General features: G+C 38.8%; 1 protein-coding gene across 2 annotated transcripts; it reads right to left on the reverse strand.

The window, feature by feature from the left end:
- Positions 1-324: 324 nt before the first annotated feature.
- On the reverse strand, positions 325-57,414 carry LOC134217467 (juvenile hormone esterase-like). 2 transcript variants are annotated; one of them, XM_062696240.1, is made up of 6 exons: positions 57,343-57,414; positions 43,300-43,629; positions 14,968-15,117; positions 2,376-3,275; positions 1,517-1,815; positions 325-827 (listed from the first exon to the last, which is right to left on the reverse strand). In XM_062696240.1, exons 2-6 carry the CDS (start codon positions 43,555-43,557, stop codon positions 647-649), a joined length of 1,788 nt encoding a protein of 595 aa, XP_062552224.1. In that variant the 5' UTR covers positions 43,558-43,629; positions 57,343-57,414; the 3' UTR covers positions 325-646. The 2 variants fall into 2 exon arrangements, with proteins under 2 accessions (XP_062552224.1, XP_062552223.1); XM_062696239.1 differs by lacking the exon at positions 57,343-57,414 and having other exon boundaries at positions 43,300-43,886.
- Positions 57,415-72,089: the final 14,675 nt, after the last annotated feature.

The following is a 72,089-nucleotide window of genomic DNA, read 5'->3' on the forward strand; positions in this document are numbered from 1 at the left end:
TCTTAAAAAAAATTACTTTTTCATTAAGGTTTTCGGATGTCATAAAATATTTGCATACGATTCTGCCAGTTTCGTGTATTCCTACATCTGCAATTCCTGGTAGGTTCTGTATGGAAATCTGAAGATTACTGGTTGGATGCAATAAGCTGAGTTATTTCTCGAAAATTCCATAAAAAGAAATGGACCTCTTCCAGTAGTGCTCCTTTACCAATTTTCTCTGTAATAAATTGTCGAAGAATTAGAAATCGTTCCATTCCAATGTACAACCAACAATAATAATTGAACGTTGCTAACTGGACTTTCGGATCAGTAAACCTTCATGAATTGAATTTGTATATTCATTAATTTTAAAATAGAACTGTCATTCCTATAAATAAAATCTAAACGCCTTAAATTTAGGTCCCTAATAATAGATTGCTTATCGTGCTATAAACTTGTACAACATTGAAATAAGAGTCATTATCCTGACATAATTTGGTCCTCATTCCTAAACACCATCAATAACTCTCAATGATAACACCGAAATTTATCACAATGTCATTTTTTTGCAGCTTTTGAACGACTAGAGCTTCCGCCAACAAATAGTTGAACAAAGAGAAAAGCCATTTCGTCCTTCGTGCTGCATCCTGGTGCAATTGTGCCTTACTCAATCGTAATACTTCTTCCAGAAGGCGAACATATCCTCGTCTCGCCCGTTGACTACCCGCACCTTGAAGGGCTTCTCCGGTTCGTCGGAATTGGTAAACTCAATCACATCGCAGTCCATTGATTGGTACACCTCGTTGTCGTTGGTGCAAGGACGGTATGGCTTCCGCGGGGTGGCCACACTGTGCAGAAAAATTAAATTTATTAGTTACGGTGACATTTGGAATTTAATCGATTTCTACATTAAACGGTATTAATTTATGGTCACTTTGTGGGTAATTTTTTATTCTTGTTTCCAAATGAATTAGTCGTGGGTTGAAAATCTTTCTCACAATGAATATTATTATCACTTCTGTTTCAGCAGACTGTATTAAAATAATGAAAAAAATGTTGAATAATGTTTCCAACCACATAAAGTTGAGTGTAGAACAAATTATAAGTAGAGGGATTACATTTACTTTAAATATTATTCCAAAGTAGCATCGCTGGGTTTCATGAATACAACTTCGGTTAGACGTTATGCTTTTATATTGTGGTTACAAAAGCGGAAGATATCAGTTTGAAAACCAATTAACCGCCAAACCTCCACTTTCAATAGTTAGTACGATAACAGCGATGAGCTTAATCGCTTTCCAATATTCCGGGATAATAAATCTGTCTTTTACTTTCAAACGACTCAAACTTTCCACCCTCGTTTGAACTTGAATCGACTGAGCGGGACAAGTTCCAAAGCTGATGCAAAGCTAATTCAAGCCATGCAGAGCGCCGAAATCTCATTAAAAACTTTTCCCAGCATTTGGTGGCATCGCGATTCCGGTTTCTGTTTCGTTCCAATATTTTCCGGTACCCATAAACCATTTAGCAAACTTACCCGTTGATGGCAAAATCGATGAAAAACTCGACCAAACGGTGCGACATCCGCGCCTCTTTGGATTTGTGCGGAAAGTCCGGGAAAAGCAACGGCGACCGGAAGAGATAGATCAGCTCGTCGCAGTGCACCACGCCGAAGTTGCGCTTTTCCGGGTTGGACGTGTACAGCGAGGAGTACGAGTAGGGACCTTGGAAGCTGAACTTGTATATGCTGACGGGCGCAAGTTGCGTATCAGCCGAGATCACGTGCTGCTTCACGGATGAGTGCAATGGGAATAGGAATCCTGCTTCTGTGTAGAGCTGCGTTGAAAAGTTAAGATAGTGGTTGAATTATTGATTATTTATATAGTACAAATATTTAATAAAAAAAAATGTCTCACCGGTCTACGAAAGGTCAAAATAAATAATAAAAAAGTAAAAAAAAAATTAAACTAAATTTTACTGTTGTGATAATAAATTTAAAATAACATTTTTGTTTATTTGAGAAGCCATTTTTCGTACGTCTTCATACGACTATAATGGAAATTGTCAGCCTCGGCTTCAACTGTAAGATGCTCAGATGCAAAGAAACTACGGTTCAGAAATAGTGTTTTGCTGCATGCACCACATAATACATTTTAATTACAACATTTTCAATGGACGCTAAACTGCGAAAAATAGATAAGGATGATTACTTCATCCATTAGGAAAATATGAAATATGTAAACAAGCAATCAGACACGAATCATGTGTGCCGCAATGATACCAAACTCTTTATAACATTACTGTCCCACCGCGCAACTCTTTATTAAAATACAATGATCGCATGAAAATGTGTGGGTTTAATCTGTAGCTATGCATGGTATTTACAATATATTTACCCTAATCAGCTGTTGTGCATTCCCCTCGGTGATCCATTCATCATTAGCGCTATCGGCAAAGAAGCGATCCTTCAACGACATTAGAAACTCATTGGTCGGTTCTTTTTCCATCAACAACGGAAGCAGCGTGCTTATATTCGCATTAAGATCCTTCAGAAGCTGCTGATTCGTTGAGATGGCAATGGCACGTACAGCACCATCGTTTGATATGTATCCGGTCATCCAAGGAATTTGTTGATAGTTGCCCTTCCGCCATGATTCTCGAGGATCTTTTACTAAAAAGGCCTGGTTCGACAGGTTTGGCGATTCAATCACCGGTCGATAAAGTGTTAAAGGGTCGACCGACCACGGTTTCAGTTTGCTAATGCTATTAGAGAGCACCAATGCATCGACGTTCCTTAGACCATCTATCAATTGCTCAGACGTAAGATTCATTGCGCATGGAATATCCACTGCTTCTGCTTGTTGCCGGGCCAAACTCAGTGGATCCTTTGTGGGGAAGTTCCATGGAGCAATTGCATTACCACTCATCACAATCGCTCTTGAAAACAGTCCTTCGCTCATCGGACTGATCATATGCATATGCACTGATCCTCCACCAGCGCTCTGTCCGAAAATTGTTACGAGACTCGGATTTCCTCCAAACTTTTTGATATTCTTTTTCACCCATTGCAGAGCCAGTGTTTGGTCCTTCAAACCGAAATTCCCTGGCGCCACTTTGTCTCCGGTTGCCAGAAAACCAAACACTCCAACCCGGTACTGGATTGTCACCAACACGACCCGCTTAGTGTCCATAAAATACTCCGGCCCAACAATACCAGGGCTGGCGCTACCCGAGAAGTACCCACCCCCATGAATGTAGACCATCACCGGTAGTGCCGCTTTACTGGTGTTCTGACCCTGAAACGAGAAAGAAGCAAAAAATAAAAGCTATCAGCGTGGCCCATAAACACATTTGCTGAATCATCTGTTCGAGCGGCAGAAACACGAAAATGGAAACCACACAGCAGCACGTGCTTCCGAGAGAGCGCGCGTGGCTTACTACGTCGCTGCCGGAGTTCATTTGCATTTCTCACGCCCCGGGCCGGTCACCCGTCGTCGTCGTCTTCGTCGCCTACTACATATTGCACCCAGATCCGCGGCGCGAGTCGCAGGCACGGGCGCAGCCGAATAATTGACGAGCGCATCTATCGTCCAGTCGACGGACGGCTAAAAAAAAAGAAGCTTGCCAGCCAAACAAAACAAGCCGGCCACCGACTTCGTGTGCCGCGCTGCCGCCTGGTCAATGGGAATCGCGCTTGGGATGATAAGCGTTCCTTATCGCAATCAATCGGGACTGAAATCTATCGTACGTCAGGTGTCATAGATCAGGTCTAAATTTATGACTTGGGTTCAATATCCGGTTTATTTCATGTGACAGAGAACAGCTGGTTTCATTTTTAATTTGGTGCTACAGTCCGAGGTTACCTATCGGAATTAATCGATATAAGATTAGGGAATATTGAAAGTTTGGATTAGCGCTGTAAATCAGCAAATTGCCAAAGCATGCAACGCGCATGAACAGGTCAACAAGAACGGGTGTACCTAAGATGCTACGTAATATACTAAATTTTAGTCGAAGAACCTACCAGTTGTACATATTGACGAATGTGAGAAGTATAATAAAGAATACATGCGGTGGCGAGAAACAACAAAATCATTCATGGCAAAGTATAGGACGACGATTTTGAAATGCCTGTAAATCAATTTCATAATAATCAAATTACAAACGTGTTGTACATCTTAGGTGCATTGTACGATTATATTATTCAAGTCTCAGTTACAGCTTCGGAAAATTCTGATTTTCAGCTTCTGATGAAAATTCTCTGAGATTTCGTCAAAGTTAGTTATCTTAACTTCAACTCACTGTCAAATAATCTGTGAAAACCAATAAAATTATTAAGCTCTACGAATGCGAAACATTGAAGACGGCCAATTCAAATAATGAGATGCAACTTTACGGTTTTTATGACTTTCTAGCGTATTTAAAATGTATTATAACAATGGGCCTAGGGCAAACCGTCCGAATTGTTGTGTAAAATGACTCAATTGCATGTGAAAAAATGGTGAACGCATGGTTGTTTGCTTTGTCTTAACGAATTGTGCGATAATCTTACGAATGAGATGAAAGATTCGCTAATCGCCAGCTCATTAATAAATAACTAATATTTATATACATTCATAAATGTCCTACAAAGGGTTGTATGAATGATTTTATGGGAGAAGGGAAACTCATTCGATCGAAAGCCATTTGGCCGAATGCCACTAGGCCGAATAAAAACAATTATGCCGACACTCATCTGGCCGGAAGTTATTTGGCCAAACGGGTTATACGGCCGAATAGGACATTTACCAGAATGAGTCATTTGGTCGAACGGGTCTTCTTCTTCTTCTTATTGGCATTACATTCCCCACTGGGACATTGCCGCCTCGCAGTTTAGTGTTCAGTAACCTTCCTAGTGCATTGGGGTCCGTTTCGATCCAAGCACACCTAAAACTAACGCAACGAGATAAAAATCTGAAAAATTCTGACTTTTCCTAACTTTCGGAAACTTTATCTCTCGAGTGGTCATCGGAAACCCCCTGGAAGATCCGGAACATCCGTAAAAGTGGTAAATTGCAAAAGTTCCGGAGGACCGTTTTCACTATAGGATTTCATAGGATTTCATAATGGCGGATATGTCATGTCTCCCACATATTTTTTATAGATTACCAATATTCTGATTAAGAAAAATCCAAAATTTGAAGTCTCTACGTGCTTTAGTTCCAGAGATACAAGGTGTCAAAGTCAAAAATTGGACAAATTCAGTTGAAAAAATGTTTGTTTTTCAACTATTTCTTTGAATAACTTGTTCACATTTTTTCCATGATATAATACATCCTTACAAAGATTATTGTATAAGCTTCTAAATGGTGTGCAAAAATAAAGTACAAAAGCAAGAACAAAACTCAAAAAAAATGCAGATACATTAAAATTCCGCCATCGAGGGTGACAATGGGTCTGGGGTGAGAATGGGTCATCGCTCTCAACGGCAGCCTGGTCATAGTCGTAGAAGTCATAGAGCAAAATCGTTCAAAAGGGTCTCTTATATTTTAGTCTTCTTGCCCTCAGACACATTCAATCCATTCTACAACCATTCTAAGTAGTTGAAACAGTGACTCATTCTCACCCATTTGACCCATTGTCACCCCCGACGACGGTTCTTTAAAATAACGATAATTTCAATTTTGATAGTGAAGAACTTTTTCCTCAAGATTCCCGAAGAAATTTTTTGCAAGTATTTGCAATTAGCAGAGTTAAGTCAATTTGATTTTTTTTTTCATTTGTTTTTTTTTACCGTGTCGTATTGTTGGAAATTTGTCCTAATTATTATTCCCATTATTTTTAAGGTGAATGAATATGCAGTTCTAGGCATGATTAATAAGCAATAAAATAGTCTATTTTCAGGCTAAATCAATTTGAAGGGAATAACTAAGAAATCTTCAACCCTTTCACTATCGACACATTTAAGGGTACTCTATTAGAAATAACAAAGGTTAGTGTCTTGAGCTGTAGCTCCAAAAGATGGAAGGTTACTAAATTATTAAAAGTACAATATTATTAAAAGTAAGAAGTGAGAAGTGAGACGTTTCACTTCTCAATCATCATTTCTCACTTGTCACTGCAAAAGTGAGGAATGAGAATATAGAATATAAAAACACTCATTTCTCACTTCCCTCTGTAAAAAGTGAGTAATGTGAAGTAAGAAGTGAGAAATAATAAAAAAGAAGTGATCACTTGAGCCAGCCTTGGGCTGAAAGTCTCGCTAATAAAGATATAAAAAAATATCACTTCTCACTAATCATTCCTCACTTCTTACTCCTCATTGTAAAAAGTGAGTAGTGCCAAGTGAGAAGTAAGACCTTTTCATAGTGAATAGTGAAAAATGAGTTGAGCGAAGTGAGAAAAGAAACGTCTCACTTCTCATTTCGTGCTACGCACTGTTCACAGTGAGAAGTGAGAAATTAGGAGTTAGAAGTGAGAAGTGACACTTATCAATCCTCATTTCTCACTTATCACGTCTCACTGTGAAAGAGATGCCTCTCTTCTCACTCGTTTCACTCATCAACTTCTCATTTCTCACTTTTCGCAGTGAGAAGTGATAAATGATGGTTGAGAAGTTAGACGTCAAACAACCTATTTGGTCAAACGACATATTTGGTCGAACAACATATTTGGCCAAGCGACCTATTCGGCCAAATGACGTTTTCGGCCAAATGTCCTGTTCGGCCAAATGACCTATTCGGCTGTATGACCCTTTCGACCAAATGACTTTCGGCCTAATGCACAGTGGTTAAAATCCCGAAAAACGTGATCGTCAGCTTTTTCGGTATGAAATCCTGATTTAACCTTCTGTCTGTGCTCCAAAAAACTTACGTTGTCTGTGCTCTGGGGTCATATTGACCCCAAATTGAAATCGTTATAACTTTCTTGTTGTTTGTCCAATTTTGGATTTTTTGGGCTGTTTCGAGAGATAATTTATTCATCTTTTAAGACGTTATCTAAGATTGATCATAAGTGGGCGGGTACCTCGCGGGGAGGGGTTTCCGTAAAAAAGGGTACAAAAACAGTGATTTTTTATGCTTATTTTGCTTTTATCTGAAAATCCTACCCATTTTGAGCTGCAGATTTTCAAAAAGATTATGCAGGCAGGCGTGTGCTGTGACATGAGGCATTGATTAGTTTAGAACTTGTCCGCTAGGTGGTAGCATATATGAAATCATTAATTTAGACTAACTCATGATATTCCGATATATGGAATTTCCTCATTGTAAATACTCCTATCGCACAAATTTGAAATTTGTAAAAATTATGTCCTTGGCAAAGTTCATCTGGTGAGAATGGACTGTCTTGTGACGAAAAAAAAAAAATTATGAATTTTACAATTAGGCGGCGCTAGTGTGCTTGCAATGTTCTTGCATGTGTGAAATATTGCTCTAGCTTGAGATCCTTCGTACATACACCCAAGTTGTATTCGGCAAAAATGTTCAGGATGTCCAGGACTGCAAAGTGGTGCTCAGTGTAATGCGCACTTCTTCCAAAAGGCGGCGCTAGTGATCAGTTATAACACACATTATTATTTGTCAAAAACACTAAGCATCAAAATACGTCAGATCTCCCATGGAAAAATCTACTCAAATATAACTGTTCACTAGCGGCACCTCTTGGAAGAAATGCTAATTATACTGAGTACCATTTTGCAGTCCTGGACATCCATGCGAAACAGCCCAAAAAATCCAAAATTGGCCAAACAATAAGAAAGTTATAACGATTTCAATTTGGGGTCAATATGACCCCAGAACACAGACAACGTAAGTTTTTTAATAGAAGAACACTGTAGCTCTTACTGACAAAGTTTTTCTGTACATTATTTCTGACAACTTTCCCAAAGACCCCATTTTGTTTAAACACATTTTGAAAAAAAAATCTATCTCACTTTTAGGTGAATTAATCAAAAATAAAATTTTCTCAAATGATACCCCTTGATGTATGCAACATACTTGCTGAACATACTATGCCATTTAAAATACGATTTCATACCGAAAAAGCCGACGATCACGTTTTTCGGGATGTTAACCGGCTAATGGTCTGTTCAGACAAATGATACATTCGACCAAACAACTTTGGCACCAAATGCCCCGATTTTATGAGTTAGGTAATTTTGCCTCGTGGATGCGTTATGTACTGTTCTCCCCTATAGATTTGATAGTTCCCTTAGGGCAAGCATGAAAAAATTTTATACAGAAGTTTCAATTTATTTTAAAGTGAGTTGGACGCAGTTTTTGCTTTCTGTTTATCTCCCATTTTGAAGAGCAAGGGAAGAGTATCAGTATTCCTTTCCACATTCCAGGCATAACATGCGTACAGCTACATTATTTTTTATATGTATAACAGGAAGCAAGTTTTCCTGAGTATTTTAGGCAGTGTAATATCCCAATGGAGTTTTCTGTTCAATAATAATCCTTGCTAAATACCCTTTAAAAACAGCGTTTTAATTATTTTCATTGGCTAGGTACTGCACTAACTTCCGTCCCGGCACGCTTCACCGGCATATCCTTCGAATAGTATTAATTTATTTTGATCATTGGTTTTCCAAGATCTATTCAAACATTCAAAATTCTTCTATACTAGAATTCTTCTAGAAAATAATACTGATTTTGCATTTTGAAATTGAAATATGGCTGGTTCTATTTATATTATTTCTATCTAAATTGAGTATAAACTCTTGCTCTTTCCAACGATATGCTGATCTCTAATATCGGTTTAGAAATGTTGGAGTTATGACAGTCTTGGTGAGTCAAGAATTGACAAAAATCGAGGTCCATAAAGGTGATTTCGTGTATAACTATCGAGGGGACTATCTTTCTGAAGAATTTAGCTCGGATCCTTAATATACTCGCCAAAAGCTTTCGAATGAATTTTAAAAAACCTCGTGCAAATAGTGGCCTGGTCTCTGCGAGAATTATTACTATATCATTACGAATTGCCCAAACACAATAAGAATTAATTCACTATAGAGTAAGAGCTGCTTGGCCGAAATGGACATAGGGACGAACATTTCGTGGTACCAAATGGAACCAAACGACATTTTCGGCCATATGACTTGTTTGACCAACCGACAGTTTTGGTCATATGACCCGTTCGGAAAAAATATCCTTTCTATTGAGAAATCAGCTGTATAATTTGGTTTCGGTTTTCATAGACGGCAACATAAACAAATAAACATCTTATTTAATCCTTCAAGACTGCGTAGCCGTTCTTAAAATCGGAGTTGTCCATTCTGAAATGCGAAAATGTTTGTAATGGCATAATCGGCCAAGTGCCAAATTCGGTGAAACGACGTTTGCGACCTTATGACAGGCTCAACCAAACGACAGTTTCGACCTTATCATTTGTTCGGTGAAATGGTATTCCATGAACCTTCTGCTACATGGACAGATCAAAAGTAACAGATGAACTGTAAGAGTCTAAGAAGTTAGCACGGTTGGTGTCAACCGAAACAGCTAAATACTTCATAAATTATTTTTTCATTTTTGAGGTCATCAAATTGTTCTCAGTTAAAAATTATGTGAGTTGAGCATAATTATTCTCACGGTACATGTTAATTGGCTGAGAAATCAACGTACTTTATGTACGCATTGCCTTATTGTTATTGATATAGGAACAGATACCCTAGTAATCTTTTTTCAACACAGAGCTGTGATATCCATGGTCTTCCGTAAACAAGCTTATTTTCTCGTTAAAAAAAATCAAATTTCTAACACTGCATAGCTGATCATCCGATTAGTGTATTTCTGACAAATGCCAATCACTGATAAAGTTGTTTTCAAAGTGAAATGGAACACACATAGTTATCAGCAAACCTGTCCTGATTAGCATTCGCTAATCACGATCGACGTGTACCACTCAGGCTTGACTGTCAAGCAATGGATAGCAACAAGATAATTATGAACGACACTCCCGGAAGTGACGATTATTTTTCACGATTCTATTTTTGTTTGCCTGAAATTTTGCATGTGCTTTCTTCGTGACCAACAAATAGAATTTGCATCACTAGTTTGCCATTTCACTTTTGATAAGGGCCTAAGGAAAAACATTTTCACAAATTTCAAAAAAATGTTATCGTGAAACAATTGATAAATAAATTAGTATATGAAAAAACAAAACAATACACGGGTAGAAATCCGTTCCCCAAAATGAGAAAATGATTCGCGATTTCGTGAATCCATCGTGTTTTCATGTTATGAAAAAGATTTCATGATTTATTTTCGTGTAACAAATCCAAAGCGTTACGATTTAGTTGTTGAGATTGAAAAAAAAAGTTTAACACAGGGCTCGAACTCGAGTCCACTGAGTGAAAGTTCGGCGTGCTACTTCTTAGCCGTTCTTGCTTCTTGGGAACGGAGTGTTAAAAGTATAACCGGTTATGCATTTTGTCAACTGGTGGGGATTGCACAGATCCATAAATAATAATGCTAGAATCATGAATTATAATCATGATTTCATGAACTTATCAGTTCATGATTTTCATGATTCTTAATTCATGATTATTGGTATGTATTTATTTCCGTGTAGATTGTGAAAAAAATTTCAGTTCTTTTCATATATCAATGAAGAAGGCTGCATCCCCATTTTTTTTAAATAAGAATACATATTTCAATACATTTTATTTCTAGATATGTTGCAGCGACAAAAAAGGGTTTTCGTGCACTATGGACCAAGATGGAGAAATAATAAACCAAAAGTTGCACACACTACGTCTAAGGGGAAGACTCAGATACAGGGTGTAAAATAAAAATTTCAGAATTCGAGACCGTCACGAAATTTGGCGAGATTTCAAACGCTAGTAGCTCCTTTTTGCTTTCGATGGATTTTCGAGATTTATATTTTATTATCAATCGAATGGGAAACTCTCCAGCAATTTTCAAGCCCATTAAAACTATTGATTTTCAACGTAAAAACATTGAAAATTCCAATTCTTTACGAGCCCAGTCAAATTGCAGGGTCTCGTTACGACCGCTGTCTTGCGCTCTACTTTTGAGAGGAAAATCGCACAAAACGCAGAACAATAGAATTAGAGCAATGCCCGCGGTCGAAGCAAAAGAGTGGTGTTTATGAAAAAGTGCTACAGATGCTGGACATGTTCGTGTAAGCCAACACTGAAGGACATTAATCCCTCTAAATTCACAAATAGGTTCATACTTAAGGGCAATTCTAGACCAACATTTGAAAAGGACGCTCAAGACAATTTTTGGCAAGATAGGCTGGGATACACGGTGTACAATAAATACATATTTCAATTTTTTTAAGATGTATACATCAATTGACTCGGAATTTCGCCACCAATTTCCCAGTTTTATTGAAATTGTTTATCAACTGTGAACAAGATTATCTTACCATTTGGGTAGCACCCCCGCCCTAAGTCGAACAACAGTTGGAGAAAGGCATCATCACAACTGGGGAATAAATTTGGGTTTTTAGGTGAAAATTTAAAATTGTCGTATCCAACCATTTTCATATTTTGAGTTACGCGCTAGTTTTGTTCGAAATTAGTGACATAGGTACACATTTATTCTCGACTCTCTTGTTCGGTAATTTTTTTTACGGTTTTGCACCGTAAACCATAAAAATTACCGAGGAAATCAGCAATTCCACTGCCGGTGTTGAACTTAATCTAGAATTAAAAAAACACCTAAATAAAGATAAAAAAAAAGCAATTCCACTGGAAATTACTGATTTGCTGTAATTGTTTTCATAAACTACAGTATACAGTAATTTTTAGTACTGAGTTTTCGGTAATGCTCGATGATTAACCGGCGCTGCGCCATAAGTCAGTAAAATGACTGAGTTTTCTTCAAAAAAGAATGACAAATGAAATATGTCAAATCACTTTCCGCGCATTTTCAAGTTTATCGCGACGACTTATATTTTATCCTTCGCTTCTGCAACAAGCAAATTTAGCCAATAATTTGGGCTTTTTCATTTGCTCTTCATTGCTTGCGACAAAGACGGAAAAGTTAAATGTGCCAGTGGAACCAGCCAAAATAGCTTACTGGAAAATTGACTCGAAGATGTTTTTGGAAGAAGTTTTTCGTGTAATGTACGGAAAAACCGAGGAATCGCAAATTGAAATTTTTGAAAACTATTATAAAAAAATTGTAATGCAACTGTTCAATGTCATACATTTCGTTTCATTGCGATGCGTAGCCCATTTCGCATCGGCAGAAAGGTTCCATGAATTTCGACTTTTGCAAAAAGATTTTCTATGGATCATAATTCAAAAAAATATTTTTTACTGGAAAACTCAGCAAATAAAAAGTAAACAAAAAGTTAGCCGAACAACTCAGTAATAACAAGCAGTGTTGTAAAATGTCATTTGCATTCGTTTGTATAATTTTTCCAAAATTTGTTCAGAAGTTGGCTATCGGCTCCTGAGGTATGTCGAACTTATAGCCCTTAAATGTGCCTACAACATCGTCTAATAAGACATTGCTGTAAATATGTAATCTGGGGCGTGGGAGGCAAAATGTCATTCAAATGACATTATGTCAAATGACACGTGACATTTTGGAAAGTTTCAATGAAATTTTACCGAGTTCGACAATCGAAAGTTACTGTGTAATAAAAGAATTGGTGCGCAATCGATCATGATTTGGATGTGCAGAACAGTCTCAAGACTCCCGTTATTTTGTTCTGCTGTGTATGGTTGAAAAGTTAATTAATGGCAGCAAAATAAAATTTTCATGGAGAATTAGAAATTTTCCATAAAAAAGGCATCAAATCGGCTGTTATTGATTACGGTATCATCATTGCTTGCTTGGATGGAAATGACAGTTCTGTGTCGGGAAGCAGTTGACGTCAATTTTTTTAAAGCAAATTATGGCTAAACGTGGAAATATTCTGCCGACTGCGAAATTTGGCACTGAATTAAATATATAGCAATCCATCGTAAGAACCTCATTTATAAGCCGTTATGCTCGGGTAGATTTACGGATAAACGTACGTACATGGTGACGTACAACTATTATTTTTTGAAAATTAGAGGACTTGCTCACACCAGTTTGACCAACATTTGAAATTCCTTGAAGACCTTCAGAAATCATCAACAACAGCATTTCATTATTATTTTTCCCTTTATTCCCACAATTTTAAAATGACTTTAGTTTTCCACATAGAGCAAATTTTATTTTTCTACGTTGGCAGAAGCCATCGGACAAAGTAGTACAGTGCTTAGTTGGGTCGCCGTATTGAGAAGAAAAAAGTTTGTTTTGTAATGCGCTTTGGTCGATACAAGCGCTATCTTCAATAGTAGGCAAAAGCTGTCGAGCGGGCGAAAACAGTGCGTGTTTTAGTCGTCGCCAAGAGAAAAAATATATTTATTATTCGGTGAAATGCTTTAGGCGCGCGTTGGGTTTTCGTCTTCGTATCAGTATGAATATGGCGCCGTTCCGAAGAAATAAATAGTCGCTTACCAAGGCGACTTCCTATATATTACCTTCTCATCTAACCAACTATCCCTTTCCTCGGATTCCTCGGTCTCTTGTATCTCCCCTAATCCTAAATTGGTTGTGAGGACGTGGCCGGCATCGTTATTGATCTTGAATTATTGAAACTCTAAATCATGTTCAGTGAGAATGGCTTTCTAATCCCAGGAAAGTTATTCAATTGGTGAGTTGTGCAAATTTGTTGTTTCTCGGCCAATCACGACTAGCAACTACGATGTGTACAGTCAATCAAGCTAAGCTACGCTAGAGCAATCTTATTTTTCTATTTGCACACTCATAAAATTTGATGATCATGTGTTCCACTTGTCGTATAAAAACCAGATGAAAGTCGATCCAAACAATCACCATTTTATTAAAATAGTATCATTTTCTCAATTATGGCGGAGGAATCTTCTGCATCTCCGTAAGCGCCATGGGAAAGGAATAGTTGGTTAGTTGAGAAGGTAATTCGTGGGAAGTCCCTTGGTAAGCGACTAAATATTTAAAGTGATCTAGATAGATCTGATGGAAAATGTGTCAAACAATATTCATTAATGTAAATAAAACTAGGTAAGAAAAAACTCATATAAAGCACGCACACTCGTCAACCATCATACGTAGTAGCTAAGTCGTTTGCATAGCAACCGTACTACATCATCCGACTCCTAAGTTGTATAAGTTTTCAATCGAGAACTCTAATTATCTGAGCACTGAGGAGGTCGCACAGTTCGTGTATCTATCAAGCGGCTCTCCCGTAATTGCCTATTTCACTAAACGAGAAATATAAACTCGCGATAATTTGCGTCGAAATAGATTAGACTTATGATAATCTCTAATCCCCGTAGGGAAATTTTCTAATTAGCTACACGTGTCGCCTAAAATAGCATCATGTTGGTTAATCTGAGAAAAGTAATTCAGTAGCGTTTGCCTTTGTCAGGTGTAGACATCAGCGGCCGCAATCGGTGCCGAATCTATCCACAGAGCCGGATAGGCGCACAAGTTATCAACCTTGAAATGATTATCTATTCGTGCGTTTCGCGCACATGGCGCTGCTACTGGAAGGTGCATGTTGAGTTGTTTTCCGCAATTTCGGACGACACACTTTCAATATAATCGTCATATCAGCATTTATCACCGCACCGGCGCGTGGCGTTCATTAGAGTAAACAAGCAGATGAACTATGGCTATCGGTAACGCACGAAGGTGGTGATTATATGAATAGTCTGTGTGGCAACTGTGATGCAAAGAAACTTTAAACACTTATCTATAGTACAAGTGAGAAGTATTATAACTGTGTGATATACTTTCCAAGAGAAACATGATTGGACATTGCAAAATTCTAGTGTTATATTATGCCAACAAAATAAAACTTCCTCCCCTTTTCTAGGAATAGCTATATTATGCTGAACAACTTTCATACTACGTTTAGTATGGTCTGTTCATTTTCAGTTTTCTCGAAAGAAATGGACGACAAATCTTAGAAGCTAAATACTCAATAATCCAAATAATAGTTTCATGGAAAACTCACCTTTGGCCGATAGACATTCAAATACAAACAATCCTCGCTGCCCATGGCTTCTGCAACGGGGAATAGTTCATTTTTCTGAACGCACATGGATTTTTCGACAGTAGCATTGTAATCTCCTTGCTCACACCAAGGCTTGTTTGGAACTGGGTTCTGTAAGAATAGACAAAAGGAACAATTTATTATAAGTATTTTTAAAAATATTGCTACATTTTTTTATTTTATTCGTTTAGATGGATTTTATTTCAAAAGAACGTCTCTTAGTCAACAGTTATAATGATAATATGGTTCACATAGAATCTTTCGGCAAAAAATCCACGGAATGCCTTCGAAAAGTAGCATCGATTTTCTCATGATTCCGGGTGAGGATCACTCTGAATCATCACTTTGAATATCGACAAACCATTGACAATATGTTTCTTTCCGATCTTCTTGGTGATTATGTTGACATGCCGATTCACATTTTTTACAAACTGTCAATTTTGCTTATAAAAAATATTTTGGCAAACTTATGTTTGAAACTGTTTTATCTCTTTTCAAAAACTACAGTGGATTATAATATACGATGAAGCAAACTCCATTAAAATTGACCAATCTGTCTGTTTTATATCGTCATGTAAAAGTGTCCTCTCAATAAACTGAAGCCCTTATGACAAGTTCATAACCTTACTTCTTTTAGGTAAGATTGAAACTGTTGAGTGAAATTGAAATATTTGCCCAACTTGTTTTTATTAGCAAGAAAGAGGCGCCCAATAAATATTACGGCCCTGTTTGGCCATTCAATTAGGTTTAGATAAATTATAGAAATAGGAATTTCATAGATGCTTCGAAACGAGATGACCTTCCTTAATCCTTCGTTTCTTATATCATACAATACGATACGAGTCGTATGATATGGATAGGGCTTAGCTTGCGTGTCCTCGAATCTTGGCATATGACCGTGTTTTCGGTGGACTTCGACTTCGCAATCGCCGCACTAATAACCCTTCAGAAGGTCGGCTGTGGATTGCTGAATGAACATGGAATAAGCATATTTCTCTGGAATAAATATGATGCAGCACAACATACGATGAAATAAATTCACTTTCAATCAATAAATGATTTACAACTTTTTTTACAACAACCTACAGCAAAAGTTTAAGTTTTGCCTAATACTTTTTTACCATTAAGCAAAATTTATACTTTCCATTCGATGAGATATTATTCTATATATACACTCAAAATGAATTTGATTTAGGTTTGTAATGAAAATCATGTATATGTGGAATGGAAAATATATCTGATTGCTGATTGATTAACATGAATGGAATTCAATAAAAAAAAAAATTTCGTTGATTTTGTATTGTTTTGTTATATTTTATCTCTATTCCCTGTTGTATCAATGGGAAATAAAACCGAACGCTGCGTGCTAAAACACCCGTTTGGATTTATGAGGGCAATGATTCCAAGCTACCTTATCTAAACGTATACAACAATCTGTTCAGCACCGTATCCATACTGATAGTATTAGTCTCTGGTTGAAGTACTATATCATTATTAGTACTTCCAGTTTGTCTACATCAGTGGCAATTATATAAAGGAAAATTGTGGTTATAAATACAATATTCAAATTTGTGGAATAATCCCAAACTACTTCTTTGCTTTTTTCTATAAACTTGAATCTTTATCTCTTCATAAATTTAACTTTAAGACCTTTTAGAGAGAGTTGGAGAATAATGGAAAATGTGGAGGTAAAAATTCCCCTTGGAATAAATGATAAAAATAATGTTCCATCTAAATCCACGGGTTCCAGTAATAAGTTGGACGTAAGGAGCAATCGGCAAATTGGAAATTTCAATTTATTCGTTTCTTGATGTTCCATCGTTTGAGTACCAGCGAAAGGCTTTGCGCAACACTGTGCAAACTGTGAACTACATAGTGTCAGCACCGAAAAGGCAGTCTCTTCAACGTTATGAAAGAAGAAGATGGTCCATGGCTAATCTTTTTCGATGTTTTAGCCAATATAAACCGGGATACCGAATCATTTCAACTTGCAAACACAAAATTTATAAAACTAGCTAAATATCACAATGATCTCATTGTTTTTTAATTTCTAAAGCATAAATCTGTTTTAAAAAAATGGGCCTGGGGCAAAACGCACTAAAGGTGGTGACAAATGGTACACTTGCATGCGAAATAAATAGTGAACGCATGGTTGTTTGTAGCGTAAAGATCGAGAATTTTTTTTTTTTTTTAACTAATTTTATTTGCTAATTATCTAATACATGCATTCATCTCTTAGACTAGGTGTTCCGTGTTTTCTTAACACTATCATCCTTATTTGCTATGTTACCTTTTAGTTATTATTAATACATTTCAATTGCCTCTGGCAGTTAGAATTTTTCCTCTGGTTGAATTGAACCATGTAGGAATTACAATGTTTTCAACTTAAACTAATCTTAACCTATTTTATACTAAGGGTACAAGGAGTTAATCGTTGCAATAGAAGATTGCAACGATTTTTGTCTAAAATTGAAAATTATTTTGTTGGACATTTGTTGCAATGTCTCAATATTAGAAATTCTATGAAGTTCATTGGTACTATACCACGGAGGCAACTTCAGAATCATTTTCAAAATTTTATTTTGAATCCTCTGGAGTGCCTTCTTTCTAGTATTGCAGCAACTAGTCCATATTGGCACAGCATACAACATGGCAGGTCTAAAAATTTGTTTGTAAATCAAAAGTTTGTTCTTAAGACAAAGTTTTGATTTTCTGTTTATAAGTGGATATAGACACTTAATATATTTATTACATTTGGCTTGAAGGCCTTCAATGTGATTTTTAAAAGTTAATTTTTGATCTAGCAGAAGTCCTAAATATTTAGCTTCGCTAGACCAATTAATTGGAACCCCATTCATAGTGACAATATGTCTGCTAGAAGGTTTCAAATAAGAAGCTCTCGGCTTATGTGGGAAAATTATAAGCTGAGTTTTGGAAGCATTCGGGGAAGTTTCCAATTTTTCAAGGTAAGTGGAGAAAAAATCCCAATTTTTTTCCAATCTACTACAAATGACACGAAGTCTTCGCCCTTTGGCTGAAAGGCCCGTGTCATCGGCAAACAAAGATATTTGACACCCTGGTGGTAAATCAGGTAAGTCAGTAGTAAAAATGTTGTACAAAATGGGCCCCAGTATGCTGCCTTGGGGGACACTAGTTCTTACAGGTAATCTATCAGATTTAGTATTCTGATAGTTTACCTGCAGTGAGCGATCTGATAAATAATTTTGGATCAGTTTAATGATGTACAGAGGAAAATTAAAATTCATCAATTTTACTATCAATCCTCCATGCCAAAAACTGTCAAATGCTTTCTCTTTATCAAGAAGAGCAACTCCAGTCGAATATCCTTCAGATTTGTTGAGTCGAATTAGATTCGTATAGCTCTTAATAACAGATGAGTGGTTGAATGCCCATGGCGAAAACCAAATTGTTCATCAGTTCATCATTCATCAGAATTGTCATTAATATGAACCATCATTCTATTTAAAATAATCTTTTCAAACAGTTTGCTTATTGAAGAAAGCAAACTGATTGGGCGATAACTAGAAGCCTCAGCTGGATTTTTGTCCGGCTTCAAAATAGGAACAACTTTGGCGTTTTTCCATTTATCTGCGAAGTATGCCAATTGAAAACATTTGTTAAATATATTACCCAAAAAGGATAAAGAGCTCTCAGGAAGTTTTTTGATAAGTATGTAGAAAATACCATCATCACCCGGGGCTTTCATATTTTTAAATTTTCTAGTAATAGATCGCACTTCATCCAAATTAGTTCCCAACGAAGGGTCAAAAACATTCTCTTGATTGAGAATGTCTTCGAAGCTTCGTGTAACCTGATCCTCAATTGGACTAGTGAGACCTAGACTAAAATTATGGGCACTCTCGACTGCTGAGCAAGTTTTTGAGCCTTTTCGCCATTTGTTAATAAAATTTTATTTCCCTCTTTAAGCGCTGGAATTGGCTTTTGAGGTTTTTAAGAATTTTTGTTAATTTCAAAAGGGTTTCGAACTGGGATCCAACTTCGAGACATTATTCTCAAAGTTGGTATTTCTCAGAATAGCGAAACGTTTTTTAATTTCATTTTGCAAATCTCGCCAAATAACTTTCAACGCGGGATCGCGAGTTCTTTGGTATTGCCTTCTTCTCACATTTTTAAGACGGATCAGTAGCTGAAGATCGCCGTCAATAATAATGGAGTTGAATTTAACTTCACATTTAGGAATTGCAATGCCTCTGGCTTCGACAATTAAATTTGTCAAAGATACGAGAGCATTATCAATATCACTTTTGGTATCGAGAGGAATATCAACATCAAAATTCCTATCGATATACGTTTTATATAAATCCCAATCAGCTCTATGATAATTAAAAGTAGAGCTGATTGGATTATAAATGGCTTCTTGTGAGATTTCAAATGTCACAGGAAGATGATCAGAGTCAAAGTCAGCATGAGTTACCAATTGGCCACACAGCTGACTTGAATCCGTTAAAACTATATCAATTGTAGAAGGATTTCGACTGGAAGAAAAACAAGTTGGTCCATTGGGATATTGAATAGTAAGCATATGCGGTATTTCGAAAAATTTCGTTTCAGGTGGTTCGAAACGAAATTCCGCGGAATTTCGCGGAATTTGAGCATAGCGAAATCTGATTTATTGATTTCGTTTCGTTTCGTAAAATTACAAAAATTTCGCTTGAAAAAACTAGCTCATACCGAAATTTAACGGAATTCCGCGGAATTTCGAAGCAAATTTAGACTTAAACCATACTGTCCCGTAGGTCATGTATTATCAAAAATTTTGGCTGCGCCACTGAACAAAATCATAAAGCTGTTTCTATTAACGCCTACTACAAAATTCCATTCTGAGTCGACAAATACGTATTCAGTTTTCTTCTAAAAAAATCTTCGATGTTTTGTTAGAAATGGCCAACAGAAAACGAAAAATTTCTTATATCATTCTATCCCATTTTTTTTCAAAAGTTATCCGACATTTAAGACATTAGGGTCAGAGTGTAAATGTAATCAGATATGAATGAGATCAGTACTGCAAAACCTCTTTTTGCGCCCAAAACGGGGGAGCGTAAATGGAATCAGAGCGTAAAAAGAGGGAGCGTTATTTCGAATTTAGGGCGTAAAAAGAGGGAGCGTTATTTGGAATTTTGAGCGTAAAAGGAGGGAGCGCTATTTGGAATTTGGAGCGTAAAAAAAGTTTGCAATCTTTAAGGTAAGCAAAATTTGATATTTAACTCACTTTTAGTCTTAAGATGTGTCTTTTACCAATTTTGGTATTAGGGTCGTCCAAATTGTTTCCGTTATCATGGTCGTCCAATTGTTTGAATGCTGAGGCCTTAAGATGTTCTTGGTACGCCAAAAAATCAACAAGTCATGAGTGGTGCAGATCCTTGATATCGCACAGTAAGACGTTCATCATCGTTTTCACGTATTTAAAGCTTTACAAGAACTTCCTGGAGCTTGGACCTGTGTTTTGTGATACATTAGATAGAACGCAACCATTGCATAGGTTCACGGTCATCCAAGAAAACTCTGGAATAGGCCTTAAGATCTACACGCGTAACCAGAAATCTTTCGCCTTGTTTTAAAAATTGTACAACCCCTTTATGGTACATGGAATAGAATGCGTCCATTGCATGGGTTCATGGTCATCCAAGAAAACCCTGGAATAGGCCTTAAGATCTACACGCGTAACCAGAAATCTTTCGCTTTGTTTCAAAAATGGTACAACCCCTTTGTGGTACATACAATAGAATGCGTCCATAGCATAGGTTCACGGTCATCCAAGAAAACCCTGGAATAGGCCTTAAGATCTACACGAGTAACCAGAAATTTTTCGCCTTGTTTCAAAAATTGTACAACCCCTTTATAGTACATGGAATAGAATGCGTCCATTGCATAGGTCCACGGTCATCCAAGAAAACCCTGGAATAGGCCTTAAGATCTACACGCGTAACCAGAATTTTTTCGCCTTGTTTCATAAGTGGTACAACCCCTTTATGGCACATAGAATAGAATGCGTCCATTGCATAGGTTCACGGTCATCCAAGAAAACCCTGGAATAGGCCTTAAGATCTACACGCGTAACCAGAAATCTTTCGCCTTGTTTTAAAAATTGTACAACCCCTTTGTGGTACATGGAATAGAATGTGTCCATTGCATGGGTTCATGGTCATCCAAGAAAACCCTGGAATAGGCCTTAAGATCTACACGCGTAACCAGAAATCTTTCGCTTTGTTTCAAAAGTGGTACAACCCCTTTGTGGTACATAGAATAGAATGCGTCCATTGCATAGGTTCACGGTTATCCAAGAAAACCCTTGAATAGACCTCAAGATCTACACGAGTAACCAGAAATTTTTCGCCTTGTTTCAAAAATGGTACAACCCCTTTGTGGTACATAGAATAGAATGCGTCCATTGCATAGGTCCACGGTCATCCAAGAAAACCCTGGAATAGGCCTTAAGATCTACACGCGTAACCAGAAATTTTTCGCCTTGTTTTAAAAATTGTACAACCCCTTTATAGTACATGGAATAGAATGCGTCCATTGCATGGGTTCATGGTCATCCAAGAAAACCTTGAGATAGGCCTTAAGATCTACCCGCGTAACCAGAAATCTTTCGCCTTGTTTCAAAAATGATACAACCCCTTTGTGGTACATAGAATAGAATGCGTCCATTGCATAGGTCCACGGTCATCCAAGAAAACCCTGGAATAGGCCTTAAGATCTACATGCGTAAACAGAAATCTTTCGCCTTGTTTAAAAAAATGGTACAACCCCTTTGTGGTACAAAGAATAGAATGCGTCCATTGCATAGGTTCACGATCATCCAAGAAAACCCTGGAATAGGCCTTAAGATCTACACGCGTAACCAGAAACCTTTAGCCTTGTTTCAAAAAAAGTGCAACCCCTTTGTGGTACATATAATAGAATGCGTCCATTGCATAGGTCCACGGTCATCCAAGAAAACCCTGGAATATGCCTTAAGATCTACACGCGTAACCAGAAATCTTTCACCTTGTTTCATAAGTGGTACAACCCCTTTGTGGTACATAGAATAGAATGCGTCCATTGAATAGGTCCACGGTCATCGAAGAGAACCCTAGAATAGGCCTTAAAATCTACACGCGTAACCAGAAATCTTTCGCCTTATTTCAAAAGTGGTACAACCCCTTTGTGGTACATAGAATAGAATGCGTCCATTGCATAGGTTCACGGTCATCCAAGAAAACCCTGGAAAAGGCCTTAAAATCTACACGAGTAACCAGAAATCTTTCACCTTGTTTCAAAAATGGTACAACCCCTTTGTGGTACATAGAATAGAATGCGTCCATTGCATAGGTTCACGGTCATCCAAGAAAACCCTGGAATAGGCCTTAAAATCTACACGCGTAACCAGAAATCTTTCACCTTGTTTCAAAAGTGGTACAACCCCTTTGTGGTACATATAATAGAATGCGTCCATTGCATAGGTTCATGGTCATCCAAAAAATCTCTGGAATAGGCCTTAAAATCTACACGCGTAACCAGTGCTCTTTCGGCTTGTTTCAAAAGCGGTACAACACCCTTGTGGTACATAGAATAGAATACGCCCACTGCATAGGTTCATGGTCATCCAAGGAAACCTTGGAAAGGGCCTCAAGATCTACACGCGTAATCAAAAATCCTTCAGCTTGTTTTGAAAGTGGTACAACCCCTTTGTGGTACATAGGATAGAATGCATCCGTTGCATAAACCCTGGATAAGGGCCTTAAGATCTACACGCGTAGTCTAAAATCTTTCGGCTTGTTTTGAAAGTGGTACGACCCTTTAGAAAAAGGCCTTAAAATCTACACGCTTAAACAAAAAATTTTCGCTTTGTTTCAAAAGTGGTACAAGCTCGTTGTGGTACATAAAATAAAATACGTCCATTGCATAGGTTCATGGTCATCAAAAAAAAACTCTTGAAAAGGCCTTAAGATCTACAAGCGTAACCAGAAATCTTTCGGCTTGTTTCAAAAGTGGTAGAACCCCTTTGTGGTCCATAGAATAAAATGTGTCCATGGCATATGCTAATGGCCATCCTAGAAATTTATGGAGTAATACTTCTAGGCTTACACCAATAACTAGTTGGTCTTTAACCTGATATAAATACGGTACATGGTCTATGCAATATAAGCCCGTTTTTTACCTTACGTTTCCGGCGTGAAGTTGTTTCTCTATACCAAGTAGGGGTTACACAACTTGTTTATTCTCAAATAACTGTCTTCATTGCGAAGGTTGATCAACAGACCTTGACTCTATGGAGTTCGTAGACTACCTGGCATCAATGACAACATCAAGATCTACTTGGAATACAAATATATACCCAGAAGGGGTCGCACAACTTGTTTATTCTTCAATAACTGCCTCCATTTCGGAGGCACACAGACCTTGACTCTATGGAGTTGGTAAACTTCCTGGAGCCCACGACAACAACAAAAGCTACAAGGAATACAAACATATACCCAGAAGGGGTCACACAACTTATTTATTATTCAATAACTGCCTCCATTACGGAGGTTGATCCACAGACCTTGACTCTATGGAGTTCGTAGACAACCTGGCATCAATAACAACAACAAGAACTACTTGGAATACAAATATATACCTAGAAGGGGTCGCACAACTTGTTTATTCTTCAATAACTGCCTCCATTAAGGAGGTTGATCCACAGACCTTGACTCTATGGAGTTGGTAAACTTCCTGGAGCCCACGACAACAACAAAAGCTACAAGGAATACAAACATATACCTAGAAGGGGTCGCACAACTTGTTTATTCCTCAATAACTGCCTCCATTACGGAGGTTGATCCACAGACCTTGACTCTGTGGAGTTCGTAGACTGCCTGGAGCCTACGACAACAACAAGAACTACTTGGATTACAAACATATACCAAGAAGGAGTTGCACAACTTGTTTGTTCTCCAATAACTGTCTCCGTTACGGAGGTTGATCCACAGACCTTGACTGTATGGAGTTGGTAAACTTCCTGGAGCCCAAGAAAACAACAAAAACTACAAGGAATACAAATATATACCCAGAAGGGGTAACACAACTTGTTTATTCTTCAATCACTGCCTCCATTACGGAGGTTGATCCACAGACCTTGACTCTATGGAGTTCGTAGACTACCTGGCATCAATGACAACATAAAGATCTACAAGGAATACAAACATATACCCAGAAGGGGTCACACAACTTGTTTATTCTTCAATAACTGCCTCCATTACGGAGGTTGATCCACAGACCTTGACTCTATGAAGTTCGTAGACTACCTGGCATCAATGACAACATCAAGATCTACTTGGAATACAAATATATACCTAGAAGGGGTCGCACAACTTGTTTATTCTTCAATAACTGCCTTTATTACGTAGGTTGATCCACAGACCTTGACTCTATGGAGTTGGTAAACTTCCTGGAGCCCACGACAACAACAAAAGCTACAAGGAATACAAACATATACCCAGAAGGGGTAACACAACTTGTTTATTCTTCAATAACTGTCTCCATTACGGAGGTTGATCCACAGACCTTGACTCTATGGAGTTCGTAGACTGCCTGGAGCCCACGGCAACAACAAGAACTACTTGGAATACAAACATATACCCAGAAGGGGTCACACAACTTGTTTATTCTTCAATAACTGCCTCCATTACGGAGGTTGATGCACAGACCTTGACTCTATGGAGTTCGTAGACAACCTGACATCAATGACAAACATCAAGATCTACTTGGAATACAAATATATAGCTAGAAGGGGTCGCACAACTTGTTTATTCTTCAATAACTGCCTCCATTACGTAGGTTGATCCACAGACCTTGACTGTATGGAGTTGGTAAACTTCCTGGAGCCCAAGACAACAACAAAAACTACAAGGAATACAAATATATACCCAGAAGGGGTCACACAACTTGTTTATTCTTCAATAACTGTCTCCATTACGGAGGTTGATCCACAGACCTTGACTCTATGGAGTTGGTAAACTTCCTGGAGCCCACGACAACAACAAGAACTACAAGGAATACAAACATATACCCAGAAGGGGTCACACAACTTGTTTATTCTTCAATAATTGCCTCCATTACGGAGGTTGATCCACAGACCTTGACTCTATGGAGTTCGTAGACTACCTGGCATCAATGACAACATCAAGACCTTCTTGGAATACAAATATATACCTAGAAGTGGTCGCACAACTTGTTTATTCCTAAATAACTGCCTCCATTACGGAGGTTGATGCACAGACCTTGACTCTATGGAGTTGGTAAACTTCCTGGAGCCCACGACAACAACAAGAACTACAAAGAATACAAACATATACCCAGAAGGGGTCACACAACTTGTTTATTCTTCAATAACTGACTCCATTTCGGAGGTTGATCCATAGACCTTGACTCTATGGAGTTCGTAGACTACCTGGCATCAATGACAACATCAAGATCTACAAGGAATACAAACATATACCCAGAAGGGGTCACACAACTTGTTTATTCTTCAATAACTGCCTCCATTACGGAGGTTGATCCACAGACCTTGACTCTATGGAGTTCGTAGACAACCTGGCATCAATGACAACATCAAGATCTACTTGGAATACAAATATATACCTAGAAGGGGTCGCACAACTTGTTAATTCTTCAATAACTGTCTCCATTACGGAGGTTGATCCACAGACCTTGACTCTATGGAGTTGGTAAACTTCCTGGAGCCCACGACAACAACAAAAGCCACAAGGAATACAAACATATACCCAGAAGGGGTAACACAACTTGTTTATTCTTCAATCACAGCCTCCATTACGGAGGTTGATCCACAGACCTTGACTCTATGGAGTTGGTAAACTTCCTGAAGCCCACGACAACAACAAGAACTACAATGAATACAAACATATACCCAGAAGGGGTCACACAACTTGTTTATTCTTCAATAATTGCCTTCATTACGGTGGTTGATCCACAGACCTTGACTCTATGGAGTTCGTAGACTACCTGGTATCAATGACAACATCAAGATCTACTTGAAATACAAATATATACCTAGAAGGGGTCGCATAACTTGTTTATTCTTCAATAACTTCCTCCATTACGGAGGTTGATCCACAGACCTTGACTCTGTGGAGTTCGTAGACTACCTGGAGCCTACCACAACAACAAGAACTATTTGGAATACAAATATATACCAAGAAGGGGTTACACAACTTGTTTATTTTCCAATAACTGTCTCCATTACGGAGGTTGATCAACAGATCTTGACTGTGTGGAGTTCGTAGATCATGACAACAGCTAATACCACTTCGCATGCAAGCCTATATTCTGTTTCTAGAACATCCGCAGTACTTAGATCATCTAAAACCAACCTCCGAAACTAATCCAAATTTGCCTCATATAAATGCTTGAAACTTTTTTTACGCTCCTATAGGGCGTAAAAAGAGGGAGCGTTATTTCGAATTTGGAGCGTAAAAAGAGGGAGCGTTATTTGGAATTTTGAGCGTAAAAAGAGGGAGCGTAAAAGGAGGGAGCGTAAAAGGAGGGAGCGTAAAAAGAGGTTTTACAGTACAACTTTGTCAAAGAAGCAAAGTCGTGGCGTGGATTCCCGAGGTCCTTGTGAAGTATTTTTAGAGCGCCTCTTTTTTAGTAAAGGCCAACTTCTTCACCTCTTATGCCTCAAACCAGATTTAAGCGCATGACTAAGTACCGCTCAAGGGTTAGGAAGTCCCTAAGGATAACATTAAACGAAGCACATGATTTTGTGTTGGATTGATTTGAACCACGGTTTTCGTCTTCGAGTTTTCAAAATAACTTCGTTTACAGTAAATATTTAGTCGCTTACCATAGTGGCTTCACATGAATTAACTATTCAACAAACAAAAGATTCCTTTCCCGTGGCGCTTACGGAGATACAGAGCAATCCTTTTACAATCTTATAATAATGAGTATCAAACTAATTATCTTCTCCCAATCCTAAATTGACTGTTAGGGCGTAACCGGCTCATACTGTTCGAGCAGCTGTTTCTCACTCAATTGAAGGGTTTCCGAGCCTCTTATAAAAATGTTGAATATAACACCCAGTGGACCGATGGAGAATTTTTCGATCACGAAAAGTTTCCTCCTTACCGGGGCGGGAATCGAATCCACACTCCATAGCCCATGCGTCTAGACGATTGACGTCGCTAACCGCACGGGGACGAAGCCCACCTGGTAGCCTTTTGGTACAACTTTTTGTATGAAAAAAGAAAAAATATTTCTTCATACCTGGCAACTAATTGTCGAATCGGACGCAAATTTGTAAATACAATGATGCAACTTCAGCCCCCAAATTAGTACCTTTAGGAGTACCTCAGGGCAGTGTTTTAGGACCATTGCTTTTCATTCTGTACATCAATGATATAAAGCAATGTATTAAGTATTGCAATGTTAATCTCTTTGCTGATGATACGGTATTATTTGTTGGTGAAAAAGATCCTTTGTTATCAGTTGAAAAAATGAAAGATGATATTGTAACACTGACTAAATGGTTGAAATTTATCAAGTTGAAACTAAATATACAAAAAACAAAATCAATGGTTGTAACCAACAAAAAACAAATAAACGAATTAAAACTTTATATTGACGGAACAGAGATTGATAGAGTAACGGTGTTTATATTTAGGTGTGCATATTGATCGGAGATTAAATTTTAAAGAGAATATAGATAATATTGTTAGAAAAGTAGCAAGAAAGTATGGTATGTTAGTTCGTCTGAGAAATCAGTTATCTTTTTGGAGTAAAATCTTTTTGTATAAGTCGCTAGTTGCACCGCATATGGATTACTGTTCGTCAGTTTTGTTTCTGGTTGGTGACACGCATCTCAAAAGGCTACAAAAATTGCAGAATAAGTTTATGAGATTCATTTTGAATTGCAATAGATATACTCCAATCAATATTATGTTGGATGCACTACAATGGCAAACTGTCAAACAACGAATTACATTTAATGTGCTCGTGCTAATTTTTAAACTAAAGAACAACCTCATGCCAGAATATTTAACAAACATTATTGTTAGAGGACGAAATTTACATCAGCATAGAACTAGGCAAATTGACGATTTACGTGTTGTACCATTCACAATGACGACAAATCAAAAGTCAATGTATTATAGAGGAATACGAATTTTTAATGAATTACCTTTAGATATAAAAAATGCAAGAACTATTATTGAATTTAAAAGAAAGTGCTCTGAATTTGTAAAAACTATGTATATGTTAAGGTGAAAACTGTATGAATTAATTCTAATTATCTGAAGATAAATAAATGAACTATATTATATAATATAATTATTTATTTATTTTACAATAGGAACTGCTGCCATAAAAACTTTGGGATCACATTTCTAAAATGCAATCTGAAAGACTTATCTTTGTGCATTTTAAAAATGACCAGAGGATTCGTCTAGCGAGCAAATAGTTTTGATTTAGCTCAATACCTTAAAACCTCGCTGATAAATGAATATGAAGTATGCTTCAGCTTAATCACATAAGTCTTAAATGAAATAAGGTGAAATAAAGTTAAATAGAATTTAAATTAGAAAAAAATCCCACAATTCCCATATTTTTATATACATACTTACTGATATAAAGCTGAACTGATATAAAATTCATCAGATTCGGAAGCACCCACTGCACAGTGAATTCCTTTGAAGACGGCACAAATGCTTTGGTATTACTTTATTTAAAGTAAGCCAATGGTAAACGGGAACACGGCGATTTATCACAGCCTGCTTATTATGTTACTATAATTCAATTGGTCGCAAAGCGGTTATTTGACTTTGAGAAAATTAAATTAGAATTGCCTACATAATGTAAAATCAATTCAATAAAAATTCCGCGGAAAAAAATTTAAAATTTCGTTTCGTTTCGAAAAATTTCGAATTAAATGGACGTTGATTTCGTACCGTTTCGAAGTCTCGAAAGTAAATATATATTTCGTTTCGTTTCGTTTCGAATCAACACAGACATTTTAAATTTCGTTTCGTTTCGTTTCGTCAGGAAAAAGTGTCTTATCGCATACCCTTATTGAATAGTATAATATCCCGCAGAACAATCTTCAAATAAAATTTTACCATTGGAATTGCTTTGAGCATTATTCCATGAACGGTGTTTGGCATTGAAGTCACCAATTACGAAGAATTTTGATTTGTTGCGAGTCAGAATTTGAATTTCTTTTGCTGCCCATTGCATTGAAAAGGCAGACAGAAACTCCCAAGGTTTCAAAAACTTTGGTTTCAAACGAAGAAAATAATTTATGTTTGATACGTCTATTGATGACAATGGCGACCCCACCACAGGCGCTGTCAAGACGATCATTTCTGTAGATAAAATAATTTGGATCTCTTTTAATGGAGAGTCCGGGCTTTAAATACGTTTCTGTTATAATGGCAATATGCACATTATGAACTGTTAGGAAGTTGAATAATTCATCTTCCTTACCCTTTAGAGAGCGGGCATTCCAATTTAGAACTTTCACACAATTATTTGGATCCATTGAAACGGAGTCCGATAACAATTTTTTGTGTGTACTTTATACTAACCTGAACAGCTTCAGGAATGGTATTTGCTTTGAACATTGCATCAATCATGTGATGCAATTGTTCAGTTAAAAATCAAAATCGGAAGCAGACATGCTACCTGAATCGGCAACATGACCATTATTTTCCGTTGGGACATGGGTATAAACCTCATTTTGAGAAGAGAAATTTTGTCTATCAGCAGCGATGTTTGCATACGTAGGTACATTGGAAAATTGGAATTTACTAAAGTGCTTGCTACCCGTTGACGAGCGGCAAAATTTGTTTGTGAATTGTGGTGGGTATGAATTGCTCGACCGGCAACTGGTTTCGAAATTTGAGCGTTTGAAAAATTTCTACCCGTCGAATCTGGGATCCGATTGGAATTTTCCGTCATCAATTTTGCACGGGAATTCAAAACTTTTTTTGCGTGAAGGGCATTCCCAGAAATTGGATTTATGATTGCCCCCACAATTTGCACATTTAAATTTATTGGAATCTTCTCTCACAGGACATGCGTCCTTGGCGTGAGAGGTTCCACCACAAATCATGCATTTAGCATCCATGTGACAATGTTTGGTTCCATGACCCCACTTTTGGCACTTACGGCACTGGGTGGGGTTTTGGAAATTTCCCCCAGGCCTGCGGAAATGTTCCCATGTAACACGGACATGAGACATAATACAGGCCTTTTCCAAACTTTTCATATTATTTAGTTCACTGGGAAGTACCAGAGTGGGATTTCTTTTTCATCTTAATTACTTGGACTGGTGAAAATCCAAGTAATTGAGAAATTTCAATTTTAATCTCATCCAGTGATTTGTCATCACTGGGGGGACCTTTCAAGACGACTTTGAACAATCGCTCAGTTTTGTCGTCGTATGTGAAGAATTTATGGCGCTTCTCAGTTAAATACTGAAGAAGACGTTTGCGATCGTCAAAGGATCCCGGCAAAACGCGGCAGTCACCCTTCCTAGCAATCTGAAATGAAACCTTGATCCCCTGAAGGTTACTCAAAATCTCATTCCGAAAGCCAGAAAACTCGGCAACAGATACCACAATCGGCGGAATCCTTTGCTTTTTCGCATGAATCGAATCACCTGGGCTAGAGGTAGGTTCGATTTGTTCAATATCATCATTAATCAAATCGAACTGATTGCTCAGTTCGATAGGAGAAAAATTATTTCCGACATTAGAGTTAGAAGGAATATCTGAATTCTCCAGCTTCCTTCTATTTTTTCCGCGCTTTGGCAGGACGGTCTTGAAACCTTGTTTCTTTGAAGGAAGTGGAGAATTCAGAGACTCCCCTTTCCTCTTGTTTTTGTTAATACTCATTGCTGAGCGTGGAGACGTGACCTTCTAAGAGGTTTTTTCCCAGAACGGTGTCCCTGCAGGATTACCACCGCTTGTCGGAATTTTACTTCCGCAAACGGGTCCAACGTAAAACGAAGGCACGGGTCCTTGCAAAGATCATATCGGGATCAGTGGGTACACATAACACATAGAGCTGAGAAGCACTGTTGAAATTAAAATAGCTTCGGGTAGTATTAAAAACTTCCTTCCGCAAAGAGATAAAGAACCGCACAGCACGAAAGCACGATGCGGTCGAGAAAAAAATCTTTTGATTTTTACTTCTTCCAGCGCACCCGAATGATTTTCGTTCAATCAAAAGATTTTTTTCTCAATCTTTACGCTACATCTCGTTAGGCCGTTACAAATACTTAATTTAAATTATGGCCTACTGGCCCCCTGAAAGGTCAATAGGGGGATAAGGATAATAAAATAAAAAGGATAATAAAAAATAAAAATTAAAATGGAAGAATTCAATAAAACTCCTCGGATTTGTTAAAGAATGTTTTGAAAATCCTCAAAATTGTCCGAATTTTTTTGTTGCCGCCTCAAAATATTATTTTTGGGCAAAAAAAAACGAGGGGAGGGAGACATAATTGTTTTCAAATATTTGTATCGGCTATAATCAATACTTAATATTGTCCATGGATACGTTGTGCACTCCCAAGTAACATATTTATTGTCGCTGGGTGTTATGTGAATTTTAGTAAGGGTTTATTGTGGGAATAATTAAATCTTTTTGTTTTATAATGGTCATATACAATGCAAACAAAGTAAGGTTATATATCACTCTTGAACTATAAATAAAACCATAATAAACCCTTTTTTTTTTTTTTTTTAATCCGCCGTAAAACCAATTTTGGTCACTGCTTTAAAAGTACCAAACACGACTCGATCACTTCCCCATGTTGAATTTGGAATATATTGTTGCTGTCTAACTTTATGTGTGAAATGTGCAAAAAGACACAAGACACTGTTTCTGATGTAATTAAGCTGCTTCTCAATTTCCGAATTTAAATAAAACTAAACCTAAAAGCGACAGTTCAAAAATAAAAAATCTCCCGTTGAAATATATACACAATCGATTTGATTGTGTCTTTGATGGAAATGTTTCGAAGTGATGCGATGAAGAATCGTAAAAATATATTTATGCCCGAGGATTTCAGGTTTCTATAAGAAGGAAAGATTTTTTTTCCTTTTTTTCACATGCACATTTCACATTATTTTGAATGGGGCACATTCTGCTACATACATCTGATTTCTACAAAGTACACAAGCAAAAATACAACTGTTAAAAAAAATCGCATGTCCGTAGAAAAACATTAGGGAGTGAGTGCTGATAGTGGACCCCGTGCGTATAATGGAACCCTGAACAAAATCCCAAATTAAACGCTGGGTCAAGCTTCCGTCGGGTGAAGTTGCTTCATGTCACAGGATAGCAATTCCATCCATTTGTTATGGACAGGGAAACAGAAATTTAGTTATATAAACTAATTTTTAAATGTAAATATACCAAAGGATCCATTACTAGCACGCAAGGGGGGTCCTTTATTAGCAAAAGGAACATGTGGGAATGTAACATTAGAGTGGGGCGTCATGGTCATTTTTTCAAATCAATGGTTTTTCGAAGCCATTCTGGATCCTGAACAACTGTGCAGAATTTGGGACCGATTGGTTGCTTCCTCGCTTTCCGCATTGCGTTTGAAGTTTGTATGGAAATTAGTATGGGAGAACGTATATTTTTGCATTTCTAGTACTAGAGGATTCAGTTCATCGTAAACCAAGTGGCACATTACGTTAAACTATAACCCAAAGGATGCCGAAAAACTTTGCTGAACGTCCACGAAAAAAATTATAACGCTTCGAAGATTCAGTGTTCAAACCATATGCAAAAAATCATTTATTCTGCCAGCACTGCCGAACTACGTGGAGCAATAATTTAACTGAGTGTTATTTCAAAATTATTGATTTTATACGACTTTGGAGCTAATGTGAGATATTCGGAATGATTTCATAATGTAAAATTTCGACTAGAAGGAAAATGGGTTTTGCCCTCTGACAATTACAGGTTGTCCAGTAGTGCTGGCAGAAACATTGATTTCTTGCATATGGTTTAAACAATCAATTTTCGAAACGTAATAACATTTTTTGTAGACCTTCCAGCTGCATACCTTCTTCGGCAAAGTCTTTCGGCATCTTTTAGGCTATATGCTAACGTATTGAGTCACGTGATTGATGATAAATTGAAGCCGCTAAGAGCAAAAATGTAAAAAAGAACGTTTTCCCATACTAATCTCCATGTAAACTTAAAACGCGATGCGGCATGCGAGGTCGCAACCAATCGAGCCCATATTTTGCACAGTTGATTGGGGTTCCAAAACGATTCTGAAAAAACCTTGATCTCACTTGATCGGACGAAGTTTTCGTTTTCCTATACAACTGCGCCCCACTCTAATGTAATATGTAAATCAAATGGGGAGACCATGATACGTATATGAACAAACTCGGGTGTGACGTCTCGGACAGTGCGCACCTACCACCTCAACACCTTGCTGCGACTAACGTCGATACAACTGACGTACAGATCTATTACTTTAACGAATGATGTTTGCATCTACTGGAGAGAGAGCAGCGATGAAAGCCAGGAAAAAGTGCAAATTCATCAACACGTGAACTGTTAGCTGCAAAATTGCGATAAATCAACTTAATATTAGAATATTATTACCACTCTTAGATAATACGTTAATCAATTGTGCCACCGAACAAGTTAATAACCGCTGGTTTCCAACCTATAATAGGCATGCTAGCTACATAATTTTAAAATCCCTTTTTTATTGGTAAAAATGAATGTTTTGGCTAGTTTTATGTACGAAACACGATGCTGGTACCTGTTGCTTGTCATCTGGTGCAGCAGAACTACAATTTGTCAAGAGGCTCGCTCTAGCGAAGCGACTGAAGTAAATTTTAGTCGTTAAGGGGTCCATTACTAGCACTCACTCCCTACTTTCCGTAGATTCATCTGATCATCATTAATAGATCTGACATCGCTGCCCGTAGGAAGAAAAAGTGTTTCTCGTCTCAGCAACTAGGCAGCATTATATCGCACCGTAGACCATCTATTGCCGGGGAGTGTATTCATGACAAAGTTTTATAACAGGTTTAAAGCGGTCATGAGGTAATCAAGCAGAATTATTGAAATTATCACGAAAACTATTAAGTTATTTATCGCCAGATTTTTTGTTTCCATAAAAATGTCTGTCGCCATATTGTCATAATGATTAGCTTCGAAAGCCGTAATTATGAAATACAATTATTACGATTAAATAGATTACTCATGAGTAAAATTCAATCATTTCTGGGGTATTTTCACAGAAGCATGCTTACTTCACAAGCAGAAGCGACCGTGTGCCGCTCAAAGCGCACTAGCATAGTCCTGGTGTTGGGTGGGACAAATTGTTGGAGGGCGGCTCCAACAGCGTCTGTTCTGGTATCCAGCGACTGAGTACGAAATGCTTTTCCCCGGAGGTTTATCTAACATGGCAGCCCCATCCCGGGGGAAAGGAGCCTTAGGCCAACAACCTACTGCTCCCGAAACTTAACAAACCGTTCGAGAAACCAACGAAGGAAGATCCAGAACTAATATAACGGTGACGATTTTCAGCGTAAAACAAAGGACACGAATAGGAGCATAATGTTAGAATGTCAAGGTAAGTTGGCACAACTCGCCAGTAAGGCACGGCGCATGAAGATCAGAATCCTGGGACTGAGTGAAGTCCGTTGCTAAAACTTTGGAGAACACAAACTACCGGGGGCAGGTATTTTTATATTCCGGTATTCGAGGGAACAACGCCCCCTGGCAACGAGGAGTTGGTTTCCTGCTTAGCGCCCATGCACAGGCGGCGCCGATCAAGTGGGAACTAATCAATGAGAGAACATTCATTGCCAAATTCAGAACTCGGGTAAGAAATTTCACGATAGTCAAATATTATGTGCCGACCGATATTGCCGAGTTACAGGACAAGGAGAATTTTTGCAGGGAACTGAAAGCCGTCGTGGATAAAGCTGCGAGAGATGACATCAAGGTCTACAATGCGAAGATCGGCTTCGACAACACGAACTATGAGCGTCTGATGGGACGCCATGGTCTTGGAGAAATGAATAAAAAACGGTGAGCTGTTGGCAGAATTATGTGGCAATAACGACATGGTGATTTGAGGATCGCTCTTTCCCCATCGACCAGTGCACAAAGTCACGTGGGTCTCTCGTGATGGACAAACTGAAAATCAAATCGACCACATCTGCATCAGCCGAAAATGGAGACGGAGCCTTCTTGATGTCCGGAATAAACGCAGCGCTGACATCGCGTCTGACCATCACCTTCTAAACTTCCTCATATAATATGTACGTATATCGCCTCCACGTTAGCATCATATGTGATTTTGTGTTGACTGAGGAGAGACTCGGACAGCGATTCAACACACACCGACTAGAAGATCTAGCTGTGAAGAGATCCTTCATTGAAAAACTTGGAACTCGGGCAGCGGATGTGCCGGAAGGTTGCAGAATAGAAAAGCAGTGGATGGCCATCAAGAATGCCTTTATCGAAACAAGCAAGAACAACCTGAGTGAAAGCTGCGAAAATTGGCGATATTTGCCTCCTCTAAGATATCTCACGACGCCTGAGTGGAGCAAGGATGAATCCGAGGATGCCGGTGAAAGACGCAACAGGTCAGTTACTCACCGACCCAACTGATCAGTTGAAACGTTGGCTCGAGCACTTCGAACAACTTCTTCAAGTTTCGGCGCCCGACCTACCATCAACATCTCGGCATGAGCCGCCAAGGGTGCGACGCACTACGCGCGTCAACTCCGAAACTCCATCATTGCAAAAGATTGAAGTTTTCATCCGAAGCAGGAAATCCAACAAAGCTTCCGGGATCGATCGAATTTCAGCAGGGATGCTCAAAGCTGACCCCATGCTATCTGCGCAAATGTTGTATCAACTATTCTGCAATATCTGGGAAACCGCAACTTTTCCGGCTGGCTGCAGAGCGTCTTGATGAAGTCTCAAAAAAGGGGGATCAGGCTGTATGCGACAATTAGCGAGGTATCATGTTACTGTGCATTGTTCTCAAAGTTTGTGCAAAGTTATCATAAATCGGATACACAACAAAACAGATTCGACTCTCCGACGATAGCAGGCAGGAATTATTGTTATCAAAATGTCCAAAGTAGCCCCCTATTTATCAAAAGAAGCCCCGCACGAAGGTAATAGGAAGGCATATTTTTTCGCAAGGAGTAGTGACAGCTCAATTTATTTTACGTAACAGGCGCTATTAGCGTTATGAAATCCCAAGTAACAATCTCAATGCTTTGAAGATTTATGCTAGTTTTATAGAGGTTTTATTACGGCATGTAAAAATGCTTAAAGTTTTATTTTGGTTTTATTCAGTTGTCATTTAATTAGATCCGCAAGAGTACTTGAGAACTACGTTTTGAATTCCAATATAAAACCACAGCTCTTTAGGTTTTATAATGCTCCTGTGTTCCTCCTCAGAGCTAAAAATGGAACTGACATAAAGCCAGCAGTTAAGTTATATGTTGGTTTTGCTCAAGACTTATAAAAGCTGCCAAGCTTCGTAGAGTCCTGTATAAAACCCACATATAACCTTTACTCCTGAAGAAGACCTGCATAGGAATACGAAGCTTGAAACTAATACTATGGATATCCCAAGTAACAATCTCAATGCTTTGAAGATTTATGCTAGTTTTATAGAGGTTTTATTACGGCATGTAAAAATGCTTAAAGTTTTATTTTGGTTTTATTCAGTTGTCATTTAATTAGATCCGCAAGAGTACTTGAGAACTACGTTTTGAATTCCAATATAAAACCACAGCTCTTTAGGTTTTATAATGCTCCTGTGTTCCTCCTCAGAGCTAAAAAATGGAACTGACATAAAGCCAGCAGTTAAGTTATATGTTGGTTTTGCTCAAGACTTATAAAAGCTGACAAGCTTCGTAGAGTCCTGTATAAAACCCACATATAACCTTTACTCCTGAAGAAGACCTGCATAGGAATACGAAGCTTGAAACTAATACTATGGATAGAAACTAAATTTTCAGCACAAATTGTTTGAACCACGGAAGTTTTTTTTTTATTTCGCTTTCAGTCGAAAATGAAAAAAAAACATGAGCAGTTTTTTCTATGTCGTGAATTATGTAGGGGGACTGTTCAGATCTCCATCTCATTCACTGAAAATACATTCATCTTATCGGGAGGTAAAAAAATACGGCACCAATTTCTTCGCTTTTTTTTGTCAACATGCGAACTCCTGCTGGAAAAATCACAAATCGAATACCTTTCCATTGCTCTGGTTTCAATGGGATGAACATCGGAACCATGAGTTGAAATCCAGGAGCAGTTCCCTTATATATTTAAGTCGTTGAAAAAACTGTTCAAACAGCATTTGCTCATGAGGGGTATGAAAATATGTATTTAATCCATACATGCTTTACCAATTTAACACGAGTAAAACACTTTTATGGTACAAAATATACCATTTAACAATTGCCACTATATGCTTTTTAATTGAAATACTTATTTTTAAAAGTACTAGCATTCGATGCCGAGGGCAGAAAAAGTTTGTTTATGATTTGTTTTATATCTGTCTACATTGTCATGTTGTCATCTTCTTCTTCTTCTTCTATCTTCTTCTATATATATAAAAACCAATCTATGTATGTATGTTCGCTAACTACTTCTGAACCACTTGCCCGATTTCAACCAAATTTGGTACAGACATTCTCTATCCTCAGGGGAAGTTAACATAGGGGTGGGATGGTCATGTAGAAAAGGGGGAGGGGTGGTGGGAAGGGTTTTGTTCAGAAAACAAACAATTCTGTGTAACTTTCAACTCCCAGGACCGATTTCAACCAAATTTTGTACACATATTCACTACGAGAAGGCAATCATATTGGAGGGGATTTGTGAAAGGGGGAGGGGTCTGGAGGGAGAGGTTTAGAAAACGGGCAATTCAAAGTAAATTATGAACCCCTGTACCGATTTCAACCAAATTTGGTACACACATTCTACATCATAAGGAAAAGATAACAAAGGTGGTGGGATGGTCATTGGGAAAAAGGGGAGGGTATAGGGGGAGGTGTTGTCTTTGGAAAACGAGCAACTCAGTGTAACTCCCAACCCCCAGGACCGATTCCAATCAAACTTTGTACATATATTCACTATGAGGAGCCGATCGTACGGGAGGGTAATTTGGACAAGGGGGAGGGGTCTGGAGGGAGGGGTATTGTTCAGAAAACGGGCAATTTAGTGACTTCTGAACCCCTGTACCGATTTCAACCAAATTTGGTATACACATTCTCTATCCCAAGGAGAAGATAACAAAGAGGGTGAAATGGTCGTTGAGAAAAGAGGGAGGGTAAAGGGGAAGGGGTTGCCTTTAGAGAACGAGCAATTCAGTGTAACTCCCAACCCCCAGGACCAATTCCAAGTAGAATAAATGAATAAATCATTCAACTCTATGATTAAAGATTATGATTAATGAATTATACATTTTTGACAATGATGACTGATAATGATTAACGATTAAATTCATTTTTGACAATGATTAACGATTATGAATAATGAAAAAAAAAACCATTGGAGTATGATTAACGATTACCGATCGTGATTAAATGTTGACACACTATGTGTATGATTAATGATTAACGATCGATATGATTAATGATTGATGATTATGAATGATCAAATTGAATGATTTGCATAGTGATCCATAATCGAGTAACCTTTATTCCAAATTTTAAAAGGTATGAAAATTATATGATTATGATTAAAGATTAATAAATAAAAGCAAGGTATGCAATGAGCCAATGTTTCTGCATAACTTCTGTACCCCTTGCCTGATTTCAACCAAATTTGGAAGAAACATTCTTTTTCTTAAAAAGGCGAAGATGATAGGGATGATATTTTGAAAACGGGAAGGTTTTGGAGGGACTGGCACTGTTCATCTCTCAATCACCTCAGTGTAACTTCTGATCTCCCTTTAGCCGATTTCAGTCAAATTTGGATCACACATTCTTCATATTAAGGAGACGACGATAGTGGGTTAAGGATGGAAACGGGGAGGGTGTGGGGGAGTTGTATTGTTTAGTTATCGCTCAACTCAACACTTCATCGAAATCATGGTTTGTCCAGTGAAAAGCAATGATTAAAGTGTTTCCTTCTGGATGGTAAATGTGATTTTTTCCTTCTTCAGAAATAGACGTTTGCCCGTAATAAGGCGATTTTGGGTTTCATCCCTTTTTCAAAATTAGTCAATGTTTTCAAATGTAATCTGCCTTCTTTTAATCAAATGATGAAGTATCAATAAGAAAACACAATTATCCTTTTGACCAATTGGTTTACTCATTTTCCGATTGTGAAAAAACTGCGAATTAAACTGGCAACTCCGAGCAAGGTCGGGTACATACAGCTAATTATATATAAAACTACCAAGCTTGAGGTTTAACCAAGATAAAACTTGCTAGTCGTAACATGGTCTTGAAAAAGGCCAAGATAAAACCTGTAGGTGTTTGAAATGCCCAGATAGGGCCAGTTCAGGAGTGATGGTTATATAGAGGCATTTTTTATGCAATCAAAGTTTTATTCGAAAAAATGTCGCCGATATGAAAAAAATAATGAATTTCAAAATCGAAATATCATGCAAATTTCTGTTTCACCTTTTAAACGGTAAAATTGGACATCCTAATAAGTTTTAGGAACAATGCTTTGATTATTTGATCAACCAAAGTGGTTATTCATTGAAATTATTTTCAAAGTAATTAACTAAGGCAATTAATTAAACTTGAAAAATTCTAAATAATAACAAATTAACGAAGCGCATTGTTAAAATACTGATTATTTATCATGGTTTCACCATGAAAAATCCCTGGCAAGCCTTCAAACATGCATAGAACACTCAAAGCCAGATATGAACTTTTATTGAACTGGCTGATAATAATTATTTTATTTTTGTTGTTGACATGTAATCCATGAATTGCAGGAAGAAAAGCATATTTTTTCGAGTACAAACAATAAACAAATAATCAACCTGAGAGTTGACAACTGTTTCATTATCGGCTTATTTGTTGTTGTATCATAGTCATGAAGTGGTTGTATCATGGTTATATAGTGGTTCTCAAAACCACCAAGTCTAGAGGAGGTTTTATGTTGCATGTTTTATGTGAGACTTGAAGTATATTATAAAACCGTTGGTTCTGAACTGGAACGCATATTAGGTTTTAATGATTGCAATAAAACTGGGCCAACTGGCTGTAACATGGTTTTATAGAAATCTACAGGAGGTTGTGGAAACTGCGAGGACTGCATGGAAGGTTTTGAGATTAGGTTTTGAAGAACGCTATAAAACTCTGATACAACCTTAATTGTTACTTGGGTAGAAACTAAATTTTCAGCACAAATTGTTTGACCCACGGAAGTTTTTTCATTTCGCTTTCAGTAAAATGAAAAAAAAACATGAGCAGTTTTTTCTATGTCGTGAATTATGTAGGGGGACTGTTCCGTTCTCCATCTCACTCACTGAAAATACATTCATCTTATCGGTAGGTAAAAAAATACGGCACCAATTTCTTCGCTTCTTTTTGTCAACATGCGAACTCCTGCTGAAAAAAATCACAAATCAAATACCTTTCCATTGCTCTGGTTTCAATGCGATGAACATCGGAACCATGAGTTGAAATCCAGGAGCAGTTCCCTTATATATTTAAGTCGTTGAAAAAACTGTTCAAACAGCATTTGCTCATGAGGGGTATGAAAATATGTATTTAATCCATACATGCTTTACCAATTTAACACGAGTAAAACACTTTTATGGTACAAAATATACCATTTAACAATTGCCACTATATGCTTTTTAATTGAAATACTTATATTTAAAAGTACTAGCATTCGATGCCGAGGGCAGAAAAAGTTTGTTTATGATTTGTTTTATATCTGTCTACATTGTCATGTTGTCATTATATATAAAACTACCAAGCTTGAGGTTTAATCAAGATAAAACTTGCTAGTCGTAACATGGTCTTGAAAAAGGCCAAGATAAAACCTCTAGGTGTTTGAAATGCCCAGATAGGGCCAGTTCAGGAGTGATGGTTATATAGAGGCATTTTTTATGCAATCAAAGTTTTATTCGAAAAAATGTCGCCGATATGAAAAAATAATGAATTTCAAAATCGAAATATCATGCAAATTTCTGTTTCACCTTTTAAACGGTAAAATTGGACATCCTAATAAGTTTTAGGAACAATGCTTTGATTATTTGATCAACCAAAGTGGTTATTCATTGAAATTATTTTCAAAGTAATTAACTAAGGCAATTAATTAAACTTGAAAAATTCTAAATAATAACAAATTAACGAAGCGCATTGTTAAAATACTGATTATTTATCATGGTTTCACCATGAAAAATCCCTGGCAAGCCTTCAAACATGCATAGACCACTCAAAGCCAGATATGAACTTTTATTGAACTGGCTGATAATAATTATTTTATTTTGTTGTTGACATGTAATCCATGAATTGCAGGAAGAAAAGAATATTTTTTCGAGTACAAACAAGAAAAAAATAATCAACCGGAGATTTGACAACTGTTTCATTATCGGCTTATTTGTTGTTGTATCATAGTCATGAAGTGGTTGTATCATGGTTATATAGTGGTTCTCAAAACCACCAAGTCTAGAGGAGGTTTTATGTTGCATGTTTTATGTGAGACTTGAAGTATATTATAAAACCGTTGGTTCTGAACTGGAACGCATATTAGGTTTTAATGATTGCAATAAAACTGGGCCAACTGGCTGTAACATGGTTTTATAGAAATCTACAGGAGGTTGTGGAAACTGCGAGGACTGCATGGAAGGTTTTGAGATTAGGTTTTGAAGAACGCTATAAAACTCTGATACAACCTTAATTGTTACTTGGGATTTGCTCTACTATCCATCTCCGTATTGCTTAAGGTCCTTGGGTTGGTTGGCACAGAATAATGGTTAGCTGGTATAACAAAAATGTTTCTGGCATTCGATTATTAGCGTCTTCCGGCGGATAGCGGCTATCGATAGCAATACCTATCCGAATCCTAAATTGTAGACGGACTTTCGGACAAGGTAATGACTAAATTTAACTAAATTTCTTCTTTTGGAGGCCACCTAGGCTGTACAATTACTGGGTGTCCAAAACCGAAGAATTGTCCTGTAAATTATATTACAAAGACGCTGCTTTTAGCATAACGGATTCGATCAGGAACTCACAGGTTTAGGACAATACTGTTTTAGATTTTAGGAATCTAGATCGACACATTTTATACGAAGTTCCTTTATACATCTTCAGGTTTAAGTGTTGGGCTACCAAAAGTAATACAGTGGGGGATTTAATTTGCACCCAAACCTTGCTAGCGGCACCAGCACCACATACATATAAGATTCTGGAACCTAGACTTTTCATCCTCGCGCAACAAAATGGATTTAAATTATCTGTAAAAAAAAAAACTTCTCTGTTCTCTTATTGTGCTTCTTTAAAAGCAACAAGAAACGCCTTCTAAATCGTTGATTTGACGATCATTCTGACCTGAAATCTTAAATTCTTAAATCTCATGAGCGATTCAATCAATCAAGCCAAATCTCAGCCGACTGACGACCCAGGCATGTTGTCTTATTGATCACCACTCCTTGATCTAATGGCCAGTACATGCAGTCTACACGCTAGTGAAACACCTTACTTCAAGAGCATGATGTCCGATGCCTAGTCTATAGTCGCCAACGGTGGATCTAACCTACCGTTGTCAGATTATAAAAAAAATTAACAAAAGCTTTTTGTAAACTACAAGAAGAAAATGTACCAATATGATACTGAAGATCACTATGCATAGCATCTATAATACATTCAAGAGGCTTAAACCATGTGATTGGTTTCGCACACGCATCCATAAGATAATTTAATGAACTTTGGACAGCTGAACACTGGTGTAGAGCATAGACTGATTAGAGTTTAAAAAGTTTTCCATGCTACATTTAATTGTGGTTATCTGAAATACACTTCCACATGAAAATTTAATGATGCACGCAAAATTTTAGAAGTCAATGATTCTGCAATTAACACCTCAATCAGAAAGCAAGACTAAATTATATAGAGATGTCGATTTGAAAAAGAAAAAATGAAACGTCCAAAAGTTATAACGCTTTGAAGGTTGAGTAAGCCATCTAAAATAAATCATCATGCAATCCTCTAATTAATTACGTAAAACCTCTGAAAACCATGCGTCCCCACCTTGCACTACAAACAGATCAATACTCACCGCAAACCGAAGCTTTCCAACAGGAGGCTGCGCAAAGGGGATTCCGATGAATGCCTCGAACGCTCCCGCCCGGTATCCCTTCATGAATGTCCCGAGCAAACATCCGTCGGCGATGCATACACGCGGATTAGAATAATCGACGTATTCATGTTTCCCGCAATTATCACTCGACACCAATAGCTTCGTCGTATCTTTTCCGCAAACCAATCCACTCAAAATCACTCCCACCGTTGCAGCAACCTTCCACGTGAAAAGCATTTGTAAGCTTCTTTCCGCTGATAGACTCACGTACAAATATTATCACTTTCCAAAGATAGAGAGTCAATAGCCCTAAGGAGCCTCAAAACTTCTGAGCTTGCCGGTTTTCCAGCGCAGAGTGTGACATATTCGGGTAACAGTGTGTCTTTATTCGTCATTTAATCACGAGTGATCCTTTTTCCACTCTGGACAGTCTTCAATTGAACGGTCGAACTATTTTCTTGCACGACGTGTAAGTTACTGAACAGGAGGTTCACGGAGCAATGTAATAAATGTATGATTAAGTCGAGCGCAATTTCCATCAATAAAAAGCTACACAAGCTCACTGGGCTCTTGCTCTCTCGTTACTCTCAACCAGGTGTTGTTCCACGCTCACTCGGTGGCAACAACGTGCGCGGTGCGAATCAAAGCGAACTTAGCGCCACCACCTCCTATCCTAACTAAGTCAGGTTGAGTGATGATGGTGCTAAATTTTCCTCGACATCCTCACTTGGAATCTTCCCTAGCTCAAAGGTGATATGCGTGGCTGTAGAGCAAATCAGGTTGAATGCTGCTGGGTTCGATCTAGAAATTGTTCGTGTTGGAAACCGAGAGTATGTGTACTAGCCACATGTTGCCCAAATGCGTAGTTATTAAGTATTTCGCTTAGAAATCTCCCAGATAGTAAACGTGGAAAAGCATCATCAATACTTGATAGCCGCGAGGTGACAATATTCCTGTTTGTGATGCACTGCTAGTAGAAAAGAAGAAGATCTTTTCATACTGTGGACGAGCGAAGTTCAATTATTACTGGACATTAGACCACCTGTAAGTTTTTTTGTGCATGTTTAAAAGAGTGTGACATGGTTTAGATCTCGAATTTGAATCATCTTTTTTAATATACATGTACTGTTCGCTCTGGAAAAATCCAGTTCAATGTTTAAATTTCAATTTGAATGTTATCCAAATTAGTTATTCACGGCTCATATACTGAAGCAATTCACAAAAACAGTGAACTCTCTCTTATTCGACATTTTGTTAATTTAATGTAAATTTTTACAATAGTTTATGTAGGTACCTCTGCGTTCATGACGTGAACTTGTTCCTTTCAATGTCGAGTTACTGTCAGTTTACTGTAGCATGAACTGGCAGTAAGCTCCCTCGATTTACAAATTTTAACACGTGTCATTAATTATAAGACGAATTTCATTTTGATTATTCTGCGATCTGTAACCGGACCAAACTGGATTTATTCGTAATAGCCCAAAATATCACACAACGAGTTTTGCAATTATAGTCTGCTCGATATTCAAACGCTTTTGAAGATAATCTTATCAGTGTAGTAAAAATGACACAACGCTCGAACTGGAAATCAACCATCCATGTCGATAAAAGCTTGATGATTGGTATGATGCTGCAGGTTCATAAAACGTTGTGTAAATTACGTAAAGCTGTGAAGAGAGATTGGTTTTAGTATGTTTCAATTTGCTGGATTAATCGATTTATAAAATTTATCTTTTTTAATATAAACGAAAATCAGAAAAATTATCTGAATATAATGGAGGCCGAATAAAACATAACAAAAAATAGAATGCTTTAATGCTACATATGCTCGCTCTACGGATGGAACTAGATTGGGACTGTTTTGCCGTTGTAGTTAAGGTGAATCGAGTTGGAATCCAATTTTAAAACTACATGGCGCTTTCGGGGACACATAACACACAACACAATTTTTGGACTTGTCGTAATTCACCTTAAGATATTTCGTAATAACTTCTTATTTATTTACTCAGACTAAGGCTGGAGTGGCCTATGCAGTTTATAAAAGTATTTTCCTTTTCACTCGGTCCACGGCTGCACGTTGCCAACCACGCAGTCTACGGAGAATAGCGGAGAATCTATTACAAAAGGACAAAATACAAAAGGTCGAAAAGACAAAACGTCGAAAGGGACAGAAGGACGAAAAGACAAAAGGTCGAAAGGCACAGATGGTCGAAAGGGACAAAAGGTCGGGAAGGACAAAAGGTCGAAAGGGACAAAAAGCCGAAAAAGACAAAAGGTTGAAAAGGACAAAATGTCGATAAAGAACAAGTTGATAACAAGTTGGGTGTATTCCAAAGGAATTTGTGAAATTCATTTAACGTCAAGCAGAAATAGCACACTCCTCTCATCAGTCAAAGTTGAAGAATGAGCCATTTTCAAAGAACTAAATAAAATTAAATGAAATTCTTTCAATGAGTGCAAATAAAAGATGGATATCTAACTTTTCTAAATATCACTTCGATTTGTCAAAATAGTGCACGTCACAGCCACGCAGGCTTGGCATTGAAAATACATACATCGATGTGTAATACACGCAGGTGTACTAGATTTGCGGCGTGCACCATTTTGAGAGAACGAAGTGACATTTAGAAAGCTCAAACATCCACAGAATTAATTTTAATTGTGTAAAATAAAAGAGCTGAGTTTTTGCCAACTGTGTAGGGAAACTCTGGTGCAAGATTGATTCTCTCGTTTCAGTTTCTTGTCTATTTCGACCTTTCGTCCTTTCGACCTTTTGTCCATTCGACCTTTTGTATTTCGACGTTTTGTCTTTCGATCTTTTGTCCTTTCGACCTTTTGTCTTTTGACCTTTTGTCCCTTCCCCCTTCTACGGAGGGTCCGCAAATCGTCTTCCACCTGATCGATCCATGTTGCTCACTGCGCACCTTGCCTTCTTGTTCCCGCCGGATCGTTGTCGAGAACCATTTTCACTGGCATTCTGACTACGTCCCCGGCCCACCGTCGTCGTCCGAATTTCACGGTGTGAACGACACCCCACCATAGATAGTACGTAGCACTTTCCTTCCGAAAACTCCCAGTACGCGTTGGTGCTCTACGAGCATCATCCAGGATTCTTGTCCAGAAATAAATACCGGTCTAATAAGTCAGTTTTGTATGGCGACGGACTCTATTCGATCGGAGTGTCTTATGGAGTCAGCTCCGGCCCGTAAAGCAGTCTTCTGTCAATCAACGCTTGCCCGATACGATACCGAGTGGCCTTGTTGTTTGTCCTTTGCGGCATTGTTAAGGTTTCAACAAGGATAATCCACGATTTGCTGCCGGTTTTAACCGCTTGGAATTAAGGGACAAAAGACAGTCCTCGGTCTATGGAAACACCGAGGACCTTGACGAGTTTCCGGTTTGGGATCGGCTGACAATTAATCTTGAGACTACGGCCGGAAAGACGATGTCGCCCGTTGCAAATATGCCCGCGGACACATTTCCCGGCCGATAAGGTGGAACCGACCCACGAGGCCCATCGACTCCACTAACCACTGCTTGGGTTCGGATACGCGTTCGTGCCGGAGTGTCTTCGACGACCACAAGCAGGATGTAGTCCTCGTAGACAAAGACGTAGTTGCCGATAATGACCCGGAAGAACTGGCGGGAGAGAAAGTTGTGAACAAAAGACAAAATGTTACCGGTAAAACCCCAGTCCACTAGAACTAGTAGGGTCCAAGTGCGATAGAACGCCTTCGAGATAACTAGAGAGACTAAATCGGCGTGTTTCCCTTGGTCAAGTTTTTCAGGCAGCCCACGGTAACCTCTCGACGACCTGTGATACACAGAAGGTCAGTGAGATAGGCCGGTGATCGCGGGAGAAGATACTCTTTTTTGTAATCAGAATAACGGGAGAAGTTTGATTGATCCACACGCAAAAAAAAGCGTTCCCGAATTCGTGAACCATCAAAAATACACCGTGATTTAAGTCATGGATTTGTGAACACCAGTCACGTTTTCCAGAACGTTCCAGAAAACGTGACTTTGTTTCCGAATCCGTGACTGTTGTTCACGAAAAAATACACCGTGAACTTGTTAGTTCACGAATTCATGAACGCTTTTTTTTGCGAGCAGGTTTAATTTTTCAGGTCGAGGAATACAATTTATATGGTAGGGAGAAGGTTTTTCAGCATCGGATCCCCTATTTCATCCGGACCTAAAAACTTTCCATTGCTTCTGGCAAGAGTGAAGGAAAGCTCAGCGACTAAAAAGGGCTAGTTTATTGGAGATACGGCGGTACTTGAAAATTCTGCGGCGTTAGGGCCTTGGTAGCTATGAGCCTTTGAAAATCGGCTGAGTAGCCACTTACTGATGCGAGTGTTGCAAAATATTCCCCGAGTGCATTAGCCACCTCCGACGGGTCAGAGATAGTACGGTCTTGTAAATCGATGCGGATGGGGAAAGATTAACCAACACTTGCCACTTTCCCCCATTGCTCAACGGCGGGGGATTTGGCTGGATTTATGGAGTCAAGGAAGTCCTCTCACTGCTTTCTTTTGGCGTTTTAAATGATCGTACGACATTCGTAGTGTTTTTGCTTGTAGTTCTCCAAAGCACTTACCTTATTTGGGTGTCCAGGAGGAAGCCTCCTGGGTGCACGGAGCGCCTTCCTTCTGGCTTTGACAGCTCGACGCGTCTCATTAGACCACCAACGGGGAGCTTTTTTTCGAGGTCGAGTACTGGTTTAAGGGATGGATGAACCAGCGGCGTCAAGGACGACTTTAAAGAAGTCGGGGAGCGTTAGCGGGACGCTTCTTTCTAACGCTCGTCGAATGTAGCCGTCTAATGATTCCCAGTTAGCGGCATCTTAGTGACAGCGGAGAGAGAGGCGTTCGCAGTGACCTGGATTGGGTAGTGGTTGCTTCCGTAGATGTCAGGGGTAACCTCCCATTTTAGCACGGAAAGAAAGGACCGACTAGCAGCTGTTACATCAATGGCGGTAACCGAGTAGCCGTTGAAAAAGGTAGGGGTACCATCATTGAGGGCGACGAGATCGACCTCCTCAAAAATCTCGAGTAGGTCAACGCCACGGGGATCAGACCTTCTACCACTCCACGTCGGGTGGTGGACGTTCATGTAGAAGGGGAGAAGGGAGCTCGCTAATGATACTACTCACGTTTTGCTTAATCCCGGAGATTGCTCTGCAGGGAAGTAAATATTCTCTACGCTGATGGGAATGCTTCCTCGAAGACGGACTCCTACGACGGATGGATCTTTGATAATTTGGAGAACATCAAAAGGGATCTCCCGAAGGATCCCTATCGCAACAGAGCGCCGGATATTGGAACCTACCTTACACATCCACTTATATTTCCCTGCACGGGACCGATCCAGAGCAGCGGAGGAAACACGGTTGACCTCTTGGAGGGCAATGGTCCAGGGTAAACTGTTATTCGTCTGGGATTTAGGTTTGACAAGTTGTTCCAGAGACCATTGATATTTCACTGAAGACAGAAATTAACCTCCAGTAGAAGCAAAGGAGTTGTAAAGGAGGCAGGAGTATTGCCTGATTCCAAATCCGACGCGTTGCGCTGATCGATTGGGAAGAGAGTCCTTTGGGAGTCCATTTGGATCCGACTACCGAGAGATCTGGACAGGCTCTTTTTGCATGGTATTTCTTCGTTCACTGGATGCCGAGGTCAACCCGGTCGTTCCGGTAGGGTACGGATAGTCCGGTCTACCAACGTCCCGACTACCCACGGCACCACAGAAGTTTTGTTCGTTCGATGTTCCGGTTGGGGTATAACTTCCGTCCTAAGGCGCTCCGGGTGTTCGAGTGAAAAGTGATAAAAAATGATTGAGAAGTGAGAATGAGACGTCAAATGAACCATTCGGCCAAAAAACATATTCGGCTCAATGACTTGTTCGGACAAATGACTTGTTCGGCAAAATGATCAGTCCGGCCAAATTACCCGTTCGGCTAAATGACTTTCTAATAGGTGGGTTTCGGCCAAACGACTAAAAGATACAAAGGTTTATAACTATTTCTACAGAGAATTAGACGTCTCACTCAGCATATGTTAAGTCGATTACTCAGCATAAGTGAATAAATGATCTGCCATTGTTTCTCTCAACTCGTGCTCTTGAAAATTTTCGAAAAAAAAGCACGTGGTTTCCAAGAAGGCCAATTTGTGGTTTTGTTGTATAATCACCTTGAAGGCACTTGATTATGTCTTAGTCCTTTCAATATGGCTCGAATACTTGGAGCCCACACGATCAAAATGGTCTCCAGTTAGCCTTGGGTGCAAAGGCGTAGGATTGCAAATCCGGATATATTCATGCACTAGCTTTATGTACCCGGCCTTGCTCGGAGTTGCCAGTTTGGTTTGCAGTTTATTTTCACAATCGGAGAATAATAAAACGAATTGGTTAATAGGGTAATTGTGTTTACTTGTTGATACTTCATCATTTGATTAAAAGAAGGCTTTTGGAAATATTGACTGATTTTGAAGAAAGGATTGTGGGTTTGGATATCCTTATTCCGAGCAAACGTCTATTTCTGAAGAAGGGAAAACATCCACCGATGTCTTATTCCGGGCAAACGCATATTTTTAAAGAAGGGATCACACCCACCATTGGCTTATTCCGAGAAAATGCCTACTTTTAAAGGAGCAATCACATCCACCATCCAGAAGGAAACACATTATTCATTGCTTTTCACTGGGAAAACTATATTTCCGATGAAGGGTAACAATTATCATTGCTTTATATATTATAAATGCATGTTTTCTATGAAAGGTTTTTCTGATGCTGTTCAGCATTATCCCAAATTCACTTCATGTTAAATGACCTTAGGCCAAATAGTGTTATGTTAAAGGCCTGCTTCATTCAGGGATATGTCATTTTCAGCGAAATGTGATTGTCGAGGATTTGATATTTTTGTGGAATTGTTTTCGGAGCATTGTACACTGTCAAAGAATCTCGGATGAACTAAATAAGAGGGATATTAAATTAAGTCGTTTTCTAAACAATACCCAACCCCAACATCCTCCCGCATTTCAAAAACTCTTCCCAGCCTCTCTAAAATAATTTCCTTTGGGTAAACAATACGTGTTTGAATATTTGGTTTGAATTCACCTATGCGATAAAAAGGTATACTAAACTGTTCGCTTATTAAATAGACCCTCTCTCAGCTATGATAGTCCTACCCAGTCTGATATAGTTTTCCTTAGACAGAGAATATGGGTTCCAAAATTGGTGGACATCGGTAAATGGGTTCAGAAGTTTTGCTGAATTGATCGATAACTAAACAATACCCCTCTCACAACCTCCCCATTTTAAAAGGACCTACCAATATCCACTAAAATCGTTTCCTTAGAACAGACAATATTTGATACAAATTTGGTTCAAATCGGTCATGGGGCTCAAGACTTACATTGTGTTGATCGATTGCTAAACAATACCCCTCCTTACATACCATCTTTTATTTCCAAAGAGCATGCCTAACCTCCCTATCGTCGTCTCCTAAAGATGAAGAATGTGTGTTCCAAATTTGGTTGAAATCGGTTAATGGGTTCAGAAGTTATGCTGGAACATACATACAAACATACAAACATTGAGTTTTATATATATAGATAGATAGATAGATTGGCGGGCATAAAGGGAGAACACGAAATTATTGCAACACCGTTAGTTTGCTTTAACTTTCCGTTCATTTATCGGATGAACTACTAACTTTAGATTACACACATTGGATCCATGATTGCAGGTTATTAGGTAAAATTCTCGACACTTTCACTTCACAACGTCCATAAGAGCTTGGCGAGGGAATAGAGGTTTTCCATTGTTCTACTCCAAAAATGGCAAAAGAAGTTTTTGTTGGCACTCAGTCTCATAAATTTCACCATTGGTGGTGAAATACTTGTTGTACTTGTTGTGACGAAAATTTGGCTTCGCTTTCCACAAGTGCAAATGGCCTGCCGAATGAGGAATTTCGATGCAAGTATTGACATTTTCTTCTTTCGAAAGAATCATCTACCTACTTGAAATTCATCTTTCCCGGTGTAAAATTCCTGCCCTGGCGTTTGTTGGAGGTCAGCTTTGACGTATGTTTTGTATTAGGTCAACAGCTCCGTGTAGAGCTTCCTAGTGCGGGTCTTGGCAATAGTTTGCTGCCATTCATCGCGGTTTGGCAGGTTTTGAACCATTTGGGCTTTTAATCCAGCTCTTGCCTATACGCATACACCTTCGGAACGCAACTTTGGAAAATGCCGACCTTACATAAATGTTGGTATGTTGGGATTTCTGGTGAAATTACTTCTAACCTTTCCCTCCGTCTTCCTCCACGCTTATGATCCAAAGTCAATGGATGGAATTAATAATGCCATTAATATTATAAACTAAATGTTACTAACTAAATTTTTGAACGTGTTTAGATTATTTTTTAATTAGCTTTATTTGAGTGGTTTTTTGACATTTTTGTTTAACTTCATCATTAACTTCAGATGATTTTCTTTATAGTTGTAATAGAATTTATTTTGTTAATGAACAAACCATCATTGGGACTTCATGGCCTGTTGATGTTGAACCACCAAAATAGACAAAAATATAATTTAAAAGAATAAAGGATGTATTGCATCACTTTCAAAGGCCGACTCCTGGGTTAATTGTAATAAAATATTGTGTATGATGGCTTCAGCGTATGTTATTTACACTGCGTGAGTTTCATTGCGAAATTTCCAGTAATTTCGAAATTACAGTCGAGAGAAAAGGGCGACCGCGCACTCACCTCTACAAGCCACAATGCTAGTAATCCAATTTTGCGCCAATGAGCCCTAAATCACCGAAGCTGCGGCCGATCCAAATATACTGTATTAGAATTAAAATTAGATTTTTGAAGGCGTCCAAAATTATGGAACGTTATTGCATTATGGAACGTCAAATGCTGTATCGGTATCGCGCGGTAACATTTTTTATTGGCCAATAATAGTAACGACCTGGCAAAAGTACTAATCGATTTTGTGGACATTCTAGATGTTGTGTTGATGAATTTTTTCGATTTATTTCCCTGAACTACGTTATACTGCCGGCGCGTGGTATTCAACGTTATTTTTTCGCCAGCTTTGACCATAACATTAGACGCGCACTTCCTTTCAATTGTACTGAATCGAAAGAAACAACCTGAAAAAAATATTATTTTGATTTCATAATCATAACTTCAACCAACAATCCATTTTGTTATTTTTTGCCTTTCTCGTATACAAAGTATACGTAAAGGCTATAGGATCACTCCAAAACCGAACTTTTGATAGAAGGCTCGGAGACCCATAGTGTTATATGCAAATCGACTCTGTGTGTGTTTGTGTGTGCAAAAATGTGAGACACACTTTTTTGGTACTTAGCATTATTTGATTTGCTCGCAACAAGTTGCAGTCGACGCGGTTTGCGGTCTAGTTGTTTCCTATTGAAAATTGGCCCGACCGGTCAGTGCGTTCCAAAGTTATTGAAAAAATATTGTTTTTCTGCCAAGGGTCGCCCCTTAAAAAAAAAATTCAAAAAAGAAAAAAAAATTTCTTCAAAGATTGCAGCAATGCATTCAAATGACCGCAAATGCATATGAATTGATGGAAAAAGTAAAATCTATTCTTTCTAAAGTGCTATTTCGACCTCTCTTATGTGTTTTTCTTATTTTTTTAATGCGCGAGAAAGGCACCACCAACGCTAGGTGGATTGATTGGTTTTTTCTGCAAAGTTTTGTTTCTCTTTTTTCAGAGCAACATTTTGACAGCTGACACAGTCAAATTCCCTTTTTTTTGCGAGTGGTTCAAAAAAGGTTTCTAAATGTCTTATAATAGGTTTATAGTGGTTATTTGGAGAGGGCCACTTGGCAATATCTTACTCTTATAGTGGTCATCAGAAGGTAGCCGTGTATTATTCTTTTTAATTGTTAGATCTTATAAATTGATCTTCAAAACCATTCCTAGAGCGGAATAAAACTTGAAATGTTACTTGGGTTTTCTTTTTACGATTCAACTTATAAATTACCGCAGCTGTCACTTCATACTTTCACTCAGCTGTTTTTCATGGCATTCTACGATAACAACACAAATATCATGACTTTGTTTCAGTGTTTCGATTTTTTTTAATTTTGGTTTTCAACTACACGTAAAAAATAACCTTATATGTTATGGCAAAAAACCATTTGAACATACTTATACTCTTCATTATGCCACCTGATGAATGATCCCATATCTTCCGGAGACGAGCCAGCCTCGGGCTGAAAGTCTCCCTAATAAAGACACAAAAAAAAATGATCCCATATCAAAAAGCTAAAAACATTTGAATCATTTGTTTGAGAAACTGCATAAATCCATTTTATACAATTTCAAGAAAACAACAAAACACTGCTTTTGAACAAATTGGCACCGAAATTTTCGATTTCTTCGATGCAGATCAATAGTTTTTGGCAAAACTCAACACCCTGGGGCACTTCTAGTGCAAAAACTATAAACATTACTTCCCAATTGCTCTGCAAAGTGCGTGGACTTATGTAGTTTCTCAAACAAACGAAAAAAATTTCAAACATTCCAGAACAAAAAAAAAATTTCGTATTTTTTGCCAGAATACGTATTTTTGGACGAGGATTCAGAATATATAAAAATCTCATTTTGGCCAAAAATGTTACATATGCAGTTTCTCAAACAAACGGTTCATTTATAAGTTAATGAAAAGTATAAGTTTTCGAATGTATGTGACTAATGCGATGTATAAGTTTTTTCTCATACATGTCATTAAGCGCCTGCTTTGCCAAAAAATATTAGAAAAATTTATAATAAACAACATTAAATTTTTTAAGTGTATAAAAGTGACGAAACATATGGGGGTTTCGGAAGGCCAACCTGAAACTAGTCAAAGAATAAAAAATGTTGTCGTTACCTGGGTGATGCGAATAGAATCGATTTGGTTGTCAGACTGAAGCCAAACTTTTCTATTGTGCCGGAGCCAAACATTGAAGATTGTGGTTATGTTCGATTCAGATCCTATATTGAGAAGTATTGTTATTATTTGGGAAAAAAAAATAAAAAAAACTTAGTTTGAGTTTTGTATTCTTTGCAACAAATATTTTCACATTATATTTCGAGTGAAACATTTGTAGGAATGCAATTAAAAAGCACTCGTTACGATATTTCACGAGATTCAACAGCTGATTGGGACAGGAATGTATACAAACCATCGTAAAGTCATGTAGTGCCTCGCGCATTTGTGCGCCCTCATGCAGCATGGAAAGAGAAATTCGAAGAGCGGGAAATGTTTGACAGCCAAGTAACTGCAAAATAATTTTGCTTGTGGGATTGATTTCAAAATATCCCTCTACTTGCTTGAGAGCAGAAAAGCAGCTCTATCCGCACCACCCAGCTTTTGCCTAAATTATTAATAAATAAAATTATTTATCAGAAAAAGTATGATACGCGGTGAAAATGTCGTTAAATCATAAATTTCAATGAAATAATTCACTGACTGCGAAATGCTACTTTATTTTCAATATGGCCATCATGGAATTTGATCAGAAAATTTTCGCTTTTAATAAACACCGTCATAAACTCTTCGCAATGCAAACATTCTTATGGGGGTTATTCATTTGACCACATTATGACCAAAAATTTGAGCTTTATTCGAGCGTTGAGAATTGGATTTATTACGCTCTTTATCACAACCATAGCTATGTTCATATGGTCAATAGACATTTGACGTTTGAAACTTTTTTCAGCAGATTTAGAGTAAAATCAGCAGTGATTCAAATCGTTCGGGGCTGTCAGTTTGAATATGAATCTGAAACATTCATTTTCCCAGCAGCTGTTCTAGATTCATTTTTTATACCAGCCAAATATCAAAAAAATAAAACTGGTATAACGCTCCCCTCTATTTTGTGCAGATTTGAACCACGATTAAATCACGAGATTCAAATATTTTCCAATTGTTTTGGTTGATGAATCCGTCATTTTATCTACGGATCAATCCACTTTGCAATTACGGCGCCTTTCTTGGCGCCAACATGATGATTTCATTTAATTGAAAATTTGAAAAACATGAATAGAACACTGCTGGGGAAACCAGCGAGTTTGTTCTATTTTGCTCCAGATTCAAACTAGAATAGTGAAACTGAATCACTCCTGATTTCACTCTTATGAGAGGTTTATTGATAGCAATAAGAACGCCAATAAAACTGAGCAATTAGCTTGGTGATTGCTGTCATAAGTCTGCAATAAGAATAAGATAAAACCAAGAAGCATGGAAATTGTTACTTGGGAAGCTATCTCTAGAACAGCAATAATTTAGGACTAATATTCGCCAAATTTTGGGAGAACATGAATCTCATTGTTCAGACCGGTTCGCACTGCAGCACTTTTTTGATTTTTTGTTTTCGAATTTTATAATAGTTAGAGGCGTTTAAAATATGGATTCTTAAACTAAGTATGTAAGGAACGATTGAATGCGGAAAAATGTTGGTTTGTTACCTGTACAAAATCTTGTGAGCTTGTTTAAAAAAAGTTCTATTATTGCTTTTCTTACCGAAGAATAGACTACCGTGCAAATTTGTCGAAGTACCAAAACAAATGCTGACACGTCCAATTGTATGGAAATTAGCGAAAGCACAATCCAAAATATCATTCTTGCACCTTATCTCACACCCCAGCCAGCTCTTTCTTGCAGTGGAGACGTCATCCATATATGGAGAAACTGGTGGGAACATATTTTGGTGGGACAATATTTTTTTAACCGTCTAAGACGAATTAAGTACTGTCCATTTAATTCCACCAGTTAATTTTCGTTATCTTTGCAGATACGTATTTCGACCACAACTGTGTGATCGTCTTCAGTGTCTTGTACTTGACTCGACTTGATATAAGTAATATTTTTTTGCATGGGAGTCGAATACGGCGCAAAATTTGCAATATTTAGGTAAATGTTTTCACAAATCAAAGTAAAATAATTATGCATGTGTCAAGCTTACATATTGCATTTCAGTCCCTGAAATTTTTATGGCAATCTGTAAATAGGTACACTTATTTTTGGCAAGTAGTTCTAAGTGATGCATTTTAATTCCATACACCCAAATTTGAATATTTTTTTTTTGAATTTCCGAAATAAATACCTTTAAATTACCATAGGAAATTCTTCCAAATTTCTAAACGAATATTTCTCGAATTTTCTAGGTCATGGCATGAATCACACTTGGTTTTTACTAAATTTATTGACCGATACTGAAGCAGTCAAAAGTTTTTGTTTTTTTTCGGAAGATGTATAAACACTCCACTGTATTAATTTCTTGATGAAATTTGAAACAATCATGATAAATTATTTCAAACCATTTTCACTACAGCTTCAGGTTATTAGAGCCCCTTGTAGTAAATAAACTGTCACTTTTCGTACATTTTCCATACAAAGTTTTAATCAGCTTAGCACCACACCACGCAAACAAGAAATGATTTTAATGAAAATTGGTGCAGATCATCAGCAAAAGCAAGTATAATGAAACAATAAAATAACCTTAAAAATCAAATTTTCGTTTCATTTAGCATGGCACATCCAGTTGATTTTACAAATTTTTTGAAAATTTAATCACATCTTGCTATTGATGAAGAAATTGATGTTTTTGAAAAAGCAGTTTGTGTTTATATTCTTCGCCTTTAAATGTTTTTTTAAGTAAAAAATATTTCAATAGAAATTTAAAGGATTAGTGATGTTTTGGCAAGATGGAAATAATAAAAATCTTATGCAATCATACAAGCTTTCATATATATATTTATTACAGCGACTTTTAGCCCGAGGCTGGCTCGTATCTTCATTCAATCTTATTTTTACTCGTCACGACACAAAACATTAGATTGGTTTCAAAATCCCGAAAAAATAAAACGAAAAAGCATAAAAATCCACCGCCAAAACCTTATGTTCAATTTCTGAAGTCTATACTGCCCAAACTGAAAAAGCTCACTCGCGCTGCACCCAAATGTCACACTTTCACTTTCGATGAACGACACCCACAAAACGAGAGAAAAATAAACAAATTCCAGCAAACCACTCTTCCAACTGTACGCTGCACGCCACAATGCACCCGGCTGCATCCTGTGCGTTGTCTTTTATACGACTGAATCGCAAATCCTTACTGTTGCATGTGTGACGCCGCAATATGCAGAACTGCAGCGTGGCTCTCCTCCTGTTATTTCCCCGCTTTCCCCGTCGAGTTGTTGCATCTTACACTCTTTTCGGGGACAACTTTGTTCCATATTTTTCAATGTAAATCAATGTGCATGCGGAATAAAGGAAGCAGCACTGAACATATTCCGATTTTCCGCAATAGACCTCACGACCACAATAGCGATGTAATTCACACGGTTTCGTTTCCGATTGCGAAACATCATTTGAAGCACGACTAGAACTATCGAAATGCAATACCTCTTTCGGCTACAACCAGTCAACAATTGACGATGATCGAACTAATCAAATTTACATTGAAAACTGTCGTTTGATGTGATAACGATATTGCTTGTGACTGCTACAGCCACGAGTGAGTTGCAACACTCATCAATTCGTTGTTAATGACAGTAGCAACAAACATTGGTTGACAAAGTAGCAATCAAACATCGTTTTAATAGTAATTAATTGACATTTATCGACATGAGTTGTCGTTGGGGACCGTTTCTAGCTCGACGATAGGATGCAACCATGATGTTCCAGACTATTCTGAGTTTGAAATTTACCCGACATTTCTGGGCATACAGGATGGAATGTAGCCAGCACATATCACATATGTATTTATAAAAATTATTTTGAATTAAAAACTAAAAAAAAACACTCAAGCGGCTCGTATGTAATATTCTAGTTAGGGGATGTAATTCCAGCGAAATAGAAAAAAAAATCCATAGCTCCATTCATAGGATAACGACCTGTAGATCGCAACACTCATGCAAGTGGTAATAAATATTGCAAATAATGATAAACAAACAACTCCATCCGTAGTGACTTGCTTTGAAAACAAGTGTTAGTTTTCCTCGTTGAGGTGCAACAAACAACGAAGGTATTCACTGAGCTTTCAAAATTCGCACTTAAGATACCATGCGTTTCCATAATCAATTCAAATGGGAATCGTTTTGTGATATTGGCCTGATATCGACCTCTGATGAGATAGTTATTTTTTCACTAATTTCTAGTGTCACAAGAAGTTTGTTTGGACAGCCCATCTAATTTTTTTAGATTTTCTGTGCTGCCACAATTTCCAATAGCTGTACAGGTTTGGAAAAAAATTCCGTTTTTAAACCCTTAGCCATAAAAATAAAGTGAATACATTCTGTGTTACTCACATCGATTTTTCTAAACATCCTCCTCTGGCTGCTACACACGCCTTTAAACGCTTAGCGTTTGGCCAGACAGCGTAAGCTACAAGATTTCGGTCAAAGAGTTTGAAAGCCATTTTGTTAAATACCTCAGGAAAAGCCTGATAAAAACTTCTAGCGTGTACCAGGAACTTTGAATCGTCTTTGACTCTACGACATCAAGACCTTCAGACGGTGTTCTCCCTGTGTTTTCGTTCTGCGAAGAAATGACTTACTTCCGGACCACTTTACTTCAATAGAGACTCGGATCGAATCTTTACCAGCCTACGCTAGCAACCTTAACCTGATGCGTGGTTAATAAATAGGCTGAAGCATAATTAATCAATTGTAAATCATACAAATTTAGCATCATCATTATACCCGACTAGACATTTGTTACAAACTTATCGGTGTGGAGGCAAGTAAATGAATCGATTGTTGTCTGAACATTAATGGGAGTAATTTATTTGAGTCAGTGTTAGCGCCATTCAACGACCTAAATCAAATGTTGAATGTTAACTTCTTATTCACATGGTTGTGCATGAATGTATTGCTTTATATAATCATCCGTATTCTTTGCTAAGTCCAAAAAAAATTGAATAAAATGGAACCGAGTCGTATGAAATTTTCGGTGTACTGAAAAAATTTGGATGAATTGTTGAATCCAGCTCTATTGATAAAAAGATCAAATTTGACAAGAATAGATCTATGTGCTTTAGTGGTGTATATGATTGAACAATGTAGACCATTTCAACCTTTCATTACTCGTGTGCCTATGAAGTGACATGAAAGCACATTAGTTTACACAGTGCTCAGTACCAGAACAAACAAATTTTGAGGAAATACTCATGAGGAAAATAGGTGTAAAAAAATCCCATACAAAAAAATTGCAAAGTTGCTCCATTTTGCATGATTCGTCGAGAAATCATAAAACTTTTTTTACACGGATTTTCGAATTTTGAACGGAATTTTTTTTTACACGGAACGCATCCCCCGTGTAAAAAAAAAGAATCGGGTGTATTGCAATTTGCAATTATTATAAGATGATCGAAAAAATAGTCTGCAGTCGCTTTGTTAAAAAGGTTGAACAAATTCAATTCCACGGTATTATCTAGGTAGAGCCTGGGAACTCTCAACCATGGTAGTAAAGACCAGGTAGCGTATGAGCACCAAACGTAAAGCGATTCGAAAAACTGTTGTTTCTATGTAGCTAATCGCTTTATAGAATGTCTCTCTGCTGGATGCTTGCAGAAGGATGTGCATCGTTCCAAAAGCCTTTGAACCAACTTTTTATCATTTTTCGTGAATCCTTCGCAATGAATTAAGACAGCAGCTTTGTATGTGCCTGAATACTGCATATCATGTTAAACATCAATGATGATTGATGAACATTGAGTTGACCAAGATCCAATATGTGGTCATACTTCTTTCGCTTTATCCATTAATCGCTGAAATAGGAAAGTGCCAGGTAAAAATTTAAGAAGATATTGAATTGCAATCTTTTAATTGTGGGTAAATTTTTTTGTTGATATTGGAATAAACAACTCCTTGGAAGTCATTGGTTACCAGAACATGCAACGATTGCCTAGACCGAAATGTTAGTTCAGAGAGGTTCAGAGTCGGGAAGCAGTTCTTGTCAAACTTTTTATAGCATCCGCCATTATGGCGAGCGTGGAAAGCTGGATAAATGAAATGGATCAAGTAGAAAGGTGGAAAGAACCATCGTACAATTCGTTTTGGTCGAAACGGAAATGTTCCCACCTACAGGTTCCCAAGGTTCCGAGTGTTACTAAGAAGGTAATATGTTATTATGTACAATATGTGGAAGATATTGATTTTAAAAATCTATTGGAGATAACCACTTTCCCTTTCCCTTACCACGGAAAATTATTCAAAATGTTCAAAGGTAGTTCTTCCAGAACGTAATATTGTCCCTCATTTCAACGGGACATTTTTCTGAATTTTAGTAAAACCCCAAAAGGAATTTGAATGAATTTTTCCAAGAAATATTTACAAATTTTCACGAGAAATCTTTTCTAATTTCAATGAGATGTTTTTTGGATTTTTTCTACATTTCAATTAGGGTTTCTTTTTAGAGAATTTTTTTTCAGGTTACTATCAGAATTTCTCATAAAATTATGCGGTGATACAAATGAATTTTTTTTGCTGCTATTTTTATCCATAACAGTGTCGAAATTGTCTATATTCATATCGAATATTGTACGTATCGCTCCAAAAAAAATCACAGAACACTGAATTATGTAATTGTGTCAAGATTTCCGGAAAAGTGACAAGGATACATTAGAGATTCCAAGATTTTCTAGGACGCTTTTCTAAAGATTCCGGAGAAATGCAGTTGGATCTGACTGTAGGCACGTGCATGTGCTGTAGACATGTGCATGTGGAGGATTGGAACGGAGCTTAGGCGCAGCTGTGTCATGGAGGATGTAATACGATGAAGTTGTTCTAGACGGCATTTAGTTTCAGGCCCAAACAACTAAACTTCGGAAACGTGGAATAAACTATCGCAAAAGCTGTATATGCTGGCACGGCAAATGCTGGGTAATAAAATGGGAATAAAATAGACCCCATCTCGTAGTCCTTAGCCTCTTACCAAGCAACTCCTATCCCTACCTCCCTATGGTGCTGTCCAGGATACGAGTAACCTTAAGAAAGATCGGGTAACCAACCCCGGTGGGAACTATGGTCGTACAGGGAAGGGGGGGTTTGCTCCTCTCCGGAGGTGCAAATCTTACTTAGCGTGTGTTCTCCATGTCAGGATCGGCTCACAACAGCGTCTGTTCTCCATGTTAGGGGCGGGTGGTTATCGAACGAGTGCTAGCGAGGGACTCTAAGTGAAACTGTGCACCATGGTCCACCGGGAATGAGGAGGAATAGTCCTCCAAAAATTTAGGGGATTTGGTGTGAGGCCCTGCAACCCAGCCTTTAAAAAACATAAGCAACGAACAATCAACAAGAGAGAACGGATCGGCGAAGACCACTGCGACGAAAAGGGACTAGCGATTGGAAACTCGGTTCGTGGAACTGCAAATCTCTCAACTTCATCGGGAGCACACGCATACTCGCCGATGTACTCAAGGACCGTGGATTCGGCATCGTAGCGCTGCAGGAGGTTTGTTGGAAGGGATTAATGGTGCGAAAGTTAAAAGATAATCATACCATCTACCAGAGCTGCGGCAACACACACAGCTTTCATAGTGATGGGCGATATGCAAAGGCGCGTGATCGTGTGGTAGCCGATCAATGAAATAATGTGCAGGTTGAGGTTCAAAGGCCGGTTCTTCAACTTCAGCATAATCAACGGCCATAGCCCACACTCCGGAAGCACTGATAATGATGAGGACGCATTCTACGCGCAGCTGAAACGTGAGTACGACAGCCGCCCAAGCCACGACGTCAAAATTATCAAAGGAGATTTGAACGCTCAGGTTGGCCAAGAGGAGGAGTTTAGACCGACTATTGAGAAGTTCAGCGCCCACCGGCTGACGAACGAAAACGGCCTACGACTAATTGATTTCGCCGCCTTCAAGAATATGGCCATTCGCAGCACCTGCTTCCAACACAGCCTCCCGTATCGGTACACCTGGAGATCACCACTGCAGACAGAATCACAAATCGACCACGTTCTGATTGATGGACGGCACTTCTCCGACATTATCGACGTCAGGACATATCGTGGCGCTAATATCGACTCGGACCACTATCTGGTGATGGTTAAACTGCGCCCAAAACTATCCGTCATCAACAATGTTCGGTACCGACGACCGCCGCGGACGACCTAGAGCGACTGAAGCAACCTGATGTCGCCACTGCATACGCGCGAGGAAGGGAAGCGTTGCCAGAAGAGGGTGAGCTCGATGGGGCCCTTCTTGAGGACTGCTGGAATACAGTCAAAGCAGCCATTAACGACGCAGCGCAGAACAACGTCGGGTATATGGGACGAAGTCGACGGTACGATTTGTTCGACGAAGAGTGCAGACAGAACGTGGAACGTTATAGACGGAAGCGGAGACAGCAGACCCGCCTTTTTCAGGAGAAGAAACGCTGCCTGGAAGAAGCGGAGTGCGAGGAAATGGAACAGCTGTGCCGTTCTCAAGAAACACGCAAGTTCTATCAGAAGCTCAACGGATCCCGCAAAGGCTTCTTGCCGCGAGCCGAAATGTGCCGGGATAAGGATGGGAGCATCTTGACGGACGAACGTGTGGTGATCGAAAGGTGGAAGCAGCACTACGAGGAACATCTGAATGGCGCTGAGAGTACAGGCAGTGAAAGTCAAGGCAGCGGAGGAGATGACTACGTCAGTTCAGCGGACGATGGAAGCCAACCAGCCCTCACTTTGGGGGAAGTTAAGGATGCGATCCAACAGCTAAAGATCAGTTCAATCAAAGTTAATTGCCTATTTCCGGGGATTAAATAACCCGACTTGGACGTTAATTTACAATGTTATGGAAACTCATATGTGAATATGTACGTTATGTGGAAGATATTGATTTGGAAAATGTATTGGAGGTAACCACTTTCCCTTCGATGGGACTCGAACCCATGACCCTTTCAGTACGCTAGACTGGTGCTTTAACCAACTACACAGAAAAAATAATGAAAAGTAATCAGCGCGTAAAAAATAAAGACGTGGAAAATTACACTATTCTGGACGTACATGAATCTTTTCCAACAAGTTCGTCCTAAATGTATGCAATTTACATAGCATTATGAAACTTATTCGTATAAAAAGTGACATAATGCAATACAAATTGCGTACAGGTGATAAAATCGTTTAAATTTACGCTCTTTTTGGCATTCCCTTTATGTGCATTACTTTCGTGTACATTTCAACAACTTTTTCTATCTGTGTAAGCTACGAAGGACCTCCGTCGGCCTTCGCAACCTAGCGGCTACTGAATGAGCTCGAGATTCCCAAATTGGACGCATAGTCAAATCACTCGCAATTCATTTCTCAAGCTAGTGACAGGGCCCGCCTGGGAAGCAGTGTTATGATAGACGGGAATACCTTCGAGGTGGTAGAGGAATTCGTCTACCTCGAATCCTTGCTAACGACTGATAACAATGTTAGTCGTAAAATACGAAGGCGCATAATCTGTAGAAGTCGGGCCTACTACGGGCTCCAGAAGAAACCGCGGTCAAAAAAAAATTGCCAACGCACAAAATGTGTCATGTACAAGACGCTATTATTAGCTGGATGTCCTCTAGGGACATGAAACATGGATAATGCTCGAGGAGGACTTGCAAGCATTCGGAATATTCGAGAGACGGATGCTTAGGACCATCTTTGGCGGTGTGCAAGAAGACGGTGTGTGGCGGCGAAGAATGAACCACGAGCTCTACGGCGAACCCAGTATCCAAAAGGTAGCTAAAGCCGGAAGAGTACGATGGGCAGGGCATGTTGCAAGAATGCCGGACAGCAACCCTGCAAGGATGATGTTCGCTTCCGATCCGGCAGGTACGAGACGGCGTGGAGCGCAGCGAGCGAGATGGGCAGACCAGGTGCAATACGACTTGGCGAGCGTGGAGCGTATTCGAGGATGGAGAGATGCGGCCTGTTTAGATGCAGACTAAATTAATAAATAAAGCTACATAGGGGTAACGGCTCAAACCTTGGCCCATTATGCTACGGTTGAGCACATTTATCGTTATAAATCTTCATATATTGCATTTCCAACCAGAATTATTCCACCAGCCGGCTTGCTTACATTTGGTTTTGACGCCAAATAGCAAAAAACGACGATGAATGTCCTCAATATCTCATTAAAACCAGCGAAAGTCTCGAGAGAAATGGACAAAACGTCGGCATCCTTGTCCCTATCAGGTGGATAATTTTTCAGCCCACATGGGACGACTGATTGTTGATTTCGAACATACGAGAGATAAAGACGGGTTGCTGTTTATAGTGCCAGTCATTTTGCTTGCGTTGAATAAAGGCAGCATGCAAACAAATAGAGAAAATCAAATCATCTTATTGAGCGTGAATTCTAATTGGTTGCATGTAAAAAACTACCACACTGGTTGTGAGAGTGCGTTTCAGATTCCCCCAATAGCACGCTTACCAAGGACATGCTAACGAAAATACTATTATATGAATCATTTTTTCCCAAATATTTACCATATTTGCAAGTGAAGAAGTTTAGAAAAATGAAAACTGTATTAAAAACTGCAATTGCAAAAAGGCTACATGTTCTATCCCTCATGTTGTGCCTTCAAACAAATTGCATACGTTAATTATTGGCTGCCGCATAATTTTGAGATTTACTGCTAGTTAAAACCATGGCAGTTGTGTTGCTCTCGCTCTCGCGATACTCTCAAAGAAACTTTTATACAAAACGTCAACAATGCTTTAGGTGGGGATGATGCATAACGCACTACTGAAGAAAGCCAATTGTAAAACTTATTCAAGGCAATTCCTTGCTTTGTACTGTGCATAAACAGTTATAACTATGCCAACTACCTGATATTATTACATAATTATTCATAAATACAATTATTGGATGCTTGTTTTTAACTCTGCCTGCATTGAAGTTTCATGATTGGTACGTGCGTTTGATTCCACTCCTCTCTATATCGATCAGCTGTTGTGAATCCTCTCAAAACTCTCACGTGTTTCAACTTCCCGAGTTGAAAGAATACTTTTTCGGTATCATTTTACAGATCAAAATACTTTTTGCAACCAAAAATAAATCTAAATTATGATGAAAGTAATTGTCAAGTAATTTGACTTGAAATTATGCACATGAAATGACGTTGAAAGTTTATTTAATAAAACATACAATCCATTGTATCTTTCCATTATCAAATGAGAAAATGTTTGTTGGATTCGTGCGAAAGATGATAAAACTAAATATTCTTACACTAATTGAATCATTTATTTGCAAAATTATGAAGAAAATGGTGTATCGAACCACGAAAGGTTGATGCTTGAATCGCTTTCGCTTGAATCGTGTTTGTAAGCCGTAAGGTAGGCAATTATTTTTGGTATGTTCTGCGAATGAAAGCGATTATATCGTGATTCGAGAAAAGCATCATGAGGGCCCATTTACAAACTACATGACGTTTTAGGTTGTGGGAAGGTACTTGTCTGAGCGTTAAGGACTTTATAAATTTCAGAACCCTACCATACATGAAGCATTACTAGAGGCTTGGTGTGGGTTGAGTTTAGCGTTATGTAATTTGCGAATGAAACTTGACCGCTGAGTGGATTAACCTGTTTTTACAAAAATTCTTAGCAACCTAATCGCAAGCATTAGGTTATTTTCTCCAGCACGGGTTATTGGTGAGAATGTTTTGATTTTAAAGTTTCACCTATACTAACGTGGTGCTACAAATCGAAAGCGTATGCCACCATTTGGCTACGGGTGCCCCCAGTATTGTCCAAAAAAGTTTTGGTTAATTACGTCGCTATACTAATGGAAATTGTGAAATAAAAATGATAGCTGACATAGTGTGGTTGTTATCCATTCATCTGATGTGCGAAAGCAGGTATGTTCATTCAGAAAACTCTTTTGTTGGGCAAAAGAAAAAAGTCTAACACAGCCAGCCTGCATAAGTAAACGAAACATGGCTGCTAAAAACAGAGTCAACGTGATTTTTCACGCAAGAGAATTGCTTTTAATAGTCTAAGAAGTGTATACATCTAGCGTAATGAAGCAGACATATGTTTGATACACTTTTTCAAAGAAACAGTGGTTTATATCTTCCTACAAATCGACGTATTATTGCTGAAATATTGAAATATTTGCGTGATGAGCCAATGTTACATCCAGGGCCAACATTACCGCCGGTTACCCTATATAGTGAGTTCGTTCCATTGATATCTAGTCTTCTAGTCTTCTTCTTCCAGTCTCTTCTTCTCTTTTTCTTCTAGATACATAAAAATGAATTTCTGTCTGTCTGAACCTTATAGACTCGGAAACTAGTGAACCGATCGGCGTGAAAATTTGTATACAGAGGTTTTTGGGGCCAGGGAAGGTTCTTAAGATGGTTCGAGACCCCTTCCTCCTTTGGAAACGGGGGCTCCCATACAAATGAAACAGCAATTTCTTCATAACTCAAGTACTGAGATCATTGAGAATAAATCAGTTTTAGGCGAAACGAAGTTTGTCGGGTCTGCTAGTATTATATAAAACTGAGTTCATTAAATACGTGCTTGGATGGAAGATATATAATTTTGATGTTAATCATTGACATACATTTCAAATCCCGGAAGTGTAAATACACTTATATCTCAGTGTATTTAAGTGGGACTTGATGTGCTGAAAATTACCTCAAGATGTGGTATGTAGCTTTTTGTTGTAGGGTCTTTGGATGCACAGTAGAGCTATCACCTTCTATATCCAGGCCTAAAAATGTTTCCCTCTGTTTATGAGAAGGGCAGAAGATAGGTCGAAAAACTGTAAGCCTCTCGGCGGCTCGGACGGAATTGTAGGTAGGAACTTGTCGAGCACAGGGTCGTTAATGTAAATAGCACCGTTATTCTCAATACAACACCCTTCACTTACCTTAAAGCAGGAGCAATTAAGCGGAAAACCTTGCGGAGAAAACAGCCAGCCGGTTCTATTGACCAAGGTGGACTACAAAACGATCGAGGTAAAGGTATCTTCAAGGGGGCAGCAGGGACAGCAGGAACAGCATGATGTCCAAGGGCTTGACGACCCCTCCCCAGCTGTCTGCGAGTCAGGGAGAACTGCCTAGGGCGTGGTGGGATTTAGCAGTGGGCTCTGCTAAAATCCCTCCCAAAAAACCACAAGTGCCCGTAAGCGGACTCTATCAAAGCGACTGTGTGCCGCTTCAAAAGCACAAGCCCAGGGAGGGAGTGCCAACTGGCATGTGGAGTGTCCCTACTTCGGTAGGGTAGTGCGTGAGCTGCTTCGGCAGGGAGTGAGTGATCTGTTTGTGCTGAGGCAGGAGTGTCATAGCGAGTCGCCGCCGCTATGGCCACCTCGAAGCGCAGCAGAAGTCTGAGTATGGACTGCACATGCTAAGGTAAGAGTGTCGTAGCGTAGTATCGTTGATTAGTCCCCACATACCGCTATCGACACCTCGAGGCATGGCAGTGGAGTGTTAGAATAAGTTGTGGAGTGTACCTACTTCGGTAGGGTAGCGCGTGAGCTGCTTCGGCAGGGAGTGAGTGATCTGGTTGTGCTGAGGCAGGAGTGTCATAGCGTGTCTCCGCCGCTATTGTCACCTCAAAGCGCAGCAGAAGTCTGAGTATGGACTGCACATGCTGAGGCATCGACACCTCGAGGCATTGCAGTGGAGTGTTAGAGTGAGCACCCGAAAAAGGGTCACATGGAGCGAATGGTCTTTGGAGAAGCTGCTTCGGCGGCAGGGTAGCAGTGGGTTGTACCCACACACCTACAGTTGTGCACATGTGGTGCATGGGGAGTGTCCCTGCTTCGACAGGGTAGCGTATGGTCTGCTTCGGCAGTGGTGTGATTGATCTGCTCGTGCTGAGGCAGAGTGTCGTAGCGCAATATCTGTAGGCCCAGGCAGTTACCGCTATTGACACCTCGAGGCATGGCAGCGGAGCGTCCGGGAGAGCATCCAAGTAAGACTCAAATGGAGTGAATGGGTGCGAGCACCCAAGTCAGTCTCGCGTGGGACGAGTGCCTGTGTGAGCGATAATGAGTGAGTACGCTTAGTACTGCCGTCCCCCCAGAAGTAGTACTGCGAGGTAGTTCCTGGGGGAAACGATGGTGGAGCCCAAGGGAGTTTAGTCGGTATTACCGGTATGGTCGAGTCCGACACTCCAGTACACTTCCGTGTGGTAGTTTGGCAACTACAATGCACGTGTACTGGGTTAGTGTGTAAATGCATTCTCCCTTGTAAAAAAAAAAAAAAAAAAAAAAAAAAAAAAAAAAAAAAAAAAAAAAAAAAAGGTATCTTCAATGTGGACTACCAAGACCAAGGCTTGAATACACCTTTCAGGTACGGTAACGAATCAAGCAAAGGAGCAATTCATACAGCATCAGGGAGTGCGTCTTCTAAAAGACCTGACCACCAAAATTTGCTTACATAATTAACATTTTATTCGCCCTTATGGCATTTTAGAGAGAGAGAGAGACAAATCAGTGGTGTACTTGCGCGTGTTGATGTTGCTGAGGATGACGAAGGCTACGATGGTAGTGGCATTGGTGGCTGGCATATCGGCGATTACTGGCGGTGAAGGACGTTGTCGGACTGGCTTGGAGGTTCGTAATTGTTGCGACTGTGGCACTACGGTGGCCGCCGAGCTGGTGTTTTATCGTTGGGGTGTCGGACTGTGTGGGCCAGCGGTCGGGAGGACACGATGGTGGTCAGGGAACGGCGGTGGTCCAACGTTCATCCAGCGAATTGTCGACTCCGCCTGCAGTGTTGCACGATGACAGCCAGCGATCGCTGGTGGTCTTATGGAATTCCGGTCGGAGGTGCGGGACCCACCCTGCGTGGCACGACGGCAGCCAGCAAACGAAAGTTCTAGTCGGCTTGTCTACGTGGGCCTGCTACGAGGCGCGATGGCGGCGGGTGACGATGGAGAAGCTTGGCCTGCTACCCGAGTGGTGCGATGGCGGAAAAGCGTCGGTCTGGAGGTGGCCTGCTACCCGATTGGCGCGATGGCGGATCGGGACGAAGCGGTAATATGTCGGTCTGGAGTGGCCTGCTACCCGATTGGCGCGATGGCGGATCGTGACGAAGCGGTAATGCGTCGGTCTTGGGTCTTGTGACGACTGTGGCCAAACGTCGGAATGAGGTGGCCTGACGAGCTTCTCTATGGTCCTTAGCAAGGCTTACCGATGTCACTGCGGAGTAGAAATAACTTCGGGGCCAGTCCCGAAGCCACAAAAGAAAAGAAAAGGCCCGGAAGCAGACACGGGCCTGTTCCGTAGCCGTTAGTACACCGGATTTGTCTCTCTATGCGCATACAATACCACTTTCACCACACAATACCTTGCTTATAGAACAATAAATTACCTTTTCTTCTTATTTCTATTTCACCTATTGAAGGTGGCTTGGTTTTTTTTTTCGAATGGCAAAACTAAAGGGCTGTTTCACAAAATGCCATTGTCCGGCAATTTTTAGAAAAAGATTACAGTTCTTCAACAGGGGGCTGATAGAACCCTCTGAAGTTTGGAGAACAAGTCCCAATTTGGTAGTGCGATTCATCAGAACCATAATACCGTATTGGGAAGACGCTGGTAGTCAAGGTGATGCAATTGCTCTACATAGCAATGATGCGTCAACTTGACAAAGCTATATGAAATGGGGCATATATCACAATAGATCTAACAAATGGTCGCAGTGATTAAAATACCCAACAGGGAAAAAAAGAAAAAAAAAGCGGTAATGCGTCGGTCTTGGGTCTTGTGACGACTGTGGCCAAACGTCGGAATGGGGTGGCCTGACGAGCTTCTCTATGGTCCTTAGCAAGGCTTACCGATGTCACTGCGGAGTAGAAATAACTTCGGGGCCAGTCCCGAAGCCACAAAAGAAAAGAAAAGGCCCGGAAGCAGACACGGGCCTGTTCCGTAGCCGTTAGTACACTTTCACCACACAATACCTTGCTTATAGAACAATAAATTACCTTTTCTTCTTATTTCTATTTCACCTATTGAAGGTGGCTTGGTTTTTTTTTCGAATGGCAAAACTAAAGGGCTGTTTCACAAAATAGTTAATTTAGTTGTATAACTTCAAACATTTTTCTTACGAACCGTGGATAGGATAATTTAACTGCACTTTCACTATCTAATGAAGAAGAACACCCCCTAACTTTATATGAATCACATGCAAATAATAGTTTTAATAAATTACTTTTTACTTTTTCACTGATACGGCGCGCACTACGACTTTCTTGGCAGTCCGTATCACAAGAAGAACCAAAAGACCTCGACGAGGTGGTTTTATGATTTTTTCTTATCCTTTAGCTACTTTATTTCTCACTCTCACGAAGAATCGAAATATCTCTCGGTCCTTCGTGACAGTTGGCATCACTTCCGCGCAGGGTATTCACACGGCCAACACCGTTACGGGTTGTTGTCCCGACTCAAACCGCGGAAAGTACAGTGAGGGTGGGAATGAATGAAACGAATGCTGTATTTATTTTTAACGTTAGTGCCGAATCTTTTCATTTTAGACAGCTGGGATCGCCACCAGTAAGGCTGTCCTACTATTATTAGGGACGGACTGGGCGTTAGGATCTTACTGGCGTGGGTGACAAGACATGGGGATGCTTGTGGAGGAGCCAACAAGCCACAAAATTTGGACCAACGGTTACAAAACTTCGAATGATTTAGAGAAGGCAGATATGATTTTTGAATACATTAGTAAAGCCGAATAAATTCTTGTTATATTCTAGAAAACAATATTTCGAGGAAAAAATTGTTTTCCCGTAAATGTTATTTTGGGGAAATGAAATTGTATTATATGAAATACGATTTTTACTAAATTTTCCAATTTTGGAAATTGGTTTTCGGGGAATCGTATAATCTCTAAGAACGTCGTATGAACTAAGGAAAGGGGAATTCAAATTATACCTGACATCCTTTATGCCTCTCATTTTTATGCCTATCACATTAATGCATAACATCACACTCTATACCTCCCACACATCTCTCCTTATTCATATCACCCCCACTATACTTGTCTACTTAAGATAGAGAATACGAATTCCGAATTAGATTGAAATCGGCCTATGAGTTGAAAAGTTGTAGAAAACTAGGCATTGCAATATCATCTGAGCACATGAGATTATTTTTGCTTGTGCAAAGATATTATCCCTAATCAAAGAGCACTCTGTAAAGATATTATCATTATTGTGCGTTTGATAATGACCCTGAAGCTCGGGGTTTGTTCACGTTATTAAGCTGTTGCCACAACAAAAACTGTGAAAAATGTGTCACCATGAGGAACATTGCACTTTGTTGTCTGTGTGGATAGATAACTAAGATCAATATCCAATCAGTTCATCAGTATCTTTGCTCAAAAGATTGAATCATGGGATGGTTTGCAATGTCTGTACAAAAATCTTCGTTTTATAATCATACCTCTTCCCACTTCCGCATATGACTCTCCCTCTCAGTCTATAATAGTTTTTTTAAGATAATGAATATTTATTCCAAATTTGGGTTGGTGAAACCAAATTTCCTGAATTGATTGTTAACTAAACAACATTCCCCTATACACTGACCCACCCATCCTATAATCATTTTCTTGGAACAAAGAATATGTGCTTCAAATCGGTCAAGGGATTGAGAAGTTATGCTGGAACATGCACACTAATAAACAAACATAGAGTTTTATATAGAAGTTATCTTACGAACATCTTTGCAGCTGGCCACGATAATACACATGTGTCAGAGGTTTCGACTTTCGGTACGTTCAGTCATAATATTAGTGAAGAGCACGATATCTGCT

The sequence above is a fragment of the Armigeres subalbatus genome, chromosome 2 (genome assembly GCF_024139115.2).
Source record: "Armigeres subalbatus isolate Guangzhou_Male chromosome 2, GZ_Asu_2, whole genome shotgun sequence".
In the NCBI taxonomy this organism is placed as follows: domain Eukaryota; kingdom Metazoa; phylum Arthropoda; class Insecta; order Diptera; family Culicidae; genus Armigeres; species Armigeres subalbatus.

Bases quoted from the DNA above. Each gene is read 5' to 3' on its own strand.
- LOC134217467 (XM_062696240.1), bottom strand. From the start codon at position 43,557: ATGCTTTTCACGTGGAAGGTTGCTGCAACGGTGGGAGTGATTTTGAGT. The intron at 1,816-2,375 runs GTAAATATATTG...TTTTCAACGCAG, and splicing joins ATGCACAACAGCTGATTAGG to CTCTACACAGAAGCAGGATT. The intron at 828-1,516 runs GTAAGTTTGCTA...TTTTCTGCACAG, and splicing joins ATCGATTTTGCCATCAACGG to TGTGGCCACCCCGCGGAAGC.